Below are 60948 nucleotides of genomic sequence, written 5' to 3' on the forward strand. Positions count from 1 at the left end.
ACAGAGAAGAAACCTTAACTTAACTTGAGGGGGGGAGGGCCTAATTTAAGCCAGGCCAGAGGCCAGGTGTCCAGCTGGTGCTGCGATGCTGTGGCCTGGCAGTCAAGAGTAAACACACATTCCTATGCCAGGAATCCCCTCACAAGTGTCCACATTACTCTGTCGGTGTGTGTGTGTGTGTGTGTGTGTGTGTGTGTGTGTGTGTGTGTGTGTGTGTGTGTGTAGCCTATGTGTGTGTAAGTTTACATGACCAATTAAGCACGTGTTGCATGTGTAGTTTGATGTTTGGGTGTAGCAGATGGTTAGGTGAGTGTGTGACATATACAGCCTCGCTGCTGCGCGCATATGGAATAAATAAGACAAGAAAGAAATGCTTAAATACACGTGTATGAAGTGAAACACACGATAAGCCGATAGGGTTCTGGTTTGGGTTACGGTTAAAAAAAAAAACGTTACATGGAAGTTGAAAGTCGAAGAGGCCGTCAGTCCACCAATCCCACCGCTTCAGACTTATGCGTCAGCAGTATATTTCGATATCAGACTGTCGTTACGCTAAACGTGCCCGTACTGTAGCGGCCAAACAAATGTTACCTTCTAACAATTTTAAGTTTTTTTTGTGAAACTCTAACATCTGTGGGCTGTGGACCAACGTTACTATGTCACAATTGTTATGAGTTGTTTGTTGGTTAAGCACATGCATGCACACACACACGCACGCATACACACACACGGGCGCACACACTGCAAAAACAGGTGCATTCAGTGACAGCAGAGCAGTGTAAGGTGCTCTCTCTCTCCCTCCCCTTGCCTATAATATACATAGCACGCACACACACATACACACACGCACACAGAGTAGGGTGTAAAAAGGCCAGTGGTAGCCTGGACATTCCTCACATAGCCTCCCTCCCTGCCTGCCTCCCTGCCTGCCTGTGTCCAGCCTGCAGAGTGGACAGCGAGCCACTGCCCGCTCCTCCTGACCCCGCTGGACGTGCTGCAAACCTCCCACAGGCAGCGGGACAGGTGGCAGCAGCAGCAGGGGCTGATGGGAGCGGGGGGAGGAGGGGACTATGTGACCCCTCTCAAACCCCACCCCACCCCCACCCGACCCCTGAGGCACCTGCGCGGGCCGCTCCGTGAAATGTGGACAACCTGTTGTCATGCACCAGCGAGCTGTGTGTGTGTGTGTGTCTGTGTGTGTGTGTGTGTGTGTGTGTGCATGTGTGTTTGTGTGCATATGTGTGTAGCCTGGTATCCAGCCCCTATGAATCCTTCATAATCCTTCATTTTGCGGTATTTTGCGCATACAAACACTGTAGCAACATGTCCACATAAATTAGACAGTGATGTGTGACTGATTTAATGAGACACAAATAAAACAGAAGTGCTAATAAACAGTATACACCTATTTCACATTACCCCCCAAAGCAGCCATTTTGTGTCTAAAATGCAGGAAGTAACACAATATAAAAAAAATAATGGGCATGCTGCTGAAATAAATGGTATAATTCATATAAGCAGCATGCCCATTGATTTTTATATCGTGTTACTTCCTGCTTTTTCGACAAAAAATGGCTGCTTTGGGTGTAATGTGAAATAGGCCCATTTAATACAACTTTAACTACTGTTGAAGCGCAGACCTAGCTGCCATCTTGGATTTTGAGGTCGGGGCTGGTGAGCCTCCCCCGAGTTCGGCGGAGAAAATCAGAGGGCAGGTGACGTACATGGGGCATTCCTGACCTTTGAACCATTAAATCTAAATGGAAGGACCTATCACATTCTGTATAGCTCTGTGTATCAGTCTGATCTCCCTTCCACAGTCATTTCAGTGGGTGGGAGTACTTGCCTTGACAGACAACTCCTTCAGCCAATCAGCGTTGCCAAAATCAGTCCTTCAGCTAATCAACGTCATGTCAGATCCAGTCAAATCCAAATCCACTCAGAAAAACGTCAAAAACGTGTTCCCGCCCGATTTTTTTATCCCATTTTTATCCCCCATTAGTGCTAATTTTAATTTATTTATCCTGGTTGCTGCTCCACCCTCTGCCTATCTGGGGAGAGCCGAAACCGGCTCCATGCTTCCTCCGAGACATGGGCAGTTAGCCAGCTGCTTCTTTTCACCTGACAGGGGAAGCTTCACCGGTAGGACATAGCACGTGGGAAGATCACGCTATTCCAACGAGTTCCCCTCCCTCCGAACAGGCGCCCCTAACGACCAGAGGAGGCACCACTTCAGCGACCAGGACATTGCATGTTTTTGGTGAGGGGTTCCTATATGAAGGAAATCCCCAGGGGGCACGGGGAGAACATGCAAACTCCACACAGAAAGGCCCTATTTTTGACGACCCCACCTGGGCGGTGGGCACTCGAGGACATGCGGACGGGCACGCACTCCTTCAGCGCTCACAGCGTCCCAGGTGGGAATCGAACCCAGGACCTTCTAGCTGTGAGGTGACCACTGCACCGCCGTGCCCCCACAAAAAACGTCTTTTCCACAGAGAAACTCCGCTGTTGCTTTGTAGCCATGGCCTATTTGCCACGTGATCGCCATGCTTATTCCGGTAGCCTATAGCTATAGGTGTGTGCATGTGCATATGTGCATTTCTCAGGCTGTGTGTGTGTGTTTGTTTTCTTTCATATGATTGTGTGACAGTGTGGTAAAGTGCACGTGTGTGCTTGTGTATGCTTATGTCTTCTTGAAAGTGTGACCCTGTGTGTGCATGTGTTTATGCATGTAATTGTGTGTGTGTGTGTGTGTGTGTGTGTGTGTGTGTGTGTGTGTGTGTGTGTGTGCGTGTGTGTGTGTGTGTGTGCCAGCGTGCATGCTTGTGTACGTGTGTGTGTGGGCACACGTGCGTGTGTGCGTGTGTGTTTGTTTCCAGGGTCCTGTCCTCCTGGGTTTTCCCAGCAGGTCTCTGGACACCAGAGCTCTCTGGGAAGCAGCAGATGAGCAAAGTTCAGGTCACAGAGCCACAACACATAACTCTCTTTAAACACATCACTCTTTAAACGCTACACCTGCACCCCCGCTCCAGCGCTGAGCCTACTGCCTGTCAGTGTTAGTGCATTGGCAGGGGAGCGGTGCAAGGGGCAATTGGGGGAGACAGTATTTTAATTGATATTGGTATACTGGGGCAGATGAGTGGATGAGTGGCCATTTTGAAGTTTAGTTGAATTTAATTTAGTGATCATAATCTGGCTGACAAAATGTAATGATAAAAGGATCACAGAGAGGTGAGATGCAATAAACAAGACTAGATTAAACAAATAATAAAAAGAAAAAACACTAACAAAATAGAAAACAAAAAACTCAGTTGACAAGCAAAGGCACGACTGGATTGGACTGCACAACCTACCAACAGAACACAATGATGGGAAATAAGAAGAGTCATAGTGGGGGGGTGGGGAACTAATAAAAATATTGTAATAGAATACAAAAATAGATCTAGGGGAGTGGGTGGTGGGAACAGATATAAATCAAATGTTTAAATGACTGCAGGCCTTTTTGAAAACCTCCTCAGGAAAGAAATAGCTGTACTTATACTGTATTAACATGACAGCAGTCAACCCAACTATATATAGAAATATATATATATATATATATATATATATATATATATATATATATATATATATATATATATACATATATATATATATATATATATAATGTGCATGTTCTGCATCTCTATATGTTCATTATTACTCCTTTTTAACAGACAATACATCTGTTGCTATGGCACAACTCTTTTCTAAGGCTCTGCTGGTACTGGTAGAGATTCAAGGTCACACAACAAAACAGCCCGGATGCAGACTGGCTTGGATTTGATGAGACACCAAACTGAAGAGACTGCGGCATGACGAATCTAAAAATCACCCTGCGGGCCCTTCTCTTTGTTTTGACTCCAATTTACAGTCATGTGTTTTTTTTTGAATATCAACTTCCACATCTACAATGCATAAATTCATTGCACATTCAACAGAGAGGGGCCTTGGGTTTCAGGAGGCCATCAGGCCCCCCGCTGTGTTTCTCATCCAAACTCATTTGGATGTGTGACTGGGAACGAATCAAGGAGAATTACTTCTACTCAGCCGAAAAGCTATCTCACACGCACACACATGCACGCGCGCGCGCGCACGCACACACACACACACAGGCAAGCATGCACGCACAGACACACAACCACATGTGTCCGCAAACATAAGCACACTGCATGGTGCAAGGGTGATTTTTAACATAGTCTTTCATGGGTTTTCAGGTTTTCCTTTCAGGTGGGGAAAAAAAACAGCGCTTTGTAACTTTCCTGCTCCCGTTTCATCTAAAAAAAAAACCCGATCTCAGACTCATCTAAAAGCACCTCTTGCCGCACCAGGGTTTGTTTTATGCAATCCGAAACTAAAACGGTACCCTGGGTGAGTCGTTAGCCTCCATCTTGGCCATGACTATCAAAATAATTAGCTCTTGTGGGATGTTCTTGCAATTGACTATTATCAGAGGGTCAGAATAATTCATCAGTGCTGGAAGCTTCTATTGGATTGAACTATAACCGAATCGACCACAGAGGTGTGAGTTTGGAGAGAAGGAGCAGAGGAGAATATTGAGGATTTGGATGACGGCAACACAAAAGGTCGTGAACTTTAGCGACTGTTTGCTCTGCGGTGAACTGCCCTCCAAATCACATCATGGATGTCAAACTATGGAGGAGCACCAAGGCAGGGGTGGGTAGCCTATCACTTCTGTGTAACAGTCATGTACACAGGATCCTAGAATAGCAGTGTTCATCTGTGTGATGATCAATAACCACTTTCTCCCTTCAGAAGACTGAGTTCATCCTTATGTCTGTTTCAAAGAAAGAAAAGCCTCTCTCCAAAGTAATCGTTTTCCTAAAACATAGACAAACTGTCGAAAAGGTGCAGTTGTAAAGACAACATGATATTCCGAATTATTGATACAGGTAGTCAGTCAGCCTCTAAATCAGGTCACAATCCTTGCTGCTCCAACACTTGACTAGATTAAAAATAGGATTATATCAAATCACAGCTTTTAATTGATTTTGCACTCAATTGACAGTATTTTTATGAATATAGAAATTATTACAAATAGTCATCATTTGGCCACCATATCATGTATTCAAACACTAAAACAACCCTTATTTATCAACCAATAATAATATTAGTGAGACTCTTGAGTATCAAGTGCAACTCCGCCATTCTTTTAGCTGATTGAAAGTTGAAAATTATTGATTAGTTATCAAACAAAGAATGTGTTCTGTTAGATATTTTGAGTCTTGAATTTTAGAGGCAATACGTCATTTATGAGGGAAGATAAATATTGATTTGTGAATGAGGCCCTGGCCTTGTGCTGGGGACCTGGAAATCAATGGAACTGATAATTAAACAATTAAATTAATCAATTAATACTGGTCTCCCCAAGATCCAGCATCATCCTCAAAGGGGCTCACAGGTAGAGGAGACTTTAGTTTTAAAGGAACATGCCAACATTTTGGGAGATTCGCCCATTTGTCATATTCTCGATAGTAAGACGAGAAAAGTATGCGCCCCTCCTGCTAGTTAGCTTAGCTCAATGACTGGTAGTCTGTGGTATCGGGCTAGCATACCCCAAGTTAAGTCACCAAATACAGATGCCAACAGTGCTGAAACGCTCTCTTATATAGCCCAGATGTTGTTACTCGTGCATTCACCATGTTATGAAATAACGTAAAATTACGAGACATTGTAATTTACAAAGCATTAGCTCGCAGATTTCTCGACAACCGCGTAACGGATTTGAAATCAGTGTGACTTGTACTTGCTAACTATTTTTTCAGTCATGTCAGTGGCATTTAGAGCTTATTACAGCAGCAGGCAGCGGGCTTAGCTAACATAGCTAACAGCTAGCTAGCAGTGTTGGGGGGTAACTCATTACAAAAGTAACATATTACATGTAATATATTACTTTTAGCAGTAACTCAGTAATATAACTTATTACTTATAGGATTTCAGTAATATTATACCAGTGAATTTGTCAAGTAACTCAAGTTACAAATTGAGTTACTTTTTTTTTTAATCAAAGCACATATTTAAATCATTTCCTAATCAAACTGTGTGTTTTTATGCAAATAACCACTATAGATGACAATAACAAAGGAAAAGGATAACATTTAGAATTTTGGATGGTTTACACTGATTTCAAGACGGTTTAAATTATTTTTCGGGATGGTTCCGGGGCACCGATGTCACTCTGCTACTGCAGTTATTTTGGTGAAAGTAATGCAAAAGTAGTGTAATAAGTAATGAATTACTCTACACAGACAGTAATATTGTAAAGTAACTTATTACTTTCAAATGAAAGTAACTAGTAATATGTAGTATATTACATTTTGAAAGTAACTTGCCCAACACTAGTTAGTAAACATGTTAGCTCGTCCTGAGTCAGAATGAAAATGTCATACCTGTAACCACCATAGTTCCACTAATAGTCATAACCAACTTCTTTACCGCTTATGTAAGGTACATGTATGGCTACAGTAAAGTGATCTGTGTGTGTGTGTGTGTGTGTGTGTGTGTGTGTGTGGGGCTCAGATACTCATGCTGGGCTCAGAGCTGTGGGTTGGCTGTAGTTTCCAAATCACTGCTCTCCTCTCTGCTCTCTGTAGGTTTCCCCAGCCGGCCCCTCAACCCTTTGATGTCAGCATGCATCTCATATAAACTGCACTGCGTTTGGTACAGCGAAGAATACTGTGCAGACCACCTGTACTCGCTCTTTCACACTCTAACACAGACGCTTCTCAAACTCTGGCCAGGGGACCAGTGTTGGGTCCTAACATGGATTTTGAGGGTGTGAAGGGGTGAAAGTGACTTTTTGGCCGAAAATGTAGTATTAGGATATGTCGCTGCAAAGCTTTTCCTCAGCTCTCTCTCTGATGGTTAAAAGCGATATATGTAGCCATGAACAAAATTATGATAAAAGGGAAATTACATTGTGTAGAAAAAAAATATATTTTTAATGTTAATCTCTATAAAAGCATGAATGGTTACTGTGTCATGTTTTGAAGAAGGAAAAAAATGCAAACATTGAAATCAATTTGTTTAAAATTAGGTTAAAAGTCACGTGTGCCCCCTTCTCTAGATATTTCCAGTGTAGTTCTAATTTAAAATGAATGCAACCGCATTGTATTGTATTACAAATAACATAACATAACGAGGATTTCATGGAACGCTGTATTACGTGAAGTGAAGGTGGCAATATCCTTGCGTACCAATTACCAAGAAAGAAAATACAAATGTTTGCTGTTGTCTGAGGTAGAAAGTATAGCAGGACAGGCTGCTTGAGAGAAGAGACAGTTCCAACGGATGACACTGTAAACACACAGATTAGGAGATTAGAAAGTAAAAAAGAAAAAGAACAGCATCTGATCCAGCACCTGCTGCCACCTGGTGCTACACCTCCACGTCCGGAGCAGTTAAATGTGTCATGCTGACGCTGCCACGTGCGTTCCCCAATGACTGACAGAGTGCAGCCGACCGTAGCAACTATGCAGGAAGGGCCTCCTGGATGGGAGGGCGTGGACGTGCACCTTCTCTCCCTCAGATGAATTACACACCTTGTGTTTCAAACCAAGGCTTTTGGGCCCAGCGGCGAGGCCGCGGGGTGCCTCTCTGCTCCCCCCTAACAGATGACTCAGCGCTCTGTGAGGGGTGTCAGGCCCCATCTCGCCCCCAGGTGTCACAGCCGCCCGGCCACAGGCTCGCCCGGCCGGGACACGCCCCCTCCCCAAAGGCCTGTGGACACGGCCATGTTGTCACGCTCTCATTTAGGTGTCACGGCACGTCAAGTCACTCAACACCGAGCCCAGGAAGGAACCCTCTCATTTTTCCTACAAGCTATCACTTACCTTTCACACACCCGCCACCCAACGGACTGAAGAGGAGAAGCTGCAGCTATACACACATTTGAACGTCGGAGGCATCGTTGAGGCATTGCGACTTGCATTGAGAGCAACCGCTGTCGATTCCTAAATCATCAACAACTGAAGAATTGGCAACGCTTTGAGGTTGAAAACGTTAACGTGTTTCCGCTGCGACATGCAGCCTTGCAGACACAAGGTTGTTTTGTTCATATTGAAGCTTTGTGATTTGTTCTCCAGAAGTAGCTGATTTTATTCATTCGCTCAGTCATTTTTAATGCATGCACCTTGGAGGAGCTGCAAGATTGTTTTGCCCTACAAGCTACCAAGAGTCAAGTCAAGTAAAGTAGCTAGGAGGAGAAACGGTAAAAACCTACACTAGTTCCAGTAATTCAGCCTACAGTAGCATCTTGTGCGATAGCTTGGTGTCGAGCTGATTTGCAAACATGTTTTTTGTTTGTTTGTTTGATAGTTTTTTTACGTACTTATCTTCAGATGCACCAAAAACACGACCGCAATCATGAGAACACGCTGTTGCACCAGTCGAGCTGGGATGTCAGTTGCTGCGTGAAACAAACATGCATTGACCCCAGACTACTTCCCCTCTCCCCAGCTCGTTAAGGCTGCGGCTGAGTGTGGTGGGCTAATTGAGTGAATTGTCTAACAGTGGGCAGTGTGCGTGCGTGCGTGCGTGCGTGCGCGCGTGCGTGCACGCTCGGCTATCCGGCTCCAACACGTTCCCCTGGATTGTTGTTAGGGCTCCTGACAAAACCAGCCTGGCCCCTCAGTGCCTAGATAACGAGCTGTATGCCTGACAGGTGTGTCGAGATTAGGGGGGGGGATGTTCCCGAAGACCCCCCCCTTCTCATACAACCAACCCCCCACCCCAACCCCCACCCCACCCTCTAACACCCCCACCTCCACCCCCACCCTCTAACACCCCCACCCTCTAACACCAGCACCGCCATCCCGTCCTCTTACAGTAAACAGCCCCATCAGCCAGCCTGCCCACTCTGGGGAGAGAAAGGAGAGAGCATGTTTGACATAATTAATTGGCTCTTTCTATAAAGTGAGTCAAAAGAGATGAAAAGGGTTATCGGGCTGAAATAATTAATTTGGAACTAAATTCGCTGACAGTTGGGTTCTCTCAACAATTCACCTTTTCTCTCTCTCTCCTCTCTCTCTCTCTCTCTCTCTCTCTCTCATCAGTGCCTCTTGAATGACGAAGGGCCCGATACTGGCTGGCCTGAAATGAGAGCGTTTTAATGAAATATGGCTAAAAAGGAATTTAATTAATTTGAACCTGCGGAGAAGGTCTTGCTCTTATACATTTTTTTTTATAGATTATTGCCTTCCATTATGAGGCTAATGTAGCGAGCATTTTATTCCAATTAATTTGAAATGAAAGAGGAAATTATGTGGATTAATAATGGCGAGGGTGGTTACACACATCTCCTCAATTACCATCCGTATAGTGCCCCATCCATATCTTAGCATCACAGTAATTAACGGGCTTCAGGAGGACTATTATGCCCGTCAATGAGAAGAGTTTGCTCTCATTGGCCAGACAGAGAACCACTGCCAGGATCATTCACAGACTCAATGAGAAGCCATGACTGGGATCAGTTAGGTTTGCTGATTCTAATCACCAAGGTTCATTTAGGCAACCATTGCAATAAGTGTACAGGCAACGTTTGCAAATTCAATTGATCAAAGCTAATTTGCCCAAATACTCACATGCTCACTCTTAAAACGGTGTTTTTATTCATTTTGCCTGCTATATGTTGAACTGCAGTTCAAGCTTTTAACAATTGTTGAGTGTTTATTGCATTTGTGTGTGTGTGTGTGTGTGTGTGTGTGTGTGTGTGTGTGTGCATGTGTGTGTGTGTGTGTGTGTGTGTGGGTATGTGTTTCCTAATGCACGCATATGTGTGGTGTGAATGTGCGTGCGCGCGCGCGTGTGTGTGTGTGTGTGGGGGTATGTGTTTCCTAATGCACGCATACGTGTGGTGTGGATGTGTGTGCGTGCGCACGTGTGTGTGTGTGTAAGAGAGAGAGAAGACAGAGGGAGAGAGAGGAGGTGCTCCATTCGTGGCTGCTGCTATCACCATTAGTGCTAATTATGTTCTTTGTTGAATGGACAAAGGAGGAGTAATTGAATCCATCAGCACTCTCTCCTCTCGCTTGGACTAACCTCTACAGCACAATCATCTATCCAGCAGCACTGCCTCCCAATTACCACTTTGATATATGTGCACTTCCAAAACTTGGAAAATGCTGCTCTATGTTTCACTGTTTTTATGAGTCAAAATAATGTCTTTCATACACTGTAGGCCACACCATCTTATTAGACTGCTTGATCAACTTGGATGATCTCAGGGATGAAACTCTTCACTGGTTTGAATCCTCTTCTTCATCATCACCCTCAGCAGACATTACATGTGGTTCAATTTTAGGCTCCATCTTATTCGCCATAATACACTTTTTACACAAACACATTTTTTTCTGTTATGCTGACAACAGTTACAGCTGTATGTAAACCCTAAGGACTCTAAACAGCCTAGATACAACAAGAAAATATTGAATAATAATAATAAATGGGTATGTATCAAAACTGACCCCTGTGACTATCGTGATATTGATTTCAACCGTGTTGCCCAGCCCCAGTATACCCTGTTTGCTATGCTCTCTCTCTTCTCCCCCTCCCTCCCCCTTCTCTCTCCCTTCTCCCCACCAATTCTCTCCCCCTCCACCTCTATGAGCTTGTTCAATCATGTTTCTTGATAGTGCTTAGATTTAGCTAATATATTGTATATATACAATTGAGTATGTGGGCTTTGTTTGTTTGTTTCAAGTTCTGTGTTCGGCCACACAGCTATGCCGTTTTACATGAGGGTGACCTGACAGAGCCGGATCTTTTAATTAGACTAATTAGCTAATGATGTGATGTCATCAGTGATGTCATCAGTGATGATCAGCGATGATGTCAAAAGTGATGTCATAAGGGCGCGCGCACACGCACACACACACACACACACACACACACAAGAAGGCATTGTGACAAGACTGACCAGTGATGTCACACACACACACAAGGAGGCATTGTGACAAGACTGATCAGTGATGTCATAGGGACACACACACACTGATAATGTCATCAGTGATATCATAATGGGGCACACACCCAGACACACACACAAGGAGGCATTGTGACATCACTGATGCAATAATATTTAGTGAGCAACACACAACACACCCGCACGTGCCAATAGGGCAGGCGAGGCTGGACTAGTTCTCTGTAAAGCCCTCTGATAGGGCTTTCACACCGGCAGGGCTCCGTGCCGGTTCTGGTTCCCAAACCCAAATTTGAACCGGCCGGCACGTTCAGACTGAAAAAATAATTGGTTCGGAACCTGAAAAGTTGGTTCTCAGCGGAACCAAAAGATAGTTGGTTTTTCCTTGGGAACGGGGACATCATCAGTGGGTGTGTCTCATTCTAGGCTGTGAAAATGAGCAGGAAGGAGAAGAGGGCAGTGACAACATGGAGAAAAATAATTTGCAGTGTTCTGCTGTGGAAACCAAATGTTTAGTGGCGATTTGGGCATCTACCGAATCTCAAGAAAAGCTAGAAAGCAGTACAATAAAGAGCAAGTCGTATGCCGAACTTGCGGAAGAGACGGCCAAGGCTGGGTTCACTCGAACGCCAGACCAAATAATAAATAAACTTAAAAAACTGAACAAGGACTACCGAATAACGTCCTTCCACTTTGGTTCCGCTTAAACTGGTGTGAACGCGGGCTGGTTCGCCAGAAAGCACCAAGGTTCTGAGACTCCAGAAGGGAGCTAGAGCCAGAACTAGAACCAGAACCATGTCTGTCTGAAAGTGGTATGAGACATGCTTGTGAATTTGGGCTATACAAATAAACTTGACTTGACTGACTAATACTCCTATAATAAGAATGTGAAGTGTCTGTGTCTGTGTGTGTGTGTGTGCGCGCGTGCGTGTGTGTGTGTGTGTGTGTGTGTGTGTGTGAGAGAGAGAAAGTGAGAGAGAGAGAGAGAGAGAGAGAGAGAGAGAGAGCGCAAAATTGTGTTCTGATACAGCTATGCCATTTAATGTGCAATCGGGCTGAATCTTTCAGGAAGTGTAAAGGGCGTGATTTTTTTATTAGGTAATTAGGGCAGATTAATTGCCCTAAAAACCTAATGATTGCCCTAATTACCGAAAGATGTGATGTCACATCTGGTGACATCACCACTGATGACAGCTCTCACTGATGACATCATCACTGAGTGCTCGAGTGACATCACTGGTGACATCACCAATTATATACACTAGTGGACCCGTGGGAGTTGGATCCCCCCCCCTCCCCACCCACCCAGTCTGCTCAGCCAGGAAGGACGACGATGACATCACTGCTCAAGTGACATCACATCATTAGGTAATTAGGGCAATTACCTACCAATAGCTGTGGCCGGACAAAATCTTGCTCACACACGGACACTTCTCATTCTTATAGTAAGTCTTATACTGTAGTAAGATAAGTGATATATCATCAGTGATTTGTGATGAATTTGAGTGAGTCCCGGAGGCTTTGGAGACCACTGTGTTCTAGACAAGGGGAGGTCTAACTCCCAGGGGGATCTAACTCCTAGGGGGGTCTAACTCCCACGGGTCCACTAATAATAATACAAAATAATAAAACATCTTCCAGATATTAAGTGCTGGATGTTGCAGAATCTCCCATAACTGATGAAACGAAACCAGAAAAAGTACGATTCAAGACATCCAAATCTATTAAATTGATTTGCCATGAATTAGAACGTCATATAATGACAAGACACTCCAGGTGTAATTAGTTTTAAATAGTTTAAACTTTGTAAAGCACTTTGTAACAACGTTTTGAAAACTGCTATGCAAATAAAATATTGTTTGTTTATGTATTTGTCTATGTATTTGTATTTATTGATATTACTATCAATTGATCAATGGAGTCATCCATCTACCATCTTGACATGATTTCCACTGATTTTGTGTGATCCGTAAATTGAAACCGATGGAGATTTCACTCATTTCAAACTAAGCGTCTAAAGCGTTGCACAGTAAAATGCTTCAACATCACGCCAACAACAGCCTGATAAACAATTTATCATGTGAATGAGCGACACCGCGGCGCTCCCCTCCCCGGGGAGCGCGGGGGCAGGCTTCTTTTGTGGTAATCTCACCCCAGCCTGCTGCTCTGCCTCAATGAGGGGGACCCCCGTGCTCTCATGGGGCCCCCCGGAAGGATCTGGGGCCAGTCAAGCAGCACTCCACAGGGGGACCCACCCCAACATCCTGCAGCTCTCCCTCTGGAGCGCACATGTAATTGTCATTGGATGCTCGTTAAGGGATCCAATTAATCAGAATGGATTGGCCATTACAGGTCAACAGACAGGTCGGCCTAAAACAGTTGGCCTTTTAGTTCATCTCATATGTGGCTCTAAAAGGAGGCTCGCTCTACCATGACTCCCTAATGTCCCCCTGATGCGCCATTAACATTTATGACAGCAGAAAAGATATAGGGACATCAGGGCAGACATGCGTCAGTGTGGGAGCACGTCCTGCACTCCTGTGTTTGGGTCAGTGTGGGAGCACGTCCTGCACTCCTGTGTTTGGGTCAATGTGGGAGCACGTCCTGCACTCCTGTGTTTGGGTCAGTGTGGGAGCACGTCCTGCACTCCTGTGTTTGGGTCAGTGTGGGAGCACGTCCTGCACTCCTGTGTTTGGGTCAGTGTGGGAGCACGTCCTGCACTCCTGTGTTTGGGTCAATGTGGGAGCACGTCCTGCACTCCTGTGTTTGGGTCAGTGTGGGAGCACGTCCTGCACTCCTGTGTTTGGGTCAGTGTGGGAGCACGTCCTGCACTCCTGTGTTTGGGTCAGTGTGGGAGCACGTCCTGCACTCCTGTGTTTGGGTCAGTGACAAACCCTGCATGAGATCTGTCTTCCAAGACCAGCAGACTCTGTTCACACTGCAGGCCTTCAAGGTCAGGTCCAATTTGCTGCTCATATCAGATTTTTTTTTTCTTTTCTTTGGATGAAGTTCATATCTGTTCTGGTACCAATAACTGACAGCGATGCAAAAGACAAGCACGTGTAGAGAAACGATAACAAAACACGTCACACATATCTGTTTTTGTGTCCAACAGATTTCAGTTACGTTTTGACTCAATTGATGTGTCTCCCCAAATGGGTAACTAATTTGGCTTTCTTTACATTGTGTCTCGTTGTCCTCCATGCTAACGCTGCAATGCAACTGTCTCAGGTGAATGATATAAGATTTACTAATTGTCTTATTGGTAATGTTGACAAATACCAATTTGAACATTCAAATACAAGCTGCATGTAGGATGCATGCCTCAGGATCTGATTTTGCAGCCCATATCTATGTGATCCGGATCTGAATTGAAAAACTACGACTCATCACATATGAGGGAGAAAATTCAGAATTGGGACATTTTCAGCTGCGGTGTGAACGTCACCTTAGTCACATGGCCCTAAATAATCACAGTCCAGCACCAAGTCTGTATTTTAAAACGGCTCATTTGTGATGATTTGGATTGCACTTTTTCAATTCAAGATGCAAACTGAAATCAAACAGGATCCCACAATGTGCAGATGGCTCATGCCGCCTATTACAACGTACATTTGAAATAGAAGCATTTTTTCTCAAACATGGAGGACCTGGAATTATGACTCTCTAACAGCACAGCAGAAGAGCCCTTTTATCCACTACTGTGTCTATTAAAACAGGCATGAAGGGACAGGTCAAGGTGGATCAGTTGGTGGAGGTGGTCTGCTTTGCTCTCTGACTGCAGTCTGTGATTTAGGCTCTGTGGTCACTGTGAAGCTCTTTTAGGCTCTGTGGTCACTGTGAAGCTCTTTTAGGCTCTGTGGTCACTGTGAAGCTCTTTTAGGCTCGGTGGTCACTGTGAGGCTCTTTTAGGCTCGGTGGTCACCGTGAAGCTATTTTTAGGCTCTGTGGTCACTGTGAGGCTCTTTTAGGCTCTGTGGTCACCGTGAAGCTATTTTAGGCTCTGTGGTCACTGTGAAGCTCTTTTAGGCTCTGTGGTCACTGTGAAGCTCTTTTAGGCTCTGTGGTCACCGTGAAGCTCTTTTAGGCTCTGTGGTCACTGTGAAGCTATTTTTAGGCTCTGTGGTCACTGTGAGGCTCTTTTAGGCTCTGTGGTCACTGTGAAGCTATTTTTAGGCTCTGTGGTCACTGTGAAGCTCTTTTAGGCTCTGTGGTCACTGTGAAGCTATTTTTAGGCTCTGTGGTCACTGTGAGGCTCTTTTAGGCTCTGTGGTCACTGTGAGGCTCTTTTTGTAGATTTAGGCTCTGTGGTCACTGTGAGGCTCTTTTTAGGCTCTGTGGTCACTGTGAAGCTCTTTTAGGCTCTGTGGTCACTGTGAAGCTCTTTTAGAACTGCTAGTGTGAAGCAGATGCTTGGGGGAAGCGTTGCACTTGGCTTTTGTTGCTGTAAGGTGACTATTAAAACCCGAGCACGTAAGACGTTTTTACATTCTTCCGATAAAATTAGCAGCGTAGGATGTCTGTTGACTTGTGCCTTCTTAAAATAATGCGGTAAAAACACGCTAAGCTCTTGGCGCCAGGGTGGGAATTACACCGTTGCCCCTCCCTCTGGCCGTGATGCCCTGAGATCCCTAAGGCCACCTTGGCAGCTGTGCTCTGCTACCAGCCTGCTACCGTCAGTTGCTTTAGAAGCATCAGTGGATTCAGTTTTAATGTAGCCTGCCCTATGCAATGTATGTTTAAGTGGCTCAATTTTAACACACATTTCAGAAAAGTCGCTCTTCACGATGTCAATAGAGCAATTGTCTTTGTGCCGCATGTGGCCTTGTGCCCTAAAAGAAATTGTGACACCGAAGGCCAGATGGCCTTGCGCCTAAAATGATGAAATTCCCACCCTGTTTGGCGCTACATCTGAAACATGCAAAAGTGTCTTCAGTGAAAACAGGGAGAGTGAGAAGCCTGCGCTGTCAATAGTAGTGATGCACGATGATATCAGCACCGTCCCGGGTAAAGGCTCTGAAATGAAATGCTGTATCGCATCGTCCTGAAACGAACATTTCTGCCGATATGACAGGCCGATAAAATAACACTTTAATTATGACCAAATGCTCGGTACTTGACTAGTACTTCGCAAGTAGTTTTCTTATCTTGCCCATGTAAATCACTGTATTTATGTCCGCATTTACCAGTGGGCCATCACGATAAGATAATCATGTGTTAAATACAATACAGGAGAGACTTTGATGTTCTCTGAAATTAGGTGGAATATATCGGTATTGGCATTGGTCATCGTCCAGAAGAGTTGGAAAACATGGGCATATCGGATATTGGTAAAAAATCCCTAAAATAGAGTGTCCCAGCGGACGCATTACCTTTCTTCCTGTGTGTTCTGGGCCCAGACGGAGGCCAGGACCTTGGGGAGTGTGTGCAGTGTTGGTGGTACGAGCCGCTCCTCTTCACACTTTCAAATCGCATTCTCTCTGCCTCCCTGCAAAATTAGAAGCAGAACTTTGTCTGAGGACGGGCCAGAGGAAGGAATGGACAGAGAGACAGATGGGGGGGAAATGAAAGATGGCGAGATGGAGCAGAGGAGAGGCGTATGGGACGGTGTCAGATGAATGATAAGCTGCTGAAGAGCACGTTCTAGTGGTGCGACGGAGGACTAGCATGTTGGATCAGGCTGAAACCCCGCGCACACACACACACACACACACACACACACACACCTCGACTCGGGCTATGAACTGTTCCTTCCCCCCAAATAGATCAAAAGAAACTATTACCTCAAGTTCATCATTCAATCACATGTATAGAGGATCAAGGATGTAGAGATGTTTTTATGAACCAAGGAATTAAGTTCCCTCCTATTCGACTATTTGGTTTCATTTTGTGATATTGCTCACTTTGCAGTGGTACATTATGTCATTTTGGAATCTAAATCTTCATTTCTCATCATACAGGACATATTTCCCTGTCAATATATCCCTCGATCATCACTCTTAACAAGCAAACCATTTTCAACAACACTCATCATTTTTACTTCAGCATGTACTGTACATGTAACTTGATGGTTACACATTGTGTGGTTTAGTATTGTATTTTAGATACAGTATCTGCTGTTTGCTCTTGGACATTTCAATGCGACTCACCTGGTTACATAAAGTAGAAATACAAGAAATAAATAAAAAATATATGTTCCTAAAATCAGGTTGTGTCTATGGTAAGTATAGCACAACATGTGTTTCTCAACGTGGGGTCCGGGGACCACCAGGGGTCCTTAAGGGGGTTCCAGGCGGTCCCCAGCAAACTGATGAATTGTTCAACTTCACCATTCTTTAATTTACAAGAAGTTAGCCTGAGTAGAGGATGTAGATTAGAAGAATGAATATTTTGGTCATAGTTTCACTGTTTTCTCTCCAACTATAATACAGACATCCATGGAATTATATATATATATATATATATATATATATATATATATATATATATATATATATAAATATATATAAAATGTGTGTGTATATATATATACAGTAGACACATTATATAGTGTACATATATATATATATATATATATACTTGTACATATATATATAGTGTGTGTGTGTGTGTGTGTGTGTGTGTATATATATATACAGTATATATAATGTATATATATGTGTGTGTGTGTATATATATATATATATACAGTATATACAGTACAAACATATATACACATTATATATATATATTATATACTGTATGTATATATATATATATATATATATATATATATATATATACTGTATGTGTATATATATTAGGGATGCACAATTAATCGTATTTTCATCATCACAATATGAACATGCGCAATAAACACATCGCAAAGACTGCCTCAAACGCAATGAATAACAAAAGTGGTTTTATTTACATGCGTCATGCATTCCCACTCAGCATCTGATCATTTTGTCTTGTGTTGTAAATCCAGCGTACACCTTTCCCTTGCAACAGTGTGCTCCGCCCCTCCGCCAAAGCCCAAACACGCTGTGTGTAGTTTCAGCTAGAGTCAGTGTGTATTTCATTTCTTTATTCAGTGGGCATAGGCTATGTTTGGGGTCTATGTTAGCATTATTAAAGCAGAAAGACATAGGAACTGTATAGCTAATATGCATACTTATTTTTTACATTTTGTTTATTAATTTATCGCAAGTCGTATCGTCATCGCTATATTGAACAATGTTATCGCACATCGCAGATTTTCCTCATATCGTGCAGGCCTAATATATATTATATATTAAGGTTGAGAATGGCTGGACTTACTAAGTCACTGTTGTGGTGTTTTAGTTAGACTGAACAGATGACCAGCCTCCATTTGACCCGTCCATTGCATTGCAGTCAGTAAAACATAAACCCTGCCCCCCCCCACCACACACACACACACACACACACACACACACACACACACACACACACACACACACACACACACACACACACACACACACACACACACACACACACACACACACGGTCTCTGTACAGCACGATGGCGGATCCTCCTCCAAACCCAGAGAAGAAAGTATCAACATCATCAATCCTGATACATAATGCATTAGACTCTGGTTCCACAATGGAGCAACTGTGCGCCGCTGCTCTCCTAGGAGCCAGGAGGTGCAGAGAGAAGATAAATTATCAATCCCACAGTTGCTATTGTGTTTTAGCATGGAGAGAGGCCGCATAGCGCCTTGGCTATGTCATCCTCGCCGGCTCTGCTGTGAAATCCTCTATTTGGGGCGCTAGTGTACGGATAATATCTATGTAACCGATGTGCTGGTGATGAGCGGCACAGTCTGTTGCTCCAGGAATAGAGCTATGTCGCAGCATCGCATTTTATGGACGGCAGCTTTCTTATATGGGATTATATTTTATTCCAAAGTGCAAAAAGGTGCAGTAGTGTGCAGCTGGCTGCAGCCGATATGCGGCTTTAAAGACGGATATCTGCTCGATAGTGTGTTGAAGCTACCTATAGCTGATATTTGTGTTTATTTAGGTGTTGCTCAATATCTTTAAATGTATTCATTTCATATCAAAAAATTCCAGTCAAGTCAACTATAGTCCAAGTCAACTAAAACTCTCCATTGAAACCCAGAAAGATGGAATTATTTAATCCGCCACACCTAGTCAATGGCAGGAGAAACTATGGGATACATTACCTAAGTATTGAACAATTCTTTAAATATATAAAATGTGCAAGGAAAATGAAATTTCATTGCAGGTTTTACAGACTTTTTTTCTGTATCTGTTGACAGGAAGGAACTTCAAATATGACAGCAGACAACATGACTGGTCAATGTATAATATTTTATAAAAGGCCAATACCTGCTGCATATATTGGTTGAATCCTACAGTAGTGATATGCAGCAAACATTTAGCTTTTTATGCTCTGAAGATGGTCACCTGAACAAAATAATTGCATATTTTGCACGCAGAATAAAATAGACTTACAGTATGTTGCAGAAGCGTATTTATTTTTGATGTCATGCATGTTTTTTTTTAAATCACTTACCTGCATCAGCAGGGACCTAAAAAAGTGTAGGTATTGAATAAGGTTTCCCACAACGTGTTAGGAAATCAGAAACGTGTGTGAATGTAGCAGAGTGTAATGGGGAGAATTGTCTTGTGTATGCTCACACATCCAACATCAGGTTCTGATCACACTCTTGTCTATATGTCATAAATAGATACAGTAATACATCTGTTTTATTGACAGATTTGCTTTTACGGGTGAAAATGGTACTGTACACATTCTTTTTAATGGTAATTGCCCTTTCTCAGTCATTAAATCATGTTTTGGTTGATTTGTGAGTGGAAAATGAGAGGGAAAATATGCTGTTATACCGCAGTCCAGTATCCAGTATGATGTCTGTCCAGCATTCACAAAATTCACCAAGTCTGTCCAAGTAGACGGAGAACTGTTGGAAATGTAACGCTAAAACAGCAGGCAGGGCTTACAATGAGAGAGCACATCTGAAAGGACTGTTGTTGCATGGGACAGATCAATCTAACTTTATTCCCAGAGGACTGTGGGATGAACTGGTAAGTGAGTGCAGGCGTTTTGCCCTGGGTTCTGTCCCACGAAACACAGCATGCCAGATATCCCTTTAGCCAGGGACAACTGAAAATTAAATGTACTTTTTAATGACAAATAAAAAAAAAAGAGATTCACGTGAGACCGTATAAGATACAAGAAAAAAACTGGAAAATAGTTTATATGCGAAAATCAGCTGTGAATGTTTACACTCTGTCACTCTCATTCTCCATTCAAAGTATTGTTACAGTTGCATTTCTGGACCATTTTGGAAGCAAAAACATCCCATTTTCAGGCACCTGACGAGGGGGGGAAATAAATCGTGAATGTTTGCCAGCGTTCCTGAAGCTTAGGTGTTGCTGATTTGAATAAAGAGACACCAGATTGAGAGAAGACTCATCTTTCATTAGGACCAGAGATCCTCCAACATCTTCATGGCTTGTTTTGGTTGATGAATAATGCTAATTATCTGTCAGGAGCTCAAGCATGTTGGCTAAATATTGTCTCCATTACGTCAATAAGACTATTCGTGGAGCACACCAGGGAGAAGAGTAGTCTTTACGGCGTGTAAAAAAAGATTTAATTACACCTCACTCTTCCCATTAGCATAAGCATTAACATTTGACAGTTTTGAATTAAATGAATGAAGATTATTTTTTCTTTTCCAATTTACAGTCGCTAAGTGGTGGGACAGTGAGTCATATACTGTATCATCCCCATTTTTAAGGATGGATTTAAAAAAATAAATGTTAAGAAAAATACAGAAAGTGCTTTACAGTCTGAAGATTTAAACCTCAAGACGGTTTGTGTGTGTGAATTTCACAGATAAGGTCCATGACACCAATAAACACCTTATTTATTTACCTATCTATTTTGTTAAGTAATAATCAATGTCAACTGAAAGCTGAAAGCTCAGAGAGGTCTGAGGTAAGTTTGATATTGGGCTTCCAGAGGGGGTTATCCTGGTAGGGGTGGAGTCCCATGATAACGGAGATGGACGGAGCTCCATGAAATAGCTGTTCATGTGTAAGGTTTGGTGGTAAACCAGATGCAGACTCCTGTTTTCCTTTATACATCCTGGAATTATTCTGGTTTTGTGCGACTCTGACCATTTGACATTGAAGAAATGAAGGTCTTTTCACAGACTGGGGTTATTTCGGGGCAATAATGCAAGGAACGGCACGAATCCAAATAAAAGACGTGGGGGAATAAATTACGTCACCTGGCTAATCTCAAAGATATTCACCTTAAAAGGAATCTCCTACTCCTCCTTTTTCTCACAACCAATATCACCCGATGTAACAATTCCAATTCAAGCTTCTCTTTCATGTCTCCTCTAAATTGAAAGACAGGTAGCCTTGTCAAACACGTGTCGTGGAACCCCTGCTCCTCCTACACTCGCAGGTATAGAGCGCGGGGCTTCGGCGAGGCAACATGGCCGCCTCCTCTGGCGTTTTTCCCGCGGGGGGTGAGTGTGTGTGTGTGTGGGGGGGGGGAGGCTCGGAGATGAAGTAGCACAGGCTGTCAGGCTGTACACCCTGTTCCTCCTCAGGTGCTCATGTAAACAACCTCCACTGCAGGGCCCGTAACAAGAGAGCTCACTTTCCACCTCACAGCACCACACGTTGTTCCTGTTAGAGATGCATTCTCTCCACGCAGGTTTCCCTTCTAATCGGGGGTGTCAAAGAGAGAGAGAGAGAGGGGGGGGAGGGGGAGAGAGAGAGAGAGAGAGAGGGAGAGAAAGAGAGAGAGGGGGGGGAGAGAGAGAGAGCATTTCACAGGAGACGCCTGCGTTCACGGCTTTAAACTCTATATAGGAGCAGCCGAGTGTCGCGGAGACGAGCTAACTGTCAGTCAAGAGGCACCCGCCTGTGCCAGACTCACATGCTAGGCTGGCGCGGGGGAAAGACAATGTGCTCCCGGATCATTTACACACCCGAGTGGGAGAGAGAGAGAGTCGTACGTCTGCAACTGGAACAGATTGTTATATGTGTGTTTTGAAGGGTGGGAATTATTCGCCGTACGAATATATATCTGTTATTTACGTTATGCTGCCGTTATGGAGCAGCAGAGGCTGGGGCCATGAAGGCAGCGCAATCTTTCTGGGCCATAACACACATCTACGCCGCTCCTGAATAAATAAATAAATAAATAAAAATAGCTGGATGGCCGCAGCGGTGGTTTGATGGTAGTGTGACCCTTTAAAGCCGGGCACAGGTGAGGCGGGCTCGGTTTGGTCTAGCTCTAGAACTAGCCGTGATAATCCATATTATCCAGAGAGTTTTATTAAAAAATAAAAATAAAACAATAACAGCCGCCGTTCGGAGCAGATTCTGCCTGTCCAGCGGAACTTCCGGAGCTGCGTTGTGACGCGTTGTGACGTCAAAACGCGTCACAACGGAGCGCTTTGCCAGAGGAGGAAATGGGAGAAAAACAGAGAGAGACACCGCCCATGTGCTTATATTACCCAGATGATATATGATACAAAGTGGGTTGATTACCGCTAAAGCCATCCTTTAATGCTTAGGGGCATTAACTAACCCTTAATTAACAGTTAACTACTGTGTCTCGTCATCATAAGGTGTCCATGTTAAAGGAACACTTCGTCGATTTTCAACCAGCTTTTGCATTTAGTTTGAGAGTTATTGAGCGTTGAGTTAAGTTGTGGTCCACAACTTAAATCGACTCTCAATAACTGTCAAACTAAATGAATGACTGCAGAACGGTTTACATTTTTCTTATATCCTACTGATGTTCTAATGATACAAAGCTGGTTGAAAATTGGCGGAGTGTCCCTTTAAGAAAGGTATTGTAGGCTAGTTTGGCTGGGGCATGAAGTCACTGAGGTTAAGGTCAGAACAAGCTTACGGTCAAGGCTGTAAAGTAAACTAAGGGTTAGTTAAGCATTAACTAACCTCCATGTCCTCCACGTTTTGTACGTTCAGTGTAAATTAGACTATTCCAGAAATCGCTCCATCAGCAGGTGTCCAGAGGATCCGCTTGTGTGATTTTATTATATTATTATTATTATTATTAATATTATTATTATTATGATTATTTTAGTCTCTCAGCAGTTTTGATCCTCCTCAGTTTACAGACACTCATTTTCGAGGAGGAGTCCCCCCGACTACATTAAGCTACAGATCATGCTCTCCTAGATCTGCTCCGGGGCTCCATATCCGCACTTATCTCTGGCGGATGATTGACAGGTCGGGGTTTATTTCCCCTGAGACCGCCTCCTAACCCCCCCCCCCCTCTTCCCCTCTCATTGGATGGTCTCCCTCCTCGCTCTCATTAAACCCCTTATCTCCGTGCCCTGCTCATAAGGTTTATCTTTTTAATTATGTCGCCGCTAACCTGCTGGAGAGGCTCCACGAGTGCCTATCAGTGGCCAGGGTCTCCAGCGTTCCAGACCTTTCTGCTGCCTGGTCTCACACACACACACACACACACAGGCATGCACACACACGCACACACTCCCTGCGGTCCCCCATGGCCAAGCTAGCCTCACACACAAAGCCAAAACCTTTGTGTTTAGGGTCTATTGACGAGAGATAACCCGGTCATGCACAAGCACAATTATACATTCTGTTTCTCTCTCTCTCCCTCTCTCTCTCTCTCTCACTATTTCTCTCTATCTCTCTCTCCCCGCCGCCTCTGTCTTTCTCACCTGCGCCCCCTCTCTTCACTCCAATTGTTCATTCTACTCGGCCGCATTTTCCCGCCCCGGGAAGGTTCGAGAAGGGGGGGGGGGGGGGGGGGGGGGGGGCGGAAGGGGGGGGCTTTGTTTTTGGCAGCACGAGTTCAAAGTTCAATGTCAAAGAGCTTTTGTGAGATTTTTTTTTAAACGCATGTTGACCGGTTGCGGCCGACCTGCTGGTGCCTGGTCGGAGCGTTGGGGATCTAGACCCGGCGCTGAAGCGGCTCTGCGGAGGATTAGAGGTCTGACTCGGGACACAGCGAGCGGCGCTGGACGTCGGGGCGCGCGTCGTAACCGCGCAGCTCAAACGAAACGCATTCCTGGACGTCTGTGTGTGTGTGTGTGTGTGTGTGCTGGACGTGGCTATTTTGACCCAGCACACCGCCATCGTTTCCCCCTTGTGATTTGTGAGCGTCAAAGTAGTGAGTTCAGGTTCGTAAAAAAAAGCTTAAATCCAGGTTAAACACGGCGATACGTCCCTCAGCCTCCTCGAAATACCCGCGGCACTCAAAAGGAGATGACATCAGCCGTTGAACGAGGGCTACGAGGGGGCAGCCGGGGTCAAGTGCCACGGCAGCAGGGGAACATTTAAACCCCTCACCCAAGCCTAACACCCCCCCCCCCCCCCCCTCTTACCCCCTTCCCCCACCTCCAGGCCAGGTCCACTGGGGCTCCATGTCTGCCCGCAGGCTCCCCCAGGGTTTAACATCCAGCCTGTGAACACACAGCAGCAGCAGGGGGTCTCCTGGCTAACACAAATCATTGTCTCATCACCGTGTTGGTAACTACGAGGTCAGGGGTCAAATCACTTTCAATTCAGGAAGCGGATTTTTTCATTCATGTGTTGTCGGTACAAGGAGGCAAATGGCAAAGCAACCATAACAGTATATATATATATTTTTTTTTTACTTTGATGTGAAGTAATTCTCATATTTTGACAAGTAGATTACAGTTTTATTCGAGATATTTCTGTGCTAAATCAAATTTCACTTTCACACTAACCCCCGCCGCCACCTTCCTGTTGTTTATCCTCGATGTCAAGTGCGTGTATACAGTATATATTGAAAGTGTTGAAATGAAATGTGACTGTGCAGGTAGGAGTCGGGGCACCTAAAGCAGGATATGAGCTGAAACGATAGCGACACGCCAGAGACTGAGAGAAACATTCCCATCGTGAAAGAGGGGGCGCGCGCGCGAGCGAGCCACCTAGCGAAACCCGCACATCGTAATCACAATCAAAAACCTCTTTTCAAATATGCCTCTGCCTTCTCTCTGCCATCTCTTGCTTGTTGACAATGAAGTGTGCAGCAGCCTGTCTGGCACGATATCAGCAGGTGAACGTGGAGAGAAGAGAGAGAGAGGGGGGGGGGGGGGGGAGAAAAATAATTGATTTGACTTTGGAGGCAGAGGATCCCCGCGAGGTTTGAGGGGCGAGCAGAGGAGGAGCAGCCATGGAGTGTGTAATCACTGGGTATCCATGACACCACAGACAATAAGCCCTCTTAATAAGCCTAATCTCCATCATTGGGAGAGAGGAGAACAGGCAGAGAGAGCCGGGAAGGAAAGGAAAGGCAGAGGCGGCTCTTTTATGGCAGCTAAATTGCTTTTTCGGGGGGACTTGTAGCGGGGATTAAGCACTGTGTTAAACCCTTTAAGTATCCCTGAATACCTTGATATTCATGAACGCTGGTCACTATAGTGTAGCAGCCTCCAGGCTGTGTGGAGGTGAACATGCACTAGGTACGGGCGCCGCCATGTCGCTTTTGGCATTGCAGGTCTTTTTTCTGACAGGGGGCATAAATCAACAGAGGAAAACGCATTGTTGCTGAAATTTACATGTCAATACGATTCAAGGGTAATTGCTGCTAATTTGCCTTCCGAGTACGAATCTCAAACCCTCCTCTTGTGAATGTGGCTGGCTTCAATAATGTGGGGAGCATGTAGCTACCACAAGCTGCTCGTTAACTCAATTCAATTCAATTCGGGGCGGCTGTAGCTCAGGAGGTAGAGCGGGTCGGTCGTCCACTAATCGCTTTGGATAAAAGAGGTCGGTGGTTCGATTCCCGGCTCCTCCAGTCTGCATGTCAAAGTGTCCTTGGGCAAGACACTGAACCCCAAATTGCTCCCGTTGGTGTGCCAGCACCCTGCGTGGTAACCTGCCGCCATCGGTGTGTGAATGGGTGAATGTACCTACTGACTGTAAAGCGCTTTGGATAAAAGCGCTATATAAATGCAGGCCATTTACCAATTCATTATTCCAGATCAATCAGAATATATTTATATATATATTTGTTCCATTGTAGGCTAATTAGCCGTTGCTCTAAGTTGAACACTTTAAAAGCAATGAACCAGAAGTTTGTGTAGCAATTCAATCATTATTTATCTGCATTATCAATTAATGGGGGGGCACGGTGGCGCAGTGGTATCATTCTTGCGTTGCACTCTCGCCTCACATCAAGACGGTCCTGGGTTTGATACCCGGCCTGGGACGCTGTTGCCACTGGGGGTATGTCTCCCGCTGCCTTCGGAGCCTGGTGCCCAGGTGGGTTATCTCGTCGAAAGGGCCTTTCTGTGTGGAGTTTGCATGTTCTTCGTGTGCTCCCCTGGGGTTTCCTCCATATATAACCCTCCACTAAAAACATGCAGAAGTCAAGATCGTCGTCTGACCAGCGGTGGTTGGAAGAAGTTGGTCCTCACTGCAGCTCCCAGCGCTCCTGGCCTGACCATGGAGGGGGACAAGCCAGGATGGATCAAACGCAGAGGACAAATTTCACAGCTCCACCAATTGTGTGTGTGTGTGTGTGTGTGTGTGTGTGTGTGTGTGTGTGTGTGTACTGGCTGCCGTGCACATGTGTGCATGTGTGGTGTGTCATCTGTGACAAAATCAAGACGGGGTTTGTCTATCCGGTTTCTTCTTCTCTCCTAATGTCACCAGATGAATCAAAAAAGAAACATTCAAGAAGCAAAAGAACTCAAAATAATCCTTTCATTGCTTTAGCATATCTGGCCTTCGTTAGCCGCTAAATTAGCTCCCCTAGCTTCCCCGTGACACAGTCTAAGAGCTGATATGCTACAATGCTATGCTATGTCAGACCACACACACAGTGTCTCTCCCTCACACACACACACACACACCACACACAGTTAAGTGGATTACACACTGATGATTTGTGTTTGACCTAACGCATTTAGTCACGGAGCGCACAGCAATTCAAACCAGGGATTAGGGCGCTAGCATGTCATCCGTTTGGTCAGCGAGCATAGCTAATGGCGTCAGTGATTTAGCATGTCATATGTGTCTGTCAGCATACAGGCTAACAGGATGGGATGGAGACCGTGTGGACCGTACCAGAGGAGAGCAACTGGAAAAACAGAAGCGAGAACTGAGAGAGTTGAGTTTCTACTTTTGGGTTTGGGGTCTCTAGTTCACATTGACACCAGATGTTACAAACTAGGGCTTGCCAGCTAGACTGTTGATGGTCTTATAGGCTAAATATTCAATATTGGCCAGTGATACGGCACAACAGAAGTTCCATCCCTGACCCCACTATATAAACAGTCTGGAAAACCAGCAATGGAATGTTTTATCTTTGCACATTTTATTAATTCATTTAATTGTTCAATAATGTTTTCTGTGAATTAAATATTTCTTTTAAATGTAATAGGCCATTGTGACCGTCGCCATCTTGGTTTTCTTGGAGCCAGAAGTGACCATATTGGGATGAGAAGAGCCTGCTATTAGTCCATGATCGACGAGCTGTGTGATCGCTAGACAGGCGACCTGTCAATCATGTCTAAAACATAGTCTGCATTATAACTGGGACTATAATTGACAAGGAACACCATACTGCAGAAGTAAGATCAACCAAGTGAGATTCCCATTCACTTCTATAGAGAGCAAAAGTCGATGTCACTTGGACCAAAACAACAACAAAAACATTGGAAAAACATATATTTTTTAATCTGCTATTTTTGTGTGTGTTTTGGTCTGAGTGAACTGTTCTGTGGTCTCTTCTGTTTCTAAATATAGCTGAATCGTTTGGTTTGACTAAGTAAAACCATTTTTATAAGCATTTTACGAAATGTCAATGGGAAAACAATGGCGGATGAAATCTCTTGGTGCGCATGCTGAAGCAGGACGTGACGTCGACTTTGGCTCTCTATACAATCAGACCTCTTTTTGCAGCAAATAAGATTTTTCACCCCCATACAGTTGTTATGAACGGTGCAATTAGCTATCGATCAAAATCGATTTTGGTACTTCCACGTTGCCCTCACTTTTCAGAGCCGAAGGTTGGGAAACCCTGTATAGTCGTGATTTTTTGGCATGAAAATGATCACAAAATATCAAAACAGCTTCAGTATCGGTATCGGCCTGCAAAAACCGAACCCTATTGGAATCCTAGTCACAAGAGCAAATGTCAGTCCTCCTACCACAGAAATACTAGACTATTCATTTGAATGAGATGAAGTAGCCTACCTATCAGAGTTACGCTGCAGCATCAGGAGTAGAGAATTGCCGACAAGAGGTGCACAACCGATGAAATGAATGTGTTTGAAGTTCAGACCATTACTATTATTGCGCTAAGGAGACGCCAAAACAGAGAGGACAAAACTAAGAAGTAACTGCTGTAAAAATCATAGGAGAATCGAATCGTACTACATGACGTTGTTGGCCCGCAAACCGCCTCTCAAACCGGCCACGACACACACTCCGTCCGCACACTCATCCCGGCGACGATGAGCCTCGTCTTCGTTTGAAATTGATCTTTGTACCTTCCTGGGGGGGGGGGGGGGGGGGGGGGACAAGCCGAATCACAGAGGGGACCGTGACAATGCCTTTGAGTCTTCAGACCCTCTCCCAGAAAATGTGGTCTGACCTCCATGACCGAGTGGCTGTGTGAGTTTGTGTCAGGTAGGAAATCACTGTATGATGACAATGCCATATGTGATTAGACACAAACTCACAGGCCGCCTTTGTGCGAGCACCAAGTCATGCTGTCATGGCTGACGAGCCTCTTTGATGAAAGACCTTCACTGCTCCCTTGACACCTTTTTGGAAATGGTAAAAAATGGTTTTGGTTCTGTCCTTCCAGGTGGTTGTGGTTGTCTCGGGAGGTCGTGTTATGAATATTATGCTACATTTGTTAGCGTACTGGGAGCTGGAACGTTTGCACTGCGCTTTGGGAGAACTTCTCATGCGGTAGGCTATGACCTTGTTATTTTGTGCAGCAGGAAATTGGTAAATCTCGCACACAATTAGCTGCTTTACACCATTCATTCTATGTGAGCTTAGAATGAGAAGGTTCTATCTACATGTACTACATTTTAGGTTTTACAGACTCAAAAAATCATTATTAAAAAAAAATCGAACCACACATTATGTCAACTGACAGAATATGTTAATGTGACTAACTCAGTTTTGAAAAAAAAGGTCAGATGGAACTTTATACCAAGTTGACAAAAAACGAATCCAACATGTATTATCGGATTCGGCAGCTATCATTTTGTTGGCGATGAAAATGGCTATTTATTGAGTGGCCTATCATTTTACCTAATAGTAAGTCTGGAAAGCCACTTTGTATCATCAGTCTGTTGACATTGGTCTTGACCTATCTGTGCCTGTTAGCTTCCCCACTGGCTGGCTGTCTATGGACATTCAGGGACTTCAACGCTCACCACAAAACGCAGCCCTTCATGTGTGACCGCACCATTGTTCCCCCTCACACAAAGTCCTCACTTTGATGTGTGATTCTCTCAGCCCAGTGTCTGTCTGTCTGTCTGTCTGTCTGTCTGTCTGTCTGCCTGTCTGTCTGTCTGCCAGTCTGTCTGTCTGTCTGTCTGTCTGTCTGTCTGTCTGCCTGTCTGTCTGTCTGTCTGTCTGTCTGTCTGTCTGCCTGTCTGTCTGCCAGTCTGTCTGTCTGTCTGTCTGTCTGCCAGTCTGTCTGTCTGCCTGTCTGTCTGGCTGCCTGTCTGTCTGCCTGTCTGTCTGTCTCTGTCTGCCTGCCTGTCTGTCTGTCTGTCTGTCTGTCTGCCTGTCTGCCTGCCTGTCTGTCTGCCTGTCTGTCTGCCTGCCTGCCTGTCTGTCTGTCTGTCTGTCTGTCTGCCTGTCTGTCTGCCTGTCTGCCTGCCTGCCTGTCTGTCTGCCTGCCTGTCTGTCTGTCTGTCTGTCTGCCTGTCTGTCTGCCTGTCTGTCTGTCTGCCTGCCTGCCTGTCTGCCTGCCTGTCTGCCTGCCTGTCTGTCTGCCTGCCTGTCTGTCTGTCTGTCTGTCTGCCTGCCTGTCTTTTCTGTCTGCCTGTCTGTCTGTCTGTCTGTCTGTCTGTCTGCCTGCCTGTCTTTTCTGTCTGCCTGTCTGTCTGTCTTGTCTGTCTGCCTGTCTGTCTTCTTGTCTGTCTGTCGGTCTGCCTTGTCTGCCGGTCTTGTCTGTCTGTCTGCCAGTCTGTCTGTGGACACCCATCATGACCAGAAGTCTGGGAAGTTGTTGATCTCAATGGAACTCATTCCTTTCCGCTCAAGATATAATAGCAGGCGCAGTTTTTAAATCCTGTGATACATTTATGATGTTTTCAACAACAAAAGTTAGCAGAAATAATACTCATGAATACTATGATCCATACCTAATAACCAAGTGATACCGTGAATGATAAGTCCAAGCCGTACAAAATGTAAAAAGAAAATAGAGGTGCCTTTGTTGCTCTGCATTGTCAATAGATGCATGTTCAATTGTTGTGGTGGGAAAACACCTTTGGGCAGCCTGGTGTGTTTTGGTTTTCGGGGTGGGGGGGGGGCTGTCTGCCCATATTTGTTCAGATGCTACCAGGTTTCCATGGGAACGGGGTGCCACATGAAGCAAAGCCTTTGATTGACATACATGTTCCCTGGCAGACAACTTGAAGACCAATAGACAATATGAGGCGGAAGTCAGCCATTAGTCTGCTTACAAGTCTTTAACCTCTACTTGATCCCTCTTGGGAAGCTGTGTGTCTGTGTATGTGTGTGTGAGAGAGAGAGCGAGAGAGAGAGAGAGAGTGTGTGTGTGTGTGTGTGTGTGTGTGTGTGAGAGAGAGAGCGAGAGAGAGAGAGAGTGTGTGTGTGTGTGTGTGTGTGTGTGTGTGTGAGAGAGAGTGAGCATACTATTGGTTATCTTATAAAGCAATAATCTTATTTTAAAAACAAATGGCTAATAATTATGTGATATTATGAAGCATCTAAATACTTGTACCATACTAACAGTCTTATTTTTCATTAGGAAAATTAGATAACCTACTATGAAGTTTCTTAAAATAAACTCACTGTCATCTGATTATTTTTACACTTACGGGAAGATTTAAGGTGAGAAAATTATATTTTAGTTGCAGGATAAACAACAAATATTCAATAAATAATCTGTCTTTTAGTCCAAAACACTGTGCCAAAAATAAGCCTCTCCAACCCAACCAACCCCCCCCCCCCGTATTTTCCACCCTGGTCAAAATCACTTCATCCATTATAGTCAGGCTGTTGACAGTGTGTGAGAGGACTTGACCCACCAACAGCAGGCGAGGAGTTGTGTAGTGTTGTGCCCCCTTCTGGCCATTCACACTCTAAATGTTTCTGTGTGTTAGTCCACACAAACACTGCAAAGCCTCCATTAACATCAGTCTTTGATTCGTGAAAGCAAAGATGTCTTTGTACCGTTAATATGTCTGAATTTTATCATTAATCTCATGACTCTGACAGCTTACGTTTTTCATATTCATAAAGACAAATTCTCAAAATTGTCCCCCTATGAAGGTTTTTCTATTCTATTAATTGACTTTAACTTGTTGATTGAGTGGCTGAAGTTTGTGAGGAACAAAGGAATACAATATTATGAAACGGCATATATCGTATAGCAATACTTATTTTATTATGATGATTTTGTGTGTGGTTTTGTGTCTTTGTACTTCTATCTCGCATTCACTAGAAAATAGGCCTACTAATACTAATTCAATGCATAACTGGCACTGTTCATGTCTGAATGTTGCTAAATTCTGATTCCGCTAATAAAGATACATAATACAAAGAAAATGCAGTAACACAAAACCAAAACCCATATTCCCACCATTAATATTCAACACATTACCAATGTAGGCTGGTGTATATTGTCAGTCATGAAAACTCATTCATTGTTGTTATTCTATGCTGTGAACCCACCAACCTTTATCAATATGCTAACGGGTGTTCAGGGGACAACTGGCGGTCCTCAGCCCTTTGGCAACATTCAGTGACAAACTGCTAACTGCATTTCTAAATGTATTCACCTCAGATTTTCCAACACAGGGGTCAGCCAATTACTTCCTATTGTGTTTTACACTTCCTGTGACAGTTCAGTATTATTGACGAGGTAAAACAGACGGTGTTTTGAACAGGAAGTCTTAACACAACTGGGTCAAGTGGGCGGGGCTACATAAGGTGAATAGCCTACTTCTTCTTGACAAATTCATTAGAAAAAGTTCATTTCTGTGCCATTTTTGACAGGGAACTGATCATTTCACCATTGATCACCAATGATAAATCGGATCAATTTTGTGTTAAGATAACGGCACCTAGTTAGCGAGCTAATAATAGCTTATCAGCTGTCACTGTTTTACATTAATGTAGGCTAGTAGCTAACGTGTCTAGTATAGCTACCTAGCGGACTCATAGTCACATTAACATCAGTGTGTTTAACCCACGTTGTGTAGTCCCCCGCAGCTGGGAATGGAGGCAGGTGGGCGTTCTAGCGAGGAGGCTAAAACCCATGGGCTCTATCTAGCGTCTGTCACTAGAGCGTCTTTTAAACCCATGGGCTCTATCTAGCGTCTGTCACCAGAGCGTCTTTTAAACCCATGGGCTCTATCTAGCGTCTGTCACTACAGCGTCTTCTAAACCCATGGGCTCTATCTAGCGTCTGTCACTAGAGCGTCTTCTAAACCCATGGGCTCTATCTAGCGTCTGTCACTAGAGTGTCTTTTAAACCCATGGGCTCTATCTAGCGTCTGTCACTAGAGTGTCTTTTAAACCCATGGGCTCTATCTAGCGTCTGTCACTACAGCGTCTTCTAAACCCATGGGCTCTATCTAGCGTCTGTCACTAGAGCGTCTTCTAAACCCATGGGCTCTATCTAGCGTCTGTCACTAGAGCGTCTTCTAAACCCATGGGCTCTATCTAGCGTCTGTCACTAGAGCATCTTCTAAACCCATGGGCTCTATCTAGCGTCTGTCACTACAGCGTCTTCTAAACCCATGGGCTCTATCTAGCGTCTGTCACTAGAGCGTCTTCTAAACCCATGGGCTCTATCTAGCGTCTGTCACTAGAGCGTCTTTTAAACCCATGGGCTCTATCTAGCGTCTGTCACTAGAGCGTCTTTTAAACCCATGGGCTCTATCTAGCGTCTGTCACTAGAGCGTCTTCTAAACCCATGGGCTCTATCTAGCGTCTGTCACTAGAGTGTCTTTTAAACCCATGGGCTCTATCTAGCGTCTGTCACTAGAGCATCTTCTAAACCCATGGGCTCTATCTAGCGTCTGTCACTAGAGCGTCTTCTAAACCCATGGGCTCTATCTAGCGTCTGTCACTAGAGCGTCTTTTAAACCCATGGGCTCTATCTAGCGTCTGTCACCAGAGCGTCTTCTAAACCCATGGGCTCTATCTAGCGTCTGTCACCAGAGCGTCTTCTAAACCCATGGGCTCTATCTAGCGTCTGTCACTAGAGCGTCTTCTAAACCCATGGGCTCTATCTAGCGTCTGTCACTAGAGCGTCTTTTAAACCCATGGGCTCTATCTAGCGTCTGTCACCAGAGCGTCTTCTAAACCCATGGGCTCTATCTAGCGTCTGTCACCAGAGCGTCTTCTAAACCCATGGGCTCTATCTAGCGTCTGTCACTAGAGTGTCTTCTAAACCCATGGGCTCTATCTAGCGTCTGTCACCAGAGCGTCTTCTAAACCCATGGGCTCTATCTAGCGTCTGTCACTAGAGTGTCTTCTAAACCCATGGGCTCTATCTAGCGTCTGTCACTACAGCGTCTTCTAAACCCATGGGCTCTATCTAGCGTCTGTCACTAGAGTGTCTTCTAAACCCATGGGCTCTATCTAGCGTCTGTCACCAGAGCGTCTTCTAAACCCATGGGCTCTATCTAGCGTCTGTCACTAGAGCGTATTTTAAACCCATGGGCTCTATCTAGCGTCTGTCACTACAGCGTCTTCTAAACCCATGGGCTCTATCTAGCGTCTGTCACCAGAGCGTCTTTTAAACCCATGGGCTCTATCTAGCGTCTGTCACTACAGCGTCTTCTAAACCCATGGGCTCTATCTAGCGTCTGTCACTACAGCGTCTTCTAAACCCATGGGCTCTATCTAGCGTCTGTCACTAGAGTGTCTTCTAAACCCATGGGCTCTATCTAGCGTCTGTCACCAGAGCGTCTTCTAAACCCATGGGCTCTATCTAGCGTCTGTCACTAGAGCGTCTTTTAAACCCATGGGCTCTATCTAGCGTCTGTCACTACAGCGTCTTCTAAACCCATGGGCTCTATCTAGCGTCTGTCACTAGAGTGTCTTTTAAACCCATGGGCTCTATCTAGCGTCTGTCACCAGAGCGTCTTCTTGATGTCTCGGGAGTGAGGTTTACTCACTGCAGCACTACCTGCTGGCCACCGTTACACTCACCCCCCTAAACCTCTCTCCCATCCGGGTCCAATGTAACCCATGTTCTATGCTCCCCCGCAGCTGGGAATTGAACTGGGAACCTCAACCCCCAACTCGTCTTATATCCGCGCTTTGACACGCACGTGTGCGTTGGGCGTAACGCACCCAGGTACCTTGTGCATTGGAGGCAATGCGCCCCAGTATGGTTGTGCGTATGGAACAGATGGTCTTAGGGTTAGGGTCTCCAGGGGAGGCCCGGGGGTCGGAGACCCGGGTCCCCTTCCAGAGGAAGGGTCTCCCCTAAGCCAAAACCAGGAAAAGAGAGGGTCCCTCCCCCCTGCTTGAGCTGGACGATGAGCCTGACTGCGTACTTGACCTTTGCCTGTACCCCACAGGTGCAGAGTGCTTTGTAACGGTCCACCCATGGCGCGTTCCATAAAACGCACAAGGTACCGCGGGGCGTATTACCTCCTACACACAAGGCACATGACAAAGCGGGGATATGAGACAGAACGGACTGAACCTCCGGCATGGGAGACGGACGCTCTAGCGAGGAGGCTAAAACCCACGGGCCCTGGGCTCTGTCGCTAGAGCGTCTCTGGCATAAGGTTTACTCACTGCACAGCCCTACTGCTAGCTACCATTTACACTAGCTAACAGTTTGTACAGGTTAACTGAGCCGACTCTTCTCAAGCTAGAATAAAGACAAGACAGTTTACTGTGCCACAGTGTCAGTAACCTCTCTCCTTTTCTAGTCTGGTTGTTAGATATGATTCTCCAGTAGACCTCCAACAGATGTGGTTGCTAAGGAATCTGACACAACTGCAAAGCCTCTCTTGAAATAGTCCTACAGTATAATAAGAATGCAAAGTGTCTGTCTGTGAGCAGAGTTGTGTTGGGCCACAGCGAGGCCATTTTACCTGAATCTTTCAGGAAGTGTAAAGAGCAGCCCCCTAACGGAGCCGCATTTCTGAATTAGGTCATTAGGGCCGACTAAATGGGCAAAGATTAGTGGCCAAAATGTCTCAACACAGGTTAAGCACCATGGAGAGCTCCAGAATGGAGCAGCACACAGGTGAGCAGTTTGAATCAGCCAGTGAACTCTGGAGCAGCACACAGGTGAGCTGAGTTGTAATCAGCCACTGAAGAGGACTATGAAGCCCCTCTGGTCAGAGAGAGGAGAGGCTGCATGCCAACTCTGTGAACGAGGCCTGACTCAAATTTAATGGCCAGTCACACAGGGACGGCTATTCCGCTAGTATCTATCTATGTCTCTATTTGTTTCCATTTTTGTCCCACTGATGATGTCATAGGAGGCATTAATTTGTGACATCACTGATCTCTTCTTTTTGGTGTTTTATGGCATGACAGTTGGCATCCTCAATGTTGCATTACCGCCCATCCTTCTGGATCCATCCATCCACTCTTTCCCTGCCGATCATCTTCTTCAAGTTTTATGCCAGCCAGCATGCCTCACGTCCTGATGATGTCATCAGTGATGTCATAAAGTCCCGGCATTGTGGCATCACTGATGATGTCATCAGTGATGTCATAAAGTCCCGGAAGTGATGTCATCGGTGATGTCATAAGAGCATGTGAGCCCGCACAGCAGGCGAGCTGCAGGGTGGACGAGGGAGAAAGTGACCCCGCGTACTGCATGGCTGAGCTGCGTATGCGAGCTGCAGGGCGGGGCAAGCCTGCGCAGCGGGGGAGCCTAGGAATCGATGCCTAGTACTTAAAATTGCCAGAGAGAAGGAAGTATAGACCCTGTGTGTGTATACCCTCCACTAACACTCCTGCTCATTCATTTATTCGTTCATTCATTCGTCCTTTGTCTGTGGCCTATGCTCAGTCGCTGTAACAGCAGACTGAACAGAGTGTAATGAAAAACCAATTAGCGGCTTTTGGCACCAAACAGCCACAGCACACAGCCCACCTGAGACCGCCTCGCATTAATTGTGCTCTCCTTTAGCGGGCTGAGCTCGGCCTGGCTGGTCCAGGCGTGAACTGCTGCTCACGCTCCTTTTGTGGCTCTTATTAAAAGACGTGCTGACACGGCAAAGCATCTATTGCTCGGGCTGAAAATATGACTGCGGGACGAGCCGCCGCCGCTAAGCCACAAAACTCCATTATTGCCTCTATTCCAGCTCGCTCTCACAGGGCTGAGGAGAGAGGAGACACTGCTGGAATAGGAGGCTGATTGTGATTGATGGCTTCCCATTAGCCAGTCTGTTATCTCTCCGGCTGGGGGGAACGACCACTGAGTTGTAACACAACACATTACCTGAGTCTCTCTCTCTCTCTCTCTCTCTCTCTCCCCGGCCCAGAGACGCTTAAATAAAATATAGACCCTCTCTCCGAGATCCTCATTCCCTGCTCAAGGCACTCCCGACTGTTATCCCGTCAGCTGTGATTTGCTGAGCATTCCCACTCAATAAACACATCGTTAGTATTCATATTAACCCGGAGCCAGTGTGTGAGATATATCTGCCTTCCTCTCTCTCTCTCTCTCTCTCTGCTTTGCGGGCCTGCGAGTCCTGATTGTGGATGTATCTGGTGTAGTAGCTTCACCAGGTCGGTCGGATGGATCCCCCCCCCTCCTCCCCCCTCCCCGTTTTCTCTTGGCCCGCTGTCAAAATGATTGATTGGGACCAGGGCACAGAGTGTCCTGCATTACCCCAACAAATGATCTGGCCCTCGCTGGCAGACCTTGGCCAGAGAGAAATCAATATTTCACCATTAAAATCTATCAGAGGAGAGTTAGGGCAGCGGCTGTCAGAGGCGACACTATCAAGCCGCCGCAACATTAAACCTGACACGGCCAGCAGCACATGACTAATCAATACCTAGTGGTTCACAGATCATTTGTGGTCACCTCTTAAAGGCGTGATGGATGTCTCCCGGGGCAGTGATTCATGTTGTGACACCGTTTAACAGGCTTTTATTCCAGTTTAGATGGTCATCCCTCAGAGGGGGATGGGGCGCGCAGGGAGACGGGCGGCGCGCGTGCTCCCCGGCCCGGGACCTATTTCATCGGACTCGGCCTGCCTTCGGGCGATTGCCGCCCGCCTTTTATAGGTTTTGTGGCCCTATAAGCTGTGTGTGAACACCCCCCCCCCCCCCCCCAATGCAAGCGCGCAAGGTCAAACTTTAAAGAGTTAGAGAGAGAGAAATGTGTCAACAACAAAAAAAAAAGCGAGTAAGGTTAGAGGTCGGAAAGCAGTTACAGTAGCGCCGGTGTCAGAAGCGGGGATGTGCAGAGAGGCTGGGTTTGTGCGTAGTTTGTTGCTGGGCAAAACAGACTCTCAAAAGTAAAAAAAAAAAAGAAAGAAACGTTGTGGGTTTTGTGCTTATACTTTTTGTACGGATAGGCTCTACTACACCGAGCGGTTCTGTTCTCACTCTCAAAAAAGGGACATTCTGGTACTGTGGAAGTTGTGCGCGCGGGAAACGCTAGATCACCCGTTGTTTATTTCAACACCGCAACTTGTCACAAGAGCACAAGACGTAATCAGCCGCGAGGGTGAGTCAAAAGCACAAACAAGGTGTGTGCGAGGACAGCAGGGAGAAGCGATCGGCTACCTTTGAATGTTTCCTCCTCAGCAGATACGTGAGAGCTTTCAACCTTGCCTCCTGACCCTCATTCTGCGAGGGGAGATAATTGCTTGTCAGGAATAAATAGAGAGATTAATGAATTCATTAGTGGCGGGGAGTTTAGCGCTTCGGAGCAGCACTTACTGCTATGACACATCACGCCTATTGTTTTACTAGCTAGTTAGCCTTGAACAATAACATTCGCGCAGCAAATTGCCTCATACAGTCATGTAAACCAAAGAGGAAAGTGTGTCCTTATCCCGGAATTTAGCAATAATGCAAACAAAGCCTCTTTAAATCCTGATTATTCATCTTAATTACTTTTGTCTATAAGAGCCTGTGTCTGTGGGAGCCGGTACAAGACAGGACACATTAATCCACATTAGCGATGAACACTGTACCAGTTGATGTGAGCAATTTCGCAGTGGCACTGCAGTTTGTGAGCAGCATTTGTGCCAGATATACCTCCACTTAATCAGCTGGATATTTAAATAGGTTTCAGACTTTTTAATTCAACTCTGGAAACTAAGCTTATCTTTTACCCGAGAACTGAGGATCATTTCACCCCAATTTCAGTTTCCACTCTAAAGAAATAGCAAGCTCCGCCCACAAAACACGTAATCGCTGTTTACAAACATAAAAATGTCTATAAACCTTTATTTTTCACAATAAAAGCCTCCTAAATAAGCTCAACAGTTTTGATCATTCAGCATGTTGCTTGCTTCAACTTCTTATTGACAATTATGCCAAGTCAGTCAAATGCATATATGTATGTGTGTGTATATATATATATATATATATATATATATACATACATACACACTGTACATATAAACTGAAGTTAAAGAGCTAAAAACTCGGCATGTTAGTAGTTAGAGGGTATATGGATGACAACAGTCTGTGAACAGTTGGTGGTCATAACAACCTGGAGCTGAACAAGCTCAAAACTGTGGAGATGATAGTGGAGTCAGGAGGAGGAGGCACCCCCCCCCCTCCTCAGGTGCTGATGATCCAGTTCTACTCTGCAATAATCCAGTCTGTGCTCATCCATCATTGTCTGGTTTGGATCGGCCACCAAACAGGACAGGTACAGACAACAATGGATGGATGGTCAGGACTGCAGGAAAAATCATTGGTGCCAACCTGCCCTCCATTCAGGACTTATACAACTCCAGAGTCAGGAAACGGTGCAGGAACAATCACTGCAGGCCCTGACACAACCTGTTCCAACTCCCCCCTCTGGGAGGCGCTACAGAGCACTGTACGCCAAAACTACCAGACACAAGAACAGTTTCTTCCCACAGGCCATCACCGTCTGCTCGCCGCCCAGGCACTTATATGCATAACTGACTTATCTAACTATCCTGCACACAAAGTCAGATATTTGGTTAATTTTCTTTTTGGAGGGATCGTTTATTGATTTGTTCGGGAAGAGGGTTTACTCTGAACACTGAGTTGAATGCTTGCTCTAAAAGTAATATCTTGCACTTGATTTATTTTGCACATAATCTCACATATCCGAAAACTTGTTTAACAGCTTTGCAGGCATTCATACATATAGTTTGACAGTTGATTTGAGTTAAGTTGTGGACCAGTGATGTTATTCATGCACACAGATTACAGTTTGCGGATATGTGTGAGATTATGTGCAAAATAAATCTGCATTGTTTTTCAGTGTCCCTTTAACGCAGACCTGGGCATTCTGAGGCCCGGGGGCCAGATGCGGCCCTTGTGATGGTTCTGCCTGGCCCAGGAGATCAAGGACAAACCACACCATTTTACTTATGAAGCTAGAAAAATCAAATTAGATGACCTACAAGAATGGCTTTTATTTTGAAACATGTCTTGATTGTGCTTCTTCCTGAATAAGTGCACAGTCTATAATTTAATCAAGTGATAGAATTATGGGGGGGGGGGGGGGGGGGGGATTTGCCCCCAGTAACAATCTGGGTTTCTCATGTGGCCCCCCCAGGAAAAATAATTGTGCTTTATTAACATAATCATGAATATTCAACATTATAAAACTGTGTAAACAATATAAAACTCCCTCACTTTAACATGCAGATCAAACTCCTTAGTCTTCCTCCACAATGTGGAAGATGAGGAAAAAGAGCAATGGGAGGCGGTTGGAGTTACCAAAAGGCATGTTGTTTATTACACCCACAGATATTGCACGTGTTCATGTTCCAGACGCTGCATTAGTGAGTCAGCCACCGCACAAGTTCCATCCTCCAGCTTCTGGAGGAGTAAAAACAACCAGTCTAACAAAAGAATACAGCTGCTACAACGCTGATATGAAACATGATACCCAAAACCACATTGTCTTACACATCATCATGCAACCTAAATCATACGGATTACAAAAACACTGTTTGGAAAGTTTCACTTTCAATTGTTTGCACAGTGTAATCCTTCGATTTAATCCTAATAAAATTGCCTAGGTGGGTCGGTGGCAGGCGTTGTGTAAGTCATGATTTGTGACACAAATCGTGACATCAATGATTTGTGGCACAAATCGTGACATCATCAGTGATGTCATAAATCCCACATGCGCCCGTGGTGCATCGTCTGCAGAGTCTTCACCCTAGAAATCGAGCGCGCGAGATTACTAGTTCTTCTAATTTCAGTTTTATATCAAACACACACCCAAAAAAAAAAAGTTCCCTTAATGGTCCTCATTGATACAGTAAGTGCTCCCTGTTTCCTCCTTGTGTTTTGTTGTTTTTAATGAAAGGACCTGCTGTCATTTTACCATTCAGCAGCCCAACAACAACACAGACTGCATACAGGGAAGTTCTTCATCAAAGACCTAAACAACAGGATGGAGATCTTCACACCTATAAACACTGTATCTCTTGTCTTTGTGCCCAAGTCAACGTGAATGTACCTGCATTAAAACATACAGAGTGGAAAAAGTCCCATACTGGGATCTGTGAATTATCCAGTGGACACACCGGAACAATGCTGCAACATTTAGGAATATCAACATTTGGTGCTGCTATGGATGTGAAAATTAGTCCAGATACAGAATGTCATTTGGTTTTCTGAATGATCAAACCCATAGGCGAAGTTTGAACTTAAAGGTTGGGGGTGCAGAAAAAAAATCTAGACGAAAATTCATAAGTAGGATACCAGCACGTGCATTTTCATATCCCGACTAATATGCACAATGAGTGATGGAATATTGCGAGAATTTAACTTCGAAATCAAACTCAAATCAAACAAACCGCAAATCCGGAAACCGCCTATTCACCGTCCTTATGTTCCAACACGGGGGTCAGCCAGTTACTTCCTATTGTGTTTACACTTCTTGTGACAGTACAGTACTAGTGACCAGCAGGTAAAACAGACGGTGTTTTGAACAGGAAGTCATAACACAACTGGGTCAAGTGGGCGGGGCTACATAAGGTGAATAACTTCAATAAATTCCATCATTCCATAGGAATTGAGAAAACAGAATGTAAACACACAGAATGAGACGTGTCAGAGGGAGGGAAGGAGACTGGTGAAGGTATGAAGCGTGAACACACACCTCTCTCCACGACACGGAGAGGTCATTACGCACACGTTTTATCTGCTGTTTACGTCAAGGTTACGCCACTCGGATATGACTCATAATTATACCAGAATATTATGTTTTATAATCAACAAATAATCACAGTCACACAATTATTCTACCCTTTATCTAGAGCCTAGTTCCTCATTGCGCGGCTCTCGAAGCTTTAGTTGGCGGCTCTAAGAAATTGCAAAAGAAAAAAAAGAGAGAAAAAAATCCCCCGCTCTCCCCAAAATTTCAATAAACCTTTATGGCATATTATTACAATACAACAATACTGGTGTTGACAGTAATAGAAGGTGCCAAATCAGTCAAAACAATAAGCATTTTGCTTTTAGTAGGAGTATTGTGCCAGCGTGCAGCGCTGTTCCAAAACGTGTCAACGTGTGTCGTTGCCTGGGAAACGCACATCCCATAATACAACTGTTCGCATCACATCCCATAATAGTATGATGATACTTGGGATGCCATTGCGAACATAGATGTGAACAGGTTAGCTAAAACTTTAGCGTCGCCAGCGACGGCCCCCACCGTTGCGGTCGGGGTACGTTTTGAAATCCCTCCAGGCCTGAAAGATTTTCTAGGGGAAACTGTAGGGGTGGGAATCACCAGATGCCCACGATACGATACTGAAACGATACTTGAGTCACGATACGATAGTATTGCGATACTGCGATATTTTCGATATTGCGATATATCGATATTGCGATATATTGAATATTGCGATATTTCGATATATTGCGATTTCTTACATTTTCAACTGCAAATGATGTCCCCAAAGGAAAACTTTGTCATCATCTGATTTATATAAGAACAATTTTTCAGTCTGTACATCTGACTTCAACCATTTTATTGCAGCAACATTGTCAAGTAGACATACCAACAACTTTCATAAAGTCATGTCATAGTTGCATGCACCTGACAAACTGAACTGTTTGTTACAGTCTACTTACAGTCCACCTTAACTGGATGTGTGTGTGGACTACTGTACTTATGTAGTTTTTGCAACTTCACTTCACTTACACAAAACATCTTGGAATTTGTAAATTACTGTTATGACAAAACTGTTACTGTTAAAACAAAATGAAAATATGCTACCGTTTGTTTACTGCTGGCCTTGGAACTAAAGTTTATAGTAGCCCGGTGGCCTGGCATGGCCTGCAAAAAAAAAAAAAAAAAAAAAAAAAAAATTGTTGCAATATCGATACTTGGCGTCCAAATATCGATACAATATCGTCAGGCAAAATATCGCGATACTGTGGTGTATCGATTTTTTTTCCCACCCCTAGGAAACTGGTATATATATGTGCGTGTGTGTGTGGAAAACAATATAACACAAAAAAATGGTAGGCAGATGTGCTTGGTTGGGGTGGCTTTTGGTGTTTTGCGGTAAAAGTGCCTCTCCTATTGACTTTGTCCTGCCAGTGTGGCTCTCATGGAAGAAATAGTGAGGATCACTGATCTAGAGCAAGGCATTACAATAAAACATTACTTCTGTGTTATAGGCCAATTAAATAGATATTAGAAACATGCATTTTGGCTACGACCACTAGTCGCTAGTCACTAGTGCACCCCCTGAATCAATGCAAACTTCGCCCATGTTCAAACCTTGCACTCATAACACCATAAGTTATTCATATAATTTGGGCAATTATCACGAAACGGTAACAAACTACTGATATGCATGTACATAATTATATGCTACTGTATGTACAACATTTGTAAGTGTTCGACTAACAGTTGGGCAGGATTATGAACTTTCAGAAAGAAATTACACTATCTCCCTGCAGTCAGGTCTCAGTTAGCATCAGTTGGACTAATAAACTGGTTTATGAAGGATAAATATCACGTGTTTTTCAAGTGGTATGAAGAAGCTTGCTTGAAAGTTAGCTGGGCAATTTGGCATTCCTGCTGTTTGGGGAAAATAAAGGCTGCAATTATAGAGAAAACATTAAATCATAAATAAAAGAGTTGTTATTCTATGTGACACAAATCTAATTATACAATTATTATACATTGTTACATTGGCATCATTGCATAACTGGATGACCATTGACCAATCTAAATATATTGTAATGTCCCATCAGAAGTCTAAGCCACTCAAAAGAGACAGATATATTCACTTTATTCACCACGCCCACTTTTTCTCTCTTCTGCGTTACATGCAATTGTATTTGTTCTTCCAGTTCAGCGCTAGTTGGTGGCCAATTTCAAAACAAAACATCACTATAATAATGAATGAAGTTTGGCAACAATCAGAATAAAGCTACACTGCGGCCAACTTCAGTTACATGTTCATAGCGTTACTGCTGCGAGGAGTCGATGGCTGTACCCGGTCGGCATTTAACGTTAGTTACAAAAGCACGTCGACAGTGTTTTCTCACTGCCAGTAGCCTACAGTAGGGTTTGACAGATAGCTAGTGCGACCGGTCAGCACAGCTAGCGCTCCCAGTCCTCGCTGCTCGTTAAAAGATTTCCAAATAGGCTTGATAAACTGGTCACATATATGTTACGTTCTCACCCGAAAGATATTAAAACTTTAAAACAGTTTTTTGTTGTTGCTTGAAAACAGCTTTTTGGCAAGTCTAAAAATGACTACGGTAGGCGTAATCTACTTCCGTGTCTAAAACCGGAAAGACGATTACATAATGACGTCATGCAGAAGCGTCCTTGTATGGGCAAAGAATAAGGTGAATAGAGTGCAATCAATTGACCTGTCTCTAGGGGGGGAGGAAGCTGACTGACAACCCTCAAAATGCTCGAGTGACATGACTGATGACATCTCTCACTGATGACATCACAATGCTCAAGTGAAGGAAGGCTGACTGACTCAGAACCCTGAGGACAAATTATGTCATCAGTGGTCGGCAGCTGCCTGGCAATATTTTTGCCAGGGAGCCAGATGACGGATGATGTCATCGGTGATGTCACTCGAAATTAACATATAGACATAACAAGAATAGCAATAAGACAATAAAAACAAACAAGATAAGATATTGTCATGGGGATGCCCACATGACCTATAGCCTATGCCAATTATTAATAACTTTTCATTTGTTTATTCTAGATTTCCTCTTAACACCACTGATATGTTTAATTGTCTTCTCTGCTGCACCTGGTAGTCCTCATTGGAGCCCGGTGTGTTGAGTAGAAAGGGGTCAAATGGATTGCACTCGAAATATCTCTGTATCTCTTTTGAGTGGCTTAGACTTCTGATGGGACATTACAATATATTAATATAACCAATAGAATGGCTATCCAGTTATGCAGTAATGCCAATGTAACAAATTGTGTAGAATTAAACCCTTCATAAGGACAAAATACATCAGGCCAGAGCTGGCTGGCAGCCAGCTGCCTGGCAAAAGTTATTTTTGCCAGGCAGCCAGATGACATAGGAATATGCGCTTGTTTCCCCTACCTGAATGTGAGCAACTGCAGAATTACTCAATTTCCCTTCTGGGATCCAGAAAGTATTTCTGAACCTGATTCAGGGAGATCCTATCAGGTTCTTAAAACGGTCACTGCAAATACAACAGGATTCTTCAATTCGACAGAAGTTAAAATTGGCTAGGTGGTGTCTATGGTGGTGTCAGTCACGATTTGTAACGGAAGTGATGTCATCAGTGATGTCACTCGAGCAACTGTGATGTCATCAGTGATGTCACTCAAGCAACTGTGATTGCTCAACTGTGATGTCACTCAGACAGTTGTGATGTCACTTGAGCAACTGTGCTATAGTATGACCCATGGGGCCTAGGTGGGTGGGTGGGCGGTGTCTGTCTGTCAGTCATATTTCGGGGGCCCGCGGAGTGGGCGAATTCCATAACTGCTGCCATGGTGCATCATCTCCAGAGTCTCCAAACTAGGAATCAGGCACGCGAGATTCCTAGTAATACTACAGTATAAGCACTTTTTCCATTGTGACATTATCAGTGATGTCATAAATCCCCCTACTGTAACAGCATCAGTGATGTCATAAATCCCTTTCTCCTTATTGTGACATCACCAGTGATATATCATAAATCCCTCTCGCGGTAAACTACCAGGAAATTAAAACAAATGGAGACTGCTGTGTTTATCCTGTCACTGGTCAACTGCTGTGCGTTGATTTTTCTGTTGGTGTACTTCGTAATCACCCTGACTGATCTAGAAAGTGACTACATAAACACAAGAGCGTGCTGCTCCATGCTGAACAAATGGGTAATTCCAGAACTGGTTGGCCAATGCCTGCCTACTGTGCTGATGTTGGTCTCAATGCACTGGTTCATCTTCCTCCTCAACCTGCCTGTAGCAGCCTGGGATATTTACAGGTATGTGAAGGTACCGATGGGTAACGTGGGGGTGTATGACCCCACTGAGATCTACAACCGGGGCCAGTTACATTTCCATATCAAGGAAGTCATATTTAAACTGGGCTTCCATCTGCTCTGCTTCTTCATTTATTTGTTCAGCCTGATCTTTCTTGCGTTTAGCCCGTAACGGAATTATTTGACAATTCGGTTGTGATTGTACAGTATGAAGCTGGCGACTTTGCATCGGTGTGAACAGATTGAAAGCTGGTTGCATCTCTTCAGTGTTGAGTAACAGGCCCAGGATGAAGTGACTGAGGGGGGCAGTTAAAAATGGTGAGGGGGCAATTTGAAAATGGCCATGTCGGTTTTTCCCTCGCCAAAAAATTAGCCTAACTTTGGAGTGTTATTGCACCCCTCTTCTCGACGAGCTAGCATGACATGGCTGGTACCAATGGATTCCTTAGGTCTTCTAGATCTCTTAGATCTCCACTCTAGCATTACAACGGAGACCGCCACAGCCTTTGAAATATAGCAATGTTGCGCCGCGAGAAGTAGAAGAGTTGTTCAACTGGGGGGCCAAAAAAGTTTGGGAACCCCTGTACTATAGACCCTCTTGCTCGGCTGCGTCTAGCTTCGGAACTTCTCTCCTTCACCAGTTACCGTCACACTCGCGTCTCACTTGCTGCCTACAGGCTGCCCTTTATTCCACTGCACCTCCGATGGACCCACTTCTGTTCTGACACACACGGCCATGTCTGCGCTATCACGCCCATGCCGGCACCACCAGCCATGATCTTTGGCTCCTCAACGTTCAACATCATGCCTTTCGATTCCAGGCATGCAGTGGGGCAAAGGTTGGCACTCAAGAACCTTCAAACAAATCGACCCAGAGTGCTTGTCCATCATTGGCGGTCCTCGAGCCGATCTCGATGAAGTCTGCAGCTCAGCAGCTGCCTTTCCTGATTGCCTGCTTTGGCAAAACATGCTGACTGCACAAATCAATGACAGAGTGCCGCCTCAAAATGTGGAAGAAGAAAACAGGAGCTGGCACATCTATCAAGCCGTGTAGCCTACACCTCCAACTGAAGCACATCGATCAAGCCGTGTAGCCTACACCTCCAACTGAAGCACATCTATCAAGCAGTGTAGCCTACACCTCCAACTGAAGCACATCTATCAAGCTGTGTAGCCTACACCTCCAACTGAAGCACATCGATCAAGCTGTGTAGCCTACACCTCCAACTGAAGCACATCTATCAAGCTGTGTAGCCTACACCTCCAACTGAAGCACATCGATCAAGCTGTAGTGTAGCCGGAAGTCCCACACCATCACATCAGGGACAAAACTGGCTCCTCATGAGATCATAGAAATGGTACGGTCTGGATGCAAAAAGTCTGTTTGCATTGCAAGGGTGCAAATTGCAAGTGTAGCCTTATCCGGTTGAACAGTGTTTTGTGCCTGTGAAGCTGGCCCATTGTGTCTCAACCAAGAGATCAGATCTAGAAGATGAGGATGATGATGGTGGTCAACAAACCATAGACTCATAAAGTAATGACAGAACAAGTATAGAGTTGTAGTTGTAGAACAGTAAAGTGGTGCCACTACTGTCTTCTTGATTTGTATTGTTTATATTAAATCTGAATTATGACAATCCTGTGTCTCATGTGATCTCTAATGCAATCAAAATGACTTCAATATTGACCTCGACTATGTGACCTTTAACTCAAGTCACTTTAAATACTCCATATCGTCTTAGCAAACGCGTATTGTGCATCTTATTTGCCCAAAACAAACTTGACCATTACTAATTTATGTGAAGATGACCTCTAACCTCTTCATTCACCTCAGAAATAGACTCGGCACCCCAGAAAATGTATAATATGATCGCAAAAATCGACCCGTTGATGAGATATGCTGCTCTTTGTTTTTAGTAGACGCGGGTGCAGCCATCTTGAAAATATACGAAGAAAAAAGATGGCTACCACCCAAATTTAACGTTATCATCCAGAAATGTTGACTATACATACTACACTAAGGATGCCAAAAATGTGAAAAGCTCAATAACTTGTTTGAAGGGCTTTACCTGGATTTACCCAACTTGCCTTTGTGGTACGCGTTCTACCAGGTGAGCCCCATCATGACTGCCATTTTTAACACATTTCTTATCATCAACAAATCATGAAAATAACAAAATCAACAATGCTTTTGCTCTACTCCCATTTCCCCCACATTCCCTTTAAATGACGAAAAATGGCAGAGTAAAAAAAAACACTAGCCTTATCCTTTAAGATGACTTGACTCCCAACTTATCATCGTATGTATAACTTTGATGCCAGCAGTCAATATGGGAGAGTGGATGTTTTCACATTTTGGAAAATAAGTTTAAAAAATAAGATATAGTTTACATGAAGACAAAGCAGCCCAGTTTTCTCTGCCTGTCTCAATTCAGCCAAACATACAATCCCACCTCCAACCCAAAACCCTTGTAGCCTTATACAATAAAAAACACAAGAAATGACTTCATTCATTCATTCATCCACTCAGAATGGATGATACTGTACATATCACTGACTAACAGGTAGAAGCTAATTTTACATGACAAAAGTAGGGCTGTGACGGTATTGACATTTTCTTACAGTGGTGAAAAAGTCCCCCCCCCACACACACACACACACACGAGTTCTGAGTGTAACGTTACTGGATGAAACAACCTGTCTAAACACTTACTGAAAGTGCCTCACATACAGGCGGAGAAACGCAGTTTCCGACTGCCTGACTCATCAGGTAATGTTAGTATGCAGCCACACAGAGTTAACTCAGTTAAACAAACAATAATGATTCAAAGAAACCATTATTTAGTCAGCTGATTGTTTGCCTATGTTCATAAATTCAATCTGAAATGGTCACAGCATCATCTGAGCTGTTGTCCAGAAAGTGAGTTTGAGTTTCAGAGCGCTCAGAGCAGAGGATAGATTTGGGGGTTGCAGTCTGTCTTGCCCTGTTTCCCCCCCCCTTTCTCCAACATTAACTGAATAGAAGGAGCTTCTAATTATTTATTGTATACAATATATAGGCTACTACTGTAAGACAGGCTATAGGAAATATGAAATGCGTGGTAGGCCTATGTAAACGCACATTGCAATAATTGATTCAGTATTCAGATGAACAATCCTGTAAATGCTTTTAATAGTTTGTTGTTACCATTTATAATCCAATGTGCACATCCATTTTCCCTCTTTGCTACTCTAGTGCTTTTGGCATTGTTCCTGTAATATTTAATAAAGTATCCAACAAAAAATGTGGTGACGACTAGGGTGGACACGGTGTGGACATTTTCCCACTGGGTAATAAACACGTGACAACACTGGTGTTACCGGTGACACCGTAAAAAAAAAAAGAATAAAAAAAGCATAGGATTGTTAGTTCCTACTAGTGCATGTTGTTCCGGGGGACAAGAACAGTGAGACACCAGTCGGATATCCTTATCATGATCACAGCAGCTACACTACAGCGAACGTTACGTTATATGAGAATAAAAGTTTTAAAGTTAGCAAGAGTCTATGCTTTAACCGTAGGGTCATAGAGACAAGACGGGGCAGAATGAAGCAAACTCCTCCGCTGTCCTCACAGTCCAGACGTACTAACGTTAGCTTGGACGCTCAGTCACAGCACTGCTGCCTCACAACTCATGGCTGCATCCGACTCGGGACAACTTTTCAGACGCCCGTGGAGACAATCTTTCTCAAAAGAAACTAACGTTAGCGACACACCTGGAGACTTTTTCTGACATGGGATTTAACATTACCAGCAAGCAGCAGTAAGCAGGCAATAACTGAAGGCTGGGTAAGTCCTCCCTCCCGCTAGCAATGACGATAAGTTAGCATCGACTTTTCGCTGTGGTAAAAAACAAAAAAGCACATTTCCAGAGATGGCCCGCAGTGACAACAGAATGCACACGCAGGCTTAGCTAAGGTCTTACCTACATGTGTATGAGGAGGGCATAATGTGTGTTCATAAGATGCATAGCGTTAACAAACGTTAGTTGCTGGTCTAACCCGAACAGTGGAGCCACACTGCAGAGTTTTCCTTTCATTTCTTCCTCCATAAAAACAAACGGTGTAACCGGTCGGCATGTTATGTAATCGGTGTATCCCCCCACTACCGTGTAACACCGGTAACAACGACTACCGCGGCGAGCCTAGTGACGACGGTAATGAGCTCAACCCCGCGGTAGAGTCACATGACCGCGGTATTGCGGTGATCACAGCCCTAGATAAAAGCAAAGAATATAGATGTGTATATGTCTAGATACAAGCGAGCTATGCTATAGATTATCTGCAGATATGCGAGAGGATGTGTAGAGATTAGGCGATGTGATCCCCTGCTTGACTGTTTGGCACAATGGAGCCAAAGGTTTCAAACAACGAGTGCTGAGTTGATCTGGACAGTGACATGCATCGCCGCTAATCACGTTCCAGCTGAGACAGTGCAGTGGATAAACTGCACCAAAAGAAATGAATTTAAAAAAGTACGAAAAAAAAACCTCCACTGTCATTATTCACCTCAGCTCAGCGGCGAATGAAGTTTCACGGTGAAGCCCGGCTCTGAACGGGATTAATGAGAGCCAATCAGAAATACTGTGTTGTCCAGCGGAAAGTGCCAGGCAGCCAATCAGGAGTCCCATTATTCCTCGGGCTGTGCTTGACTGCTCCGCCTCAGCCGGGGTGGGGTCGGCCAATCCCCATCGACGCTGCGTACAGATGTCCTTTGGGTGATCCGCTTTTGGCTTCGTTCGCACTAGTGCAAAGAAACTGTCATTCTGAGCAGAGGTTTTATGGATGGCTCAGTCCTGATGGGTCTTCTCTTGGACAACTTTGTATTCATACTAAGAGAAAGTACACAAGAGGGGGGAAATAAAGTCACAGACACATGACAGTAGAATTAACTTTCACAGTTTGAGTTTGGTAGGAGTAAGAACGGAGTTCCCAACCTTTTTTGGCTTGTGACCCCCACTCTGACTCCAGGCATTCAAAATGTTTGGGTAAAATGTATTTGTTAATAGTTGTAATACTATTTGTGCAGAGTTTGGGCTTTGCAGGTGCTTACCAAGGCTAGCTGCCGTCCGATGTTTCCCATAGTTATCACACCCGCAAAGAAGATGCAAGGTAACCAGGAGCGAATATAAAGGAAATCTGGAGAAGTATACCTGTGCAGAAAAGAAGCACAACATTATAGCAACGCCTACATTAATTTGGCAATTTAATTCAATTTAATCTTTAGCTACTTAACAGAAGTGTTCACGTGGTGTCTTGCACATTTCGAGTTGAATGTAACACATTTGAATTCTTTTTAATGCCATTTTGATTTGAATTAATACAAGATCAACTTTGCAGATGACAAAAAGGGGAAAATATATAGAGGTATCAGAAGTGAACACAAGTCTAATCTATGTGAAACAATTGTGTATTTTTTCACTGTTTTTATCTGTTGTGTAACTGTGTGTGTGTGTGTGTGTGTGTGTGTGTGTGTGTGTGTGTGTGTGTGTGTGTGTGTGTACGTGTGTGTGTGCACGTGTGTGTGTGTGTGTGTATGTGTGCGCGTGCTCACTGAAAGACTCCATTGTAGACCAGGAGCTGGGTTGCCAGCGTGGCCAGCAGAGCGATGCAGACTCCCAGGCCGAAGCCGCTACGGGAGCGGTCGAACGTCCACCAGAGGCCGACGGAGAGCGCCGCCAGCGTCAGAGACAGCTGCACGTTGTTGGCAAAGTCCACTTTCTGACAGCAGCAGGGTCAAGGGCCTGGCAGGCAGCCACAGACACACACACAGCTTTACAGCTGGATTTACACAGCGGCCGCTAGACCAGACACAAACTGCAGCCGTGTGGGCCGTTCAGCTACTTAGCCCTCGTAGGGTTAAATATGAGAGTACACCAAGTGTTGAATCTTGAACCTGATTTGAAATGATGATTCAAAACTGCCCTGTCAACATTCATAGTCTACATTATACATTGTCAAACCGCTTGATGAACAACTCAGGATAAACCACTGACTAAAATATTGCCATGTGGCTTGGTGAAAACTTGCATCGCCAAAGAGTAATTTTCTGAGACATTTAGGAAAATTGGTTGTTTTTCCCACCGACATCCAAGTAGTTTAACCATTTACAATATCCAATGCCTCAGGCTCACAGAACATGGCTTTATATGTCTGCAATTCCAGTATAAAACACACACACACAAAAAGCTGTAGATAACAAGATTTTTGCAATTCACCAACGACATAATGGCAATAAAACAATAAATCATTCTGCACTTTCTAACCCTTGATTTGTTGGTGACTGTCAGTGAACTGATCCAGTGGTAACAACAACAACAACAACAACAAAGCTTTAAGGATACAGCGCTGGCGTGGTTGATGCCCACGAACACGGCCACGCAGCGCATCACGCTGGACCACTCCCGCTTGAACTTGTGCGGCTCGCCCAGCCGGCTGTCGATGCACGGGTACAGCAGGCCGATCATGGCTGAGAACGGGACAAAAGAAGAGACAACAACACGCCGGGTTTTATTGCCGCAGTGACACAGTGCCGACATGCTTTGACCTGTATTGTTGTGAAGAGAAAAGGCCTTCGCCCGGCCTCCATGCAATTCTGAGTGATGACACATTCCCTACTGTAGGTCTGAAAATGCTTTTGAAAACAGCTTCCTTATGTGTGCTTAGCCGAGCGGTCGGGACATATGACCTACCAAAACCATGCGGCAAAATGCCAGTAAAATCTTTCGCTTTTTCAGACAATAACATTTGAATTCCTCAGTAACAGTTTTGGTCTTTGGCTATTCTCAAACGTTGTCCCTGCTGGCTCCCTCCGACTGTGAGCCAATCCAATCAAAGCAAAACAATGGTTCTGCATCAAACATTCTCTCCTGATTGGGTGCCTGTTCTTGCTGCTCTACACAAAGCGGAAACATCTCATCTTCCTGGATGGATTATTTGAAGATTCTCATGTAGCAGGTTACTTGATGATGAATTACCAACTTGATCCACTGTGTGAGTGAGTTAAAACTCTACATCTGCTCTTGTCTCTTTATTGAATATTTGACAGTGACAGTACCTGATTCTATACATGAAAAAAGTTTGGGTGCTATTTCTATGGGGGGGGGGGGGGGGGAGACACATTAATTATTGGTAAAGCTCGTTTCTGGCAGATAAATTAATTTGTTAACTTCCGACACCGACAGTTGGTATTTGACAAAATAACAAACTTTGCTGATTTACATCGCAGCTCAAGCCCGATCACCTTCGACTTAACTAATGTGCCGTCAAAACTAATTAATTTTGCACTGTCAACAAAATGCGATAGCCCTCCCGCGGGGGAGGAAAGCCTAGCATGTGTGCTAGCAACAAGTGGTGATGACAGGCTGGTGCAGGAAGAGGGGCGGAGTCTCAGGAGGCAGAGAGCCTGGGGCTTCTGGGCTGAGAGGAGCCGCTCGGGACCAGCCCGCCCGCGCCGCCACCCCCTCCCCACCCCCTCCCCCCGCTTTACATCCGCTGTCTGCACGCAGGGGAGCACATTTCAATAACGCTGGCTAGTCAAGCCCGCTGGGCACTGTGTGCATTCAGATGGAGGGGTGTGTGTGTCTGTGTTTATCCCCATGCAATTGTCCACATAGTGCTTCTTCAAAATGGCAGGAGCTGTGGTTGCGCAATTATGTATATTATTATTTAACTATATATGGCAATTTTAGTTTTTGCATTTAATATTCATACAACTCACAATGCACAATGTCTTATTTCCCTTAGAACAGTTGAAAATAATCAAGGTGTTGCTGTGGCAAAATAATAAAGATTATATTTTGTGGTTACACTTGTTATTTAGAATGAGATTTTTGAGATCCAGTCATGAAAGAGCAAATCTGGGAGTGTCCACGGCGCACACTAAACATCTGTCAAATTTCATCCCAAAATGAGGGAAAAAGTGACACCTGCTCTTACAAAATGACTGATTGCACAAAATTACAATGTCGTCCATCTATTTATGTCAGTCATTTGCGGATTGTGGCTGAATTGCGTTCAGGCTATGTAGAATTCCAGTAGAGGTGTAACCAGAGCCACATGTAAAGCAGATCATTAAGGGGGGGAATCAAATTTTGTATTTTTTGTTTGAATGGGGCTGGAAACATCACGGAAAGTCACGTGACTGTTGAGCTCTATATCAAATCACATCCACAGAGCTGCATGGTAAACTCTTTTTAGATTACCCCAAACTGCCGTTTTGTGCTAATATTTTTGCACAAGCGGGTTCCTTATTAACTCATTGAGTGCCAAGGACGGACATGTTCGTCATTTCAAATAGTAACGTAGAGTGCCAAGGACGGACATGTTCGTCAATTGCGTTTTTTGACGGTGGGGCGTCGATCAAAGCCTTCTGCCTCTGATGTACAAATATTATAGCTATTGGATGTGTCTAACCTATTTTACAGAACCCTTAGGTGGCGACAGTGCTCTCCACATAACAGAAAGGCAAGGAAAAAACAAAGAAGAAGTCGTTATGGAAACGGAAATCGCATCGCATCCGTATGCATCGATATGCTGAAGCACGTTACTGCAGCTGTGCCTGCAGCAGCCAATCTGCTCCCACAATTGAGCCGGACAGCACATCCGCACATCCACACCGTGGAGTTGTTATTATTCTCAACTAGAAGCATCGTTGCCGGTGACAAACACACGCGGAACGCTGTAAAAAAGCAGGATGTCGATGTCCCTTCACTGTGCGCACAGCAAACTCAGCAGAGAGCCACCACAGACAGGAGGAGGAGTGTGCAGTTGAGGCGAGGCGAGGCGGGGCGGGGGGGGGGGGGGGGGCACGCAGAGCAGCGCGCAACACCCAGACAGACCCAGGCAGCAGGACAGGATTGACAAACGCAAGCCAGAATATCCGATGCCCACCAGATGACTCAGTGAATGTGCTTGAAATGCTGCATTTCACAAAAGGCGGAATAACTCAGCTTCTAATTTGAAAAGTGTCTTTTTGCTCAAAACAGCCTATCTTCTCCGGCTCATAACTAAAGAACGGAAAATGGGATCAATAAACTTTTTTTTGCAGATGATAGAATAGAGTCTCATCGTTCTTTGTGCGTGTTCAGTGTTTACATAGTAATATCACACAATATTCTGTGGGCCTCGAGAAATCACTGAAAACGCTCTGAAACTCTGGCACTGGGAGCATCCGTTCTCCAAAAGTGGCTGGCACTCAATGAGTTAAGCAGAAAGCAACATAATAAATATAAATATAAAATAAACAAGCTGCATCTGAAGAGTTTAATTCTAAAATGGATCTCCCACATTTAAGAAACTGACACCTATAATCACAGAATGACAACGGTTATGAATGGAAGATGTGTCATTTGGTGACAGTTGGAGTTGCTTATGGAATAGCGCTGCTGTGTGGATACAGAATCATCTGTGCTTTGTGAGATATTGACTGGTGAATTTCAGGAGGCATTTTCCACAAAATTGGACTTTGGCTGTGTTTTGGATAAAGCCTTCATATGGTCTGGAACGGGAGCGAGACGCACCTCAGTCAAGTCAAAGAGCTGAGGACAGCACAGTACCACCAATAAGAGACGGTAAGGTAAAAGGTAAAGTCCCAACGATTGTCACACACCCGAGTGTGCGAAATTTGTTCTCCGCATTTGACCCATCCCCTGGGGGAGCGGTGAGCAGCAGCAGTGCCGCGCTCGGGAATCATTTGCTGATCATCTAACCCCCCAATTCCAACCCTTTGATGCCGAGTGCCAAGCAGGGAGGCAATAGGTCCCATTTTTATAGTCTTTGGTATGACTCGGCCGGGGATCGAACTCGCAACCTCCCAGTCTCAGTGCGGACACTCAAACCACAAGGCCACTGAGCTGGTCACGGGGCATCCGTTATGGACACACACTGTCCTATTCACTCTCACCACTTTTTCCACATCTTTCAAAATGTGTGTACCAGGCAGAGAGAGACTGGTTGGCTATTCAAATCAAGCTGTAATGTAGCAATGTGATTTGATTGTGTATGCTGTGTGTATACACTATACAGCAGTGGTTGGAAACCCTCAGGACCCAGAACACCTGCTGGTTTTCATTCTAGCCATCTAACCAGAGACTGATTCACACACCTGGTGATGCAGAGTGATTTTAACTGCCTGGTAGGATACGAGGAATCAGCATGACGTCACGACGACAACAAACACCTGACTTGCGGGTCTCTGTGCGGGGTGTTACACGCACTGTCACTGTCATGTCATACGACTGTCATGGTGGAGGCTTCCGCTCCTCACTCTGCGCGTACCGTTTCCACCCGGAATTATTTTGAAGCTGTTTGTTTACCAAAATGCTGATTGGCTGATCCCTCGTATAGAAAACTAGCAGCACTGTGTGTCTCGAGGATCAGGATTGAGAAAGACTGGCCGACATCGACTCAGTATTTTGAAAAGAGCCAATACATTTTTTCAAACAGCCTTCAATCAATGTACCCAAAATGGGTGTTGTTTCTGGTCAGACACATCACGGTTAATACAAATATAGATTTGAACTTGTCGGGATGAAGCGTGTACGAGTACTTACATTTGGGTACTTGCCGATACAGAGTACTGATATATGAGTACTTACTTAGTGGTCAACAGATTTTATTTTGTAATGCCTTTAAGCATACGTTTAATTAAATTAACTTTTCAAAGTGAAAAATATAGTCCTTTTCTTTAGATTTTACAAGATTAACATTTTCAAGATTAAATTTTAACACATCATTTTTACTGAAAGGAGCTTGAACGGCCGCACCATCAATACAATACACTCTAACGGTGGGTGGGGAAATAGGACATTGTAATCAGTGAATTGATGTTACTGAAAGACAGTATGGATTATAAGGGACATGTATTGCAAATATTTGGTAAGCATTTGCTTGTTCCACAACAACGTTATTTTTTGCTAGAAGAGCTAAGTTAACGTGTAAGTTGGACAGAAACTTTTGTTAGCAGTTGGGCTAACAAAGTTTCAGGTAATTAACGTAAATGTTACCACTTGTGTTTTAGCTGCAGTGTAAAACGAAGTGTCGAGATGGATCTGGCTAAGCGAGACTAGGCTAACTGCAAGCTAGCGCAGTGAGTGAATGGGCGAGCAAGGTGGTGAGCGAGGGGCGGTGTGGCCGCAGCTGATTACTGACCTCCGATAGCTTTTTATTTCTCCTCACAAAGCGATCCAGGCAGGCAGAGCTTTTTCCATAGAAAACACACTGCTGCTATGTGTGAACAGCGAAGCTTCTCTGCAATGCAGTACCAGCTGTGAGCCTGCTGCCGCTTTCAGGTTAACGTCACGTTGTCGTGAACTGGTTTAAGGCGCGGTCGTGTCAGTATCGGACGAGTAGCAGTACACTAAATGAGCACAGCATCGGTGCAACACTAATATACTTGGATCATTGGCTTAAAGCTCTAAGAATCCTTGTCCTGTACAAATCAAACAGCTCCGATAAAATGGGAAGATAGCACTCCATCCATGAAGAGACACACTTCAAGAGACATGTTTCAGCAACTGAGAGCCTTCATAAAAGCAATCCTTGTCCTGTAATCAGAAATGTCAAGTGGTTACGCTGTATGAAAAGACTCTGGAGCCCCTCCTGACCGAGGATTAAATCCCACCAGGACCTTCTCTCCTGCATCTCCTCCACGCTGCATCCCTCTCACTTCCTACCGTCTCAGTGATAAAATAACTAGAAAAAAAAAGACAGGACCGCGGACTGCTAGTGCAAGCTATCTTTAGGCTGTGTCCATCTTACCTGAGGCTGTGCCGCAGCAGGGGGGCACCCACCAGGCTGAGGAGAAGATACTGCTGATGACATCAGGAGGGAAGAGGGTGACGTTTCTCTGCACCTGAAGCAGGTTCAGCACCAAGGCCAGGAACACACCCACTGAGAACAGCATGGCCCCACGGATCACCAGGTTGGTGGTCCTATAATACAGAACACCAAGAAGTCATCAGACTCAAGCTCACCTTAACACATAGAAGTTGCAGTTTGACTGACTTGACATTAGGACAACACGACCTCGCATACAGTACAACATGACAGTCTAAGACACCATATATATTCATATACATTTGTTTTACATAAAAAGAGGCACATCCCTGAATAACAACAAATGGCTCGTTAGTCGTTATCCAGCCTGGCTATTAACATCTAAATACAAAATTAACCAGAAAACCCCCCACACACACACACACACACACACACACCTCGCCATGGATCACATTTCTACCATACATTGTGTTTGGTGGTGTACTTTTTCTTATACCTGTGGGTAACTGGCCAAACAAGACACCAAATTCCCCAACAGTTGCCTCAATAGACCTGAATGCAAAGCAGCCACAAAATAGCCTATGCTGTGTTGTGAGTAAGGGGTGCGTACCAAGACATAAAAATAGGGGTGGGCGATATGACAAAAATATATCACGATTTTCTTCAGGAAGGATCCCGATCCATGATCTTATCACGATTCTTTTTCATGTTGGTTAAAGACTATTTTGCAAGTTACTGAACAGTACAACTAAGCCTGAGTGATATGAACCACAAATAATATCTCTGTATTTTTTAGGCTGAATGGCAATACATATCTTGGTATTTTGTATGAAGTGGGCTAAATGTTCAGTTAGTCAAAGCCACACATACTCTATAACAATACTGATCAAAATAAAATGCAAAGACGGGGTTTCCTTCCCCGACTATTGGCTTTCACATTACAGAATGAGATGTTTGATAAATAATCGTCAGTAATATGGATAATGACTAAGTGGGTGAAGGCAAATAATAGAACAGCTAGAACAGTGTGGTAAGTTCAGAAACAATCTGGGAACCCAGTCTCTTTCGGCACGTAAACAGACTCTGTGACAGCAGCCGTACCTTTTTTTTAGGCTTCCTGTACAGCGTGCATCTTCTGCCCGGGACTCCCACTTCCGCGCAGAGGTGCATTTTAAAAACATACATTGTGTCGCTTCTAATTTATCTATAATTTAGCCAGAGTTTAACAGCCTCAGAACCAACCTGTTGGTGATGACAGAGATGTAGGGCCCTTGGGGCGGCCGAGGCAGACTGGACCCCGGCCGCTGCTGCTGGCCGCTGGTCACTGTGCTGTCGGTCATGGCTGTCAGTGTTAGGGACATTCGTAAGCCTAGGAGAGGGAAATGTGTAACGCTGTCTGACGTCTCTATCCACCAGTGAGTTCAACGTCCACAGACATCCCAAACTGTGCTGGAAAACAAGGACAGGCAGATTGTTAGAAAAGTCTAGTGTACACTTGCCTATATAAACAAGTGTAGACTTGTATAATACTGTATTGTATAATAGTACTATATTATATAATATACTTTATTACTATACTAATATAGCCGAGTCTCGGAGGGCTTAACCATACCATGTCATGTCACCATACGTATACATACTACACATAGCGTTAACGTTGTATACACACCGACACACATATACATCCTCTAACACCTCATACATAACGCTAGCTACATAACTGAAAAGGCTGACAGCAGCCGTGTCAAAGCTAACTAGTTCAGGTATGATCGTATGCAAGATTAATTTATAGCTAGCCTAGCTATAAGTTAATCTTCCATAAGATCATACTAGCTAAGCTAGGTTATATCAAATTGTTTGCAAGTGCATGCCTGTTATTAGCTGCACTGAACATTTGCTCATTGACACTAGCCAACTAAACTTAGGTAACAAACTGCCTTTTGCTAACGTTAATATAGCAGTTCGCCTCGGGTGAGTGTGTAGACTTAAATAACCTTTTACCTCAGCTAGCCTGGCCATTACCCAAGTTAGCTCATTAGATCGCTAGCCAACCTGCTCGTAAACATTACCCAGCAGCTAATGTTAGTTGTTGGTAAAGACGTTTAGAAGAAAGAATGTAACATCTACATTAACATTAATAAAACGTTACTTCAACAGTCCGAAGATTGCTAACGTTAGACAGTAACGCTAGTAAGGTTATGTCAGTAGTCGGGTGACGTTAACATTAGCTTGATTACATAGCTTATTTTTCATGTCAGCTAACGTTATCTGTAGCCGTAGACTGTCTGAGGTGATAGATCTTACCTTATGTTGAGAGAGACATTCCGCGAATACAAATATACATTTCACATGACATTTAAACTGGCTCAGTGTGCATTCGCTGGGGAGATTAGACAACAGATGAAACGTTATTTATCCTTCTCGCTAACTTAACGCTTCCGGTGGAACTGCGTCTGTGATGCACACAGCCAATCAGCTTCTAAAGCCATGACGTAACCGCGTTACGCAAAGCTTGCGTATCACGTGATTAACAAAAACAGTCTTTTGTAGCTTGTTAAATCTTGAAGATCTATTTTTTGTTTTGTTCGCCTTCTTTTGTCGTGTGATTTTTAGTGGTGTTTATAGTCTCTGTATTGTATTGTATGTTTTTGAACAATTTTTATTATTTTTTCTGTATGCTATGCATTGCAACCATTGAAATATTTATGTTGATGATTGCAAAGATGTCACAGTAGCAAGAACACATAACACACTCCCAGGACAAGTGTGTGTGTGTGTGTGTGTGTGTGTGTGTGTGTGTGTGTGTGTGTGTGTGTGTGTGTGTGTGTGTGTGTGTGTGTGTGTGTGTGTGTGTGTGTGTGTGTGTGTGTGTGTGCACGCACAGGCACGTGCGTTTGCCTTTTACACCATTTAGTTTGTTTTTTAGAAAATGTTTTTCTTCCTTTCCAGTTTCCTCCAATACATTCAGGCGGTGTCTCATCGACACGTGGTCAATGGGTCAGTTTGGGGTAGTCTGATAACACGAGGTGACCAACGTTAAAAAGTTACATAGTAGGCTACATAAAACAAAACCTAGATGCAATTTGGCATCGACACCTGTTCATGGCGACTAATTATCCTCAACGGGGGAACGATAAAAATGTGGCACAGCCTGGTGACTCGAAGGTTACTGTGGGGGAAATCCTCCGATTTCCCCCCACGGCCACACACACACACACACACGTTACTGGAAGTAACGTGACCGACTGTATATCTATGCTTCATGATTCAGGGTGGGGAAA

General features: G+C 44.4%; 1 protein-coding gene and 1 pseudogene across 2 annotated transcripts; one reads left to right on the forward strand and one right to left on the reverse strand.

Moving 5' to 3' along the window:
• Positions 1–45602: 45602 nt before the first annotated feature.
• LOC310778407 (protein cornichon homolog 4 pseudogene) lies at positions 45603–46403 on the forward strand (annotated as a pseudogene). The gene has a single exon. The product of its transcript is annotated as a protein cornichon homolog 4 pseudogene (transcript).
• A 2643-nt stretch (positions 46404–49046) lies between these two features.
• On the reverse strand, positions 49047–60101 carry insig2 (insulin induced gene 2). The gene is made up of 7 exons (XM_083638904.1): positions 59972–60101; positions 58910–59116; positions 57650–57822; positions 52234–52358; positions 51444–51610; positions 50943–51042; positions 49047–50721 (listed from the first exon to the last, which is right to left on the reverse strand). Exons 2-7 carry the CDS (start codon positions 59026–59028, stop codon positions 50680–50682), a joined length of 726 nt encoding a protein of 241 aa, XP_083495030.1. The 5' UTR covers positions 59029–59116; positions 59972–60101; the 3' UTR covers positions 49047–50679.
• Between the last annotated feature and the right edge of the window lie 847 nt (positions 60102–60948).

This window comes from Poromitra crassiceps (assembly GCF_964638095.1).
Source record: "Poromitra crassiceps genome assembly, chromosome: 6".
In the NCBI taxonomy this organism is placed as follows: domain Eukaryota; kingdom Metazoa; phylum Chordata; class Actinopteri; order Beryciformes; family Melamphaidae; genus Poromitra; species Poromitra crassiceps.

Excerpts from the sequence above, each read along its gene's own strand:
- insig2 (XM_083638904.1), bottom strand. The coding sequence starts at position 59,028 with ATGTCCCTAACACTGACAGCCATGACCGACAGCACAGTGACCAGCGGC. Across the intron at positions 52,359-57,649 it reads CTGCTGCGGCACAGCCTCAG|CCATGATCGGCCTGCTGTAC; the intron begins GTAAGATGGACA and ends TCCCGTTCTCAG. Across the intron at positions 50,722-50,942 it reads TCGGACGGCAGCTAGCCTTG|TATGAATACAAAGTTGTCCA; the intron begins GTAAGCACCTGC and ends ACTTTCTCTTAG.